A 72,089-nucleotide genomic window follows, 5' to 3' on the forward strand; every position below is an offset into this window, starting at 1 on the left:
GGGAGTTCAGTCGCTCTGTTTGCCGATATTTTTGTCTCCACTACCTTGTGGGTGGCTAGTCCTATTTATAGGCAAAGGCCCTGGGCCTCTTCCCAAATATTGAGCGGGAAGGGCGCCAACAATTGGCCATTTTGAAGGGGAACATCCAGTACACTTATACTGACTAAAGTTGGTCCTCGCCTGCCAAAGGCTCTGGTAGTGACGTTGGCTTAGGCTCCACAATGACTTCCTTCCTGCCATTGCAACGGTCTTGGTCTTGTTGCACCAAAACGGATGCCTTTGCCTGATGCTCTCGCCTGCGCTTGCTCCCTTTGCACCAAAGAGGAAAGGAGGACACCGCGCAGGCTGGCGCCCGCCTGGCGCCCTTGGTCGTCATGGCTTGCGTCATGGGCACCTCGTGAGGTACCCCACCTTGATCTCTCCGCCTCCTCACGAGCCAGCCTGACGAGGCCGTGCTTGAGGAAGCTTCCCGTCGTCCACCCCGCGAGGCTTGGCCTCTCGCGAGGGTCTTGAGCTTGTGCTGATGAAGATGGGCCGTGCTGGGCCGCCCCTTGAGCCACGCTGTAGGCCGCACGCAGGCAAGTCTGGGGACCCCCATTCCCAGAACACCGACAGGTGTCGATTCATTACAATCACATAGTGATGTGAACTAGATTATTGACTCTAGTGCAAGTGGGAGACTGTTGGAATATGACCTAGAGGCAATAATAAAATGGTTATTATTGTATTTCCTTGTTCATGATAATTGTCTATTATTCATGCTATAATTGTATTGACCGGAAACCGCAATACATGTGTGAATACATAGACCACAACATGTCCCTAGTGAGCCTCTAGTTGACTAGCTCGTTGATCAACAGATGGTCATGGTTTCCTGACCATGGACATTGGATGTCATTGATAACGGGATCACATCATTAGGAGAATGATGTGATGGACAAGACCCAATCCTAAGCATAGCACAAGATCGTGTAGTTCGTTTGCTAAAAGCTTTTCTAATGTCAAGTATCATTTCCTTAGACCATGAGATTGTGCAACTCCCGGATACCGTAGGAATGCTTTGGGTGTGCCAAACGTCACAACGTAACTGGGTGGCTATAAAGGTGCACTACGGGTATCTCCGAAAGTGTCTTTTGGGTTGGCACGAATCGAGACTGGGATTTGTCACTCCGTGAGACGGAGAGGTATCTCTGGGCCCACTCGGTAATGCATCATCATAATGAGCTCAATGTGACTAAGTAGTTAGTCACGGGATCATGCATTACGGAACGAGTAAAGTGACTTGCTGGTAACGAGATTGAACGAGGTATTGGGATACCGACAATCGAATCTCAGGCAAGCAACATACCGATTGACAAAGGGAATTGCATACTGGATTGCTTGAATCCTTGACATCGTGGTTCATCCGATGAGATCATCGTGGAACATGTGGGAGCCAACATGGGTATCCAGATCCCGCTGTTGGTTATTGACCGGAGAACATCTCGGTCATGTTTGCATGGTTCCCGAACCCATAGGGTCTACACACTTAAGGTTTGGTGACGCTAGAGTTGTTATGGGAAATAGTATGTGGTTACCAAGGTTGTTCAGAATCCCGGATGAGATCCCGGACATGATGAGGAGCTCTGGAATGGTCCAGAGGTGAAGATCGGTATATTGGACGAAGGGTATTGGAGTCCGGAATTGTTCCGGGGGTACCAGGTGATGACCAGCGTGTCCGAAAGGGGTTTCGGAGGCCCCGGCAAGCGTTGGGGGCCTTTTGGACCAAGGGGAGAGGGCACATCAGCCAACTAAGGGGCTGAGCGCCCCTCCCACCCCATCTCACGTAACCAGGAGATGTGCGGATGCCACCCCTAGGGCAGCCGCCCCTCCCAGCTTGGGGGCAAGTTTCCTAGGGGGTGGGGGCGCCAAAACCCATCTAGGGTTTCCCCTATGGCCGCCGCCCCTCCCCTAGGGCGCCTCCCCTCCTCCCTTCCCCCTATATATAGTGAGGGAGAGAGAGGGCAGCTGCACCCTTCCCCTGGCACAGACCTCTCTCCCTCCTCCAACACCTCCTCCTCCTCCGTAGTGCTTGGCGAAGCCCTGCCGGAGAACCACGAGCTCCATCACCACCATGCCATCGTGATGTCGGACTTTTTCCCTCAACTTCTCCTCTCCCCTTGCTGGATCAAGAAGGAGGAGACGTCCCCGGGCTGTACGTGTGTTAAACACGGAGGCACCGTTCTTCGGTGCTTAGATCGGATTCGGCCGCGATCTGAATCGCTTCGTGTATGACTCCACTGACCGCGTTCTTGCAGCGCTTCCGCTTAGCGATCTTCAAGGGTATGAAGATGCACTCCCTCTCTCACACAATTCTAGTCTCTCCATAGATTGATCTTGGTGATGCATAGAAAATTTTGAATTTCTGCTACGTTCCCTAACACATCTCACGAACAGTATCTTGATAGATCAAGTTCAGACTGCTTCCTTCATCCATAAGGACTCTTGTGAGGTGGTATCCGTCAATGATAGGATCAAGAACTAGGGCGTCCTAACCCCCGTGAAGGATACTGGTTGGGTGGTCCCTGCGATCAAAAGTGATCGGACATGCTGACCATGGGTTAAACTAGGGAGCGACAGGCTCAACGGCATAGTCGTCCCGTAATGCATGTTTGCGCTCCCTTTTGGGGATATGAGTGACATATATCATGTTCACTGTCTTCACCTTGGGGTGAAATTGCTTCTGACCCCGGTGTTCGGCTAACGGGGCTCATCATCATCTTCGCTTGGGGGCCCTTTTCCCTTATGTTTGGTATTTAACTTACCAGCCTCTTTGAAAACCCAACAGTTCCTATTGGTATAATTTGCAGGCTTATCAGGTGTGCCATGAATCTGACAGGGCCTCTCGAGGATTTATCTAAGCTAGACGGCTCGTATTTGTTTCCTTTGAAAGGTTTCTTCTGCTGACCGGATTGAGGACCGCTAAATCCAGCATTGACTGATGTATCATCTGCGTCGTCGTTGTTATTATTTTGATGTTTGTTTTTATTGCTGCGAGCTTTACCATTGTCGTCCCGTACCTTAGAGGTGACATGCTCACCTGAGTTGTTGCTTCTACGAGCCAACCAACTATCTTTGCCCGCACAGAAGCGGGTCATGAGTGTCGTTAAGGCTGCCATGGTCTTCGGCTTTTCCTGCCCAAGATGTCGGGCGAGCCATTCGTCGCGGACGTTGTGCTTAAAGGCCACTAAGGCTTCGGCGTCCTGATAGTCTACAATCTGGTTCTTTTTAGTTAAGAACCCATTCCAAAGCTTGCGAGCTGATTTGCCAGGCTGCTGAATTATGTGACTCAAGTCGTCAGCATCCGGTGGCCGGACATAAGTGCCCTGAAAGTTAGCCCTAAAAGCATCCTCCAAGTCTTCCCATGTTCCAATGGAGTTTTCTGGGTGGCTGTTTAGCCAGTGTCATGCTGGTCCTTTCAGCTTTAGAGGGAGGTATTTAATGGCGTGGAGATCATCTCCTCGAGCCATATGAATGTGGAGAAGGAAATCTTTAATCCAGACGGCCGGATCCGTCGTTCCATCGTACTACTTGATGTTTACGGGTTTAAACCCTTCTGGGAATTGATGTTCCATAACCTCATCGGTGAAGCATAGGGGGTGTGCGGCCCCTCTGTATCACGCAATGTCGCAGCAAGGATCAGCTGACATCTGAGTTCGGTACTGATGCTGAACATAGTAACGGTCGTCACGCCGGGCTTCATAGCCATTATCTTGCGCCGGGGCACGGCCCCTTGATCCATAGATTGATCTAGTCTGACCAGCTTTATTGGCTAGGTCGCATTGCAAGTCGTACGTGTATCCAGCGGCTGCCGTCTCCTTGCCTCTTCGGCGAAGGGGTGCGGGTTGGTGTTCGGCTTGATATACCATTTTGTCCTATCCACATGGTGGTCAGTCTGGTTGGTCTGCCTGATTGTATTTCGACGGTATTAGTTCAAGGACTTCATCATCGAATTGAGGCAGCAGCTTGCGCCTAGGGTAACTTTTGACAGGTTGCTCTTGGCCGTATTCCTCAGCGACCAGGACCTTAGTCCACCTTTCATTCAGAGTGTCTTTCTCTTCTTTGAGTTGTTGCTGCTTCCTCTTCAGGCTCCGGGCTGTAGCAATGAGCTGTCACTTAAAGCGTTCTTGGTCGAGGGATTCCTCTGGGACAATAAAGTCCTCATCACTAAGGCTGACCTCCTCTTCGGATTCTGGCATATAGTTGATGTCTTCCTCATTTTCATTGCCAGCGCATTCGGGACTATGTTCACCCTATTCCCGCTCGTCCTGTTCGGATGTAGGCTCGATAGGGTATTCAGGATCTTCTGCACCATCCGGAGTCTAGTTATGTCCGGTGCCGGTATTACTATCCTTTTCCCGATGCGATCGTGAGCGGCGCCACTGACGTCGGTGCTTTGATGGCTTATCGATGGGTTTATCCTCGCCTGGGATCGGGTTATCCTCATCGTTCTTTGGAGTGTCCACCATGTACACATCGTAAATAGAGGTGGCCATCCAACGCCCCGTTACGGGTAGGACTTGGCTTGGTTCGGTGTCGGCATCGTCGTCCATGCCGTTAATGTCTTCGGACGCATAGTCCAACATGTCGGTTAAGTCCTCGAAAGTGGCTATCAAGTGGGTGGTGGGTGGGGCATAAAATTCCCCTCTCTCAGCCCCCAGACCGAGCTGTGTACAATTCGGAGGTATAGCCTCTGTGATGGCGAGAGACTGCATCAAACCCAAGGCTTCATCTAAGAGCGAGGGTGGGAATGGAAACTGCAGGTCTATCACGCTGCGTTCGGCACAGAGCACCTGATCGGACCCGCTAAGTGCATACCTCAGCAGTTCGGAACGGTTGCCCAGATGCAACTCTAACCCTGTATCTAGGTCTTCGGTACGAAGTTCCATAAGGGGAAGAAGTCCGGCGGAGTTTATGCTCCCGTCATCAGACGATGAGACCTGCCCTCGATCTAAAGCCGAGGTGGGTACGAGTGCTGACTCTTGGATGGGATCTAGCAGGGGATCCGAAGAGTCTTATTGGCGGGGACATGAAGCGGCAGCAGAGGCCACAAACCCATCAAAGACTAGGTCTCCTCGGATATCCGCAACATAATTCAGGTTTCCAAACCTGATCTGGTGGCCGGGGGCAGATCGAGTTGGCACGAAGCATGAAACCACCGAACACAAAAACCTGTCCAGGAAGAAAGACCTCCTTGGACGAAGCGTCACCTTTGATGAAGAGGTGAGCCATCAATCCTTCTGTTGACGATACAGCGGAGCTCTGAATGAAAGCATCAATGTCAGTGTCAAAACCGGTAGATCTCGGGTAGGGGGGGCCCAAGCTGTGCGTCTGAGGATCAATGGTAACAATGGAGAAGGGACACAGTATTTACCCAGGTTCGGGCCCTCTTGATGGAGGTAAAACCCTACTCCTGCTTGATTATATTTGAGGGTATAGGGGTTACAAGAGTTTATCTACCTCGAGATCGATTCGGCTAACCCTAGAAAGCTAGCCTAGCAATGTTGTGATCCTGCCTCTGATCTAACCCTCCGGTTTATATATACACCGAAGGGGCTTAGGTTGTACAAAGTTGGTTTTACAAAAAAGGAATAAAATACCCGGACACCTATACTTGCCATCCACACATGTGAGAGTCCCCACCGGACACGAGAGATGATCTCATGTCTTGTATCTTCATGGCCCATCAGTCCGGACGACATCAATAGACCGGATGCCCGAGGACCCCCTAGCCTAGGACTCCCACAGTTAGACTAACTCATGACTAACCCTAAACTAACTCTAGCCAAAGAGGTGTTTGGATGACAGGGTTAGATTGACAATAAATGCACTTGATGGAGAGAGAAAGGTGATTTTTCAGTGGGCCCCACGAGAACTAGCTCCAATTAGCACCACTTGGCTGGCGGGATAGAGAGATAAAAGTGATTTTTCAATGGGCCCAATGAGAACTATCTCCAATTAGCACCTCTTGGGTGGAATAGTTTTTTTGGTGGGTTTGGTGCAACTTGCTCCAATTTAACCCTCATATTTGGATACTTTAGGGCTATTTGAGCCCCTACTAGCTCAAACTAACTCTAACCCATGGATCCAAACAGGGCCAAAGTTAGTCTCGAAAAACGCATTAAGCCCTATATACATGGACAGATGGAGTGCATGATACTAGCAAACACTCACCATTAGTAGTAGTTCATTGGTTGGTTTCAATTTTTGATTCAGTTGTTGTGCTGCTACCATCCAATATTCGCGTGTGGTTGTTTCTAGAATAAAAAAAGGAGGTAATACTTACTGTGGGAAAGGTTAAGTGATGGTTGCTTCGCCCGAGCAACTTATATTTATTAGTTTGGGAATATTGGAGTACCAGCGGATTCAACGAAGAGAGAAATGATGGTTACTTCGTCCGAGCAACTTACTGTGGTGAAGGTGGGGCTCTATGATTTGACTACTCACTAGTCATTATTACTGCGGCGCAACGACCGGGGTGAATCTTCCCTATAGTTGTGCACTCAATATTGGTGCATGGCAGGTGGAGCCGATGAAGGATGTCCTACATGTCGAGGAAATGAAGTTGAATTGTTTCTGGCATTGCTATCAATCCTTCAGGATTTTTTTATATGTACGCATAATTTTCCAACATAATGAAATTGTACTGTGATGCTATGAAGGTTTCAACTTTGGTTCCTGCAGAAAAAAAAGGTTTCTACTTAGGATTCATGTGTCCTTCAAGATTCTCTCGTTACAACATTCCATCAAATACAAATGAAACTACCATGGCTGCTAATGCATCTCAATGGTTCGCAGATCAGCGCCAATATTCACATCACAACTAAAGACAAAGTTGTGAGAAGGTGTACAAATAAAGAAAAATATATAATTGATCGATGTTGTTCATGGGCATGGCTCCATTTCCTGGGCACAGTGTTCATTGGTTGGCAGCTAGTTTCACCTAGCTCTCTAGCCAAAAAAGAGGTGTATGAAGGACATCACAATCTGATCATTTTGTGCAGCTCCACTAAAATCGAGCTGATCATCCTTGTTTGTAAAGATATTCAGTCAGTGTGATTACAATAAGAGTGGAACTAGATGATGAAACATAACACACATAAATAGAAGCCGATCACCTCTGCGATCTCTCTTTAGGACTAACTACTTGTTGGAGAAGATTAGGCATGGAGTTGGATGAGGAGGATAGCAAAACCAATCTCCCTTTCTATAGTCCCACAAAAATGTAAAAATGTTGCCTGTGTGACATTTTGGCGGAACTACACAAAACACTCTTAAGAAAAAAGTGATTTGTGCAGTTCACCAAAAGGTTGCAATAGCAACGAGGTGAAATGGATAGCCCTGTGTGAAAAAGGTGGTAGAAAGGAAACAATTACTGCCCAATAACATGAGTTGAAGACACATACGCCGACAAAAAAGAAGCATATTCCATGTAATAAGGGAAAGATAGCAGCATAGTGGCTTCTTATCAAAAACGGTTTGAGGACGAGATTGCAAGATGGAAAGTATGCCAGCCGAGATACGTTTTAAGCAAACAACTAAAGAAGATCCACATGCAGGATTTTCCACATGAAACAATGAAGGAAGTTGTACCTGAGGGTCATCGGGATGTAACTAGGAGGGCACCGGTGGTCGGGATCTGTCGATACTACGGTATCGAGAAAGTGGTGAAGGCCCTACCGCACCGGAGCTTGGTCAGAGAGAATGACGGGTACCGCACATCGGGACGTGCTGCCTCAACACCGTCGAACGAAGAAACGATGCACATCCTCCCTTTCCGCCAGCGGACGAGATGCGGCCGGATCAGTGACCAACGGTGAGAGAGAGACGCGACCGCCGCCTTGTGTGAGATAGTGTGACGAGAGACAAATCCCGGCAGGAAGGCTCCATTGTATAGTGGAGCAGATTTTTCTTTTTTCCCGACAACAATCGTTTTATATTCTGTACGTGCCATTGAGGAGTATACCTTTATTTAATACTAACGTGTGAAGTCAAACTTTGTTCCGTCTACGCGTGGTACACGACCCTCCTTCGAGTAAACAACTGCTACACATGTCAAATTATCATGTGGGCTGCCTTTTCGTACAGAAATGAACTCCACCGTGTACCCACGCGGGTTAGGCCGGGAACAAGACGTGAGTATGTGCGTCGTGCGTGCACCTGTTCTTTACATGCAGGTACGTACGTGGGTGGGTGTGAGAGAGATGGTTTGTGCGAAACAGAGGCAATGTGTCAATGATATCTTAAACAAAAAAATGTAACATATGCATTGTGTGTGAAACATAGTCATGGATATATCATTTATAGAGGGAGCGATCCACGAGAAGAGAGTGGAGGGATCATCGACATGAGATATCGATAGAATCAAAAACACGGATGAAGTGTGTGGGTGCGCGATCGATAAAGAGTGCCATCAAATTTATGTTTTCCCACGTCAAAGATACAGGGTGGCTGGCCTACTGGAATGTGAGAGGGCAGAGGTGCAGTTTGCCTCTGTGGCATGGATACCTACCTACAATGTTCGACTATCGGTGTGTGAGTGGGGGGGGAGGGGCAGAGACCTAACTATAGAGAGGTAGATCGACTGGTATATGTGTGGAGAAGGAGAGAGGCCTAGCTATGTATTGAGGGAGATCGATCGGCATCCATGCATATGTGCAGTAGAGGAATAAGGTTGGGAGAAAGACAAATCTAGAGTGTCGGAGGGTTGGTGGTGGAGTTGCTTCTCACAAATGGTGGGAGAGGCCTGCTAGACAAACGGAGGGTACGAGTGCAATATCAATAAGAGAGGGATTGTCTGCCTGTCTATGCACGTGTGTGTGAGAGACGATTCGGGAGGTATGCAAGGATGATGAGGGGGGCGATATGGTTGTGGTAAGTAGACGTAACTACATAGGAAGATCAATCGTCGTGTGCCCGAGAAAGGGAGATACATAACTAGTGAGGTAAGTCGATCGGTGCATCGAGAAAAAGAACTATAGTCGACCTAGCTATATGTAGTGAGATCGGTACATATACATGCATGCATGTGTTAGAAGCAAATAAGGTCCGGAGAGACGGACATCAGGAGAGGCGTGCGGTTAGGAGGTGGTGCGAGAGGCCTACTATGTTGAGGGGGGAGGAGTGTGCGAGTATGAGATCGATGAAAAGAGGGGCGGGAGTGTGCACCTGCGTGGAACCGTATTGGACATAGGGGGGCAAGGAAAGTGAGAAGAGAAGAGGTGAAGTGTGTGTTTGTGGTAGGCACACTTGGCTAGAGAGGTATATAGACCGGTGTGTGCCGGAAAGACGGAGCCGGGGGCCTACACACACCGTGGATGAACGACCTAAAGAGAAATAACGAATGTGTGTGATGGAGGGGACGCTGAGGGAGGGTGAGACGGGGGTGGGCGTGTGCATGCACGATAGAAAGTTAGCGCTAGCTACAAAGAGAAGAGGATCGTGAAGGTCTAAAAGATGAACAGAGATCATAATTCATTATAAAAAAGTGGATTCAGATATTTCAAGAAGATATCATAGTGTTTTAAACCGACGCATGCATGAATGGATATATATAATGGTGATACGCATGGTGTAGTTCTGAACATGCTATACTACATATAATATATAGAACATTGATTATAATTTGCGATAATGTGTGGCTTTTGTAGCTCAGGGCTGAATACTTGTAATAATGTAGGGACGGGGCACTATACTTTGTGTGATAAACATGGTGTACGCATGGAACATGGTTTATATTATGAATATCTAGTTAGTACATCAAATGTACTATTATTTGGAATCAACATCAAGTGTATTCAAAAATTTGAATTTGAGTTCATATAGTACACATAGTTCATATCTATCTCTATAGTAATCATGTGGTGTGTTGTTAAGATAATACACGAATGATGGTTTAAGTTGGAAACAATCATGATTGTAGATTCTTATTCAAATAGAGAAATGAATTTAAATTTAGTTCGAATTGCAGCGGTAGTATAGACGGCGAAAAAATTTAATGGGACATAACATGGATTCATAGATTTGAATAGCATTTGTACAGTAAAACGGGACAAGACTCTCTCTTTGAATAGTTTTATTTTTCTCGTTTTTTCGTTAAGGGACGTGTGAATCGATTTGGTACGTACAATATTACATGGTAGGCTTGTCCCTAAAATTCAACCCACGCCTTGTTATATCCCGAAAATTCAGATATCGTGCACCCAAAACTCCCTCCTTCACAACCCGCACCTTGCTATCCCGAAATTACAACGGGCGCGAAAACACCCTCCTGCTGTCAAATCCCGACACGCAAAATCCCCCTTCTAACACTGAGCTGAAAGGGCCGCGGTAGTTCAAATCGGTGGGGGTACTTTTGTAACACACCCTACATTTTGGACAAGTGCGTCCATAAGTCATGGTTCCCCCTCCCATCGCCTCCTTTTCGCCATTCGAAATCCCAGGCCACCATAACCTCTCTGCTCCAGCCGCGAAACCCCACCCTCCTCCGTCCGCCACCTCACCGCTGCCCAGCCAGAGCCTCTTCCCCGACGACATCGTCCACCACAACAGCTCGACGTCCCTCAACCACCTCCCCGGATGAGGATCCGTCGTCGATCTTGTTGTCTCGCCTGTTCAGCCGCCCCATCCTCCACCTCTAAGGAGCTGCTCCGATGATCGCCTCGTCTATCGCGGTTGTTCCATCCCCACAACATCGCCTTAACCTGCTCCACCGGAACCACAGCATCCTCACTGACTCCTCGGACAAAGCCGAGGCCTACTCGGCACCACCAAAGAGGTTGTACACTCATCGCATCGCACCTTCTCCTTAACTCGACCTCCCGGCACCGACGGTGCTCCATCCCACACCCCCATGGTGCGGCTACCTCGAAGCCGGCGCCGCCGGCGACATCTCCATGGTGGCTCTCCCCAATGTGAGGCCCCTTCGGCGGCGGTGTCCATACCGCTCGGATCTGCTGTTACTACTCCGGCTTCACTCGCTTGCGCTACTGCTCTGCTCTCCCCCTTGCTAGTGCTGCTGCTCTTCTCTCCCCCTCACTCGTTCTGCTGCTCTGGTCTTTCTCTCGCTTGCACTGTTGATGCTGGTACACGGGGTGCTGCATCTACACGAGTTGTTGCTCTGGCACTAGTTCGCGATGCTCCTCCAGGCGCTGCTGCTCCGGCTACTATCTGCTACTGTGTTCCCCATCAAACGACTGCTGATTTAGATCACTATTTCTCTACTACTGCTTGAGCGGCCTAAACTACATGTGAAGTGCCTCTCTGCTACCAGTGCATTCAGTTTTGACAGTAACATTCAGATTCCACACTAAATTTCAGTTTCGATAGTTCAGTTCATAGTCAATATTTTCTACCTCATCTGTTGTAGTCAGGTGTTTTTCGGTGATGTAAATTTTACATCTATCACTTTTTGGTAATGTATTTTACATCAGTTATTGGAGATGCTATTAGAATCCCACTTGGGATTAACGATGTTTGTCTTGTACTGCTTCAGCCTTGACGTATTACGGCTCGCCGGAGCTGCTCCAACGACGGAACCATCCATCACAATAGAGCAGTGCCCTGGACGCCATCTACAGATTCCTCAAATCTTCCTCCACACCTCTGACAGCCACCTCTGCCTCAACTTCTTCAGTGACCAACCCAATGTTGTCGAGGTCGACACAGCTACAGCAAAGAGGTTGTACATGTGTTGCATCATTTATTACTCTACATTCATGTCGATTCATTAGGGCTATTTTGGTTCAAAGGAAAAACTTAAGGAAAAACATAGCAATAGGAAATTTTCCTATGGCACTATATTATTCAATTATTCATGCATTTTGTTGAAAGGAATGGAGTAAAACATCCACCTAGACCTACTTTTCAAAATCCTATGCATGAAAACAAGACCAAGTGCATTAGTGGCAGAATAACATTCTAACTATACACGCTTCCATATGGTTTCACTTTAATTTGGCCATGTTTCTTTGCATTCCTCTGCTCTTCCAATTCCTGTAAACCAAACATCCAAGTTGATAGAAATCATGTGTTTACAAATGCTCTATTTCCCACGTGCATTCATATCCTATTCTGGTGTTTTTCCTATCCCTGCGTTTTTAGAATCCTACAAGCCAAAGGAGCCCTTACAGAATTACTTCAGTTACACGTAGGTGTCAAAGAAAACTTTGTGTGATTTGACCTGCTCCTGCCGCGACGTCGTCCACCTCACCTGAGTTGTTCCATCGACAGAAGCATCCGCCAAACAAGACATCACGACACATGGCCGTCTTTCGCCGCCTTAGATCTCCTTCCCTGCCGCAGGCACCCACCACAACTGCATCACCATCATCGACTCGGCAGATGAACCCGAGGAGTACACGAGTGCACAAGAGAGGTCGCGCTCTTTTGTTTCTTCTTATATGCATTGCTTAATATTACCTGCTACTTTATCGTCCTGTTCACCTCTTAGACTCCAAGTCGGGTCCAAATTAATGTTCAAAATTTAGTTTTAAAATTACTTGTGAGGCACATATCGAGGCAACAATGAATAATATCTCTGTCTAGTATCTGGTTCACCTAGGGTATGCCTATGTTGTTCATCTTGGGTGGGAAACAAATAGTAAAGCAATCATCATCTGTCTTTTTATTAAATTAAAGCTATCATCAGCCTGCTATCATTATTTTTGGATCTATCCACTGGTTGTTACCAACACTCTAGATTTCTGCATGCTCTCCTTACATAATCTCACTATATTTTTTTTCATATGCTACAGTGGCATGCTGAACATGTAGAGGAAAAGAGAAGAGTTTTGCACGGTAATACAATGTCATGCAGACAACGCTCCATGGTGGGTTCAATGGTATACCCTCCCCCCGCTCTAGATTGTAATCGATAGGAAGATATCTGTTCTGAGGTGGGTTTAGACGCAGTTGACCACTCCTATTTACCCCCAAGGTGTTTGCTCTAACTTGGCATGATGATGTTGGTCATATCATGCATATGTTGCCTTGAAGTGTGTACTTTCGACATCATATATGTCATCTGCTTAGTTTAGACATGTTCTATAATGCCGCCTGTTTACTTTCTATATCATATATGGGAATTATGTGGTCTCATCTCTTTTATCCAGCCATAATATATGTGAAATATGCAATGCCATCATATTCAACCAGGCATCATATATTTGAATATTATCTTGCCCATCCTTTTCTTCATTACATTTCCATTTGTCGATAATGTTTGTACATTAAACTACCCTTCCTGTGAATCCGCCATTTGAGTGGGTAATGGAAAAATCTGGAGTGAAAAAAAAGTCTTCAGAACAGACAGTGCTACGTGTCGAAGCAGATCTCTTGCTGGGTCCCAATAGCTCCTCAGAGATGGATTCAGAGACAGATGACTAGTCCTATTCCCCCACCGAGGTGTATGCTCTAACTTGGCACGATTATACTTCTCATATCATGCATATGGTGTCTTGCATTGCATAGTTTAGAAATCATATACACAATATTCAACACCATGTTCTTAGTTCAGACATCATATATGCGAATGCCCTCTTCTTAGAATATTAAATCACATATGTGAATTAAATCATGCGATCCTGATTACTTAGATAACATGTATGTGAATTATGTCATGCGAACCTGTTTACTAAAGACATCATATAATTATCTCATGCCATCCTATTTAGTTAGTCATCACATCTTTGAATTATGTCATGCTATGCTATCCAGTTCAGATAGACATCATATATGTGAAATTATGTCATGCTATCCTTTTTATTTAAACAATATACATGTCAACTATTTCATGCCTTCTTTTTTCCACACTATCAATTGGTTTTGTCTCTCATACAATGTTTGTACATTCAACTACGTTTCCTGTTTATCAGCCATTTGAATGGGAGCGGGTGATGTCAGTATCTTGTGGAGTAAAAACACGGTCTTGAACTAAAATAGTGCTGCCTCTTGGTGGAGATAGCACCCCGGTTGTACATGCACGAGAACCAGGCCTACCACACATAACCCAGACTCTTGCAGATTGTACCCCTACTGCGATGGACAGAGAACCAGCTTCACCCAATCTAACCCCAACCCCATCAGATAGTAACCCAGTTCCTATTGACACAACACCATCTCCACCATAGAGCTCCCAAAAAAGAGCAGTTAGTAAGGCAGCTCCAGTGCCCAAAGCGCCAGTACTACCACGGCGAACCCCAACTCCACCAGTTAGTACACCTATTCCTGTGGAGGAAGCACAACCAGCCATTCGTAGTTTAGCATCTATCACATTTGATGTTGTTAAATCCTATGTGTTTATCTTCCCATCATGGAAATATTATACTGAAGATGAAGGAAATGCCAGTTGCAGGTGTTTGTCCAGGAGTTATTTGTAAGTAATGTTATTCATGGCAATTACTTTGCTTTGTCCCATACATTCTACCTCCATGATGGTTATAATACAACAATTTTTTCCCTTTTTTCTCTATAGAGAAGGAACAATTTGGAAACTCAGGATGAGGTAACCTATGCTAATACCTCAGTTATCTTCAACAATGCTTGGTGGCAGTATCGTAATTAACTGAAGAAAACGCACTTCACTAGCAAAGAAACTCATCAAATTCCCTTAGGTTCTCCTGAGACAAATTTACTGGATGATGACTAGAAACGCCTTGTTCTGTACTGGTCCCAAACCAAGAATGTGGTAAGGTCTATGAGCTTTTTTTTATTTTGAAGTATTATATGCCTGCGTCTTACTGTACTCTATTCATGTAGAACAAGTGCTTAAACCTAAAGAACAACTGTTCTCATTGAAGATTCCATTGCTATCGTGCATACTGCTTTGCTCTTGTTTCACTATATTTACTCATATAAACTTATTTTTAAATTGAAGGATCCAATCGAAACTCCAATGGCACAACAGGAATGTTTACGCATGTTTCTTTAACAGGTTTGCTCTTATAAATAGCTTTGTTGATTTCAATTTCAATTGTGTATACAGTTCACTTCTCATATCATGCACATTACTAGCATCACAACAGAGCCAATAGTGTTGTTGTACATGTAGACCCGTGGTACCCATCTGAAATCTTGTTGTGTCGTGTAGTTTCCCACGCTTTGTATTCTTTCAGTGCTTCTTTGTCTTGAACTGATAAGATTTGAACCGTGTCTCTATTTTAATTTGGCAAGACAAGGCAGTGACCATAGAACATAGATATATGTTTGTTTGATGCTTTTATTATGTACTACTTGGCAATATAAGACTTGGTAGTTTAATCATGTCCACCTTACTAATGAACTGGTTCACCGAAATGAGTTTCATAGACTAGTACATGCTAAACATGTTATGTGTCTGCTTGTTTCTTATTTTAGAATGCTGACAGAATATTGGGGAAGAGTGCCTTATTAAGCAATGGTAAAGGAAGTAGTGCAGATAAGGTTTAGGATAGTGAGACATCCTTGTTGATCTCCAACAAAGCTGATAAAACAGCTAAGGAAAACTATCTTGAAGACAGTGAGACAACCCCAAAGTCCGCAAAATGGGTCGTAAATGGGCTAGAGTGGAAATCGTCTGTTTTATGGCCTGACCATAACGGGTCGTTAATAGAAACTATGAAAACAGCCCAACGGGTTAATGGGCCACAAAAGGGCCGATTGTAACCACGGGCTGAATTTGGCCCACAAGTGAAACATGCCAGTAACACATGTAAGTAACTGAATTCTGGAAATGAGCCCAAGAATAAATGGGCCCTTAGAAGGCCGAAAGTTAACACGGGCTAGAAAGGGCCAACGGAATAATGGGTCGTTAATGGGTATAAAGCGATACACTGTTCATTATGGGCAGTTTCATCTCGGGCCTTTAATGGGCCCAAAGTTACAAAGGGCCTCCTATGGGCCTAAAGACGTCATGGGCCATAAATGGGCCGGAAGTTACAACGGGCTGGAATCATATTGGATGGCCCAGATGACACTACTGGGCCTAATTCAGGTAGGCCGTAACGGGTCATGAGCTAGCAGGCTGTAAATGGGCTATATGCGAACAGGTCGTTAACAGGCTTTCTGTGGGCCGGCCGGCTACCTTTTGACCAAATCAAACGGGCCGGCCTTTTCACCCGAACAGGCCTCTGTTGTTCCGTGCCACGTGTCGACGTATCATAGGCGCCTACAGCCAAATGAGTGGATGACATCTGTCCCAACGGTGAGCCGACACGTGGTTTCTCTGGCCATTGAGAATTTTACACGTGGAAAACCCCAATTGGTCCGGGTTGTTAACGGGTTATCGGATCCAAACCGGAACCCGATAGCTTAACAATGACCCGTTACAGTGGATGCCACGTGTCGGTTACCCTTGACTAAAGCACTTCTATGACTCGCGATTTATTGTTATAGAAGTGGACACTTCCGTGATGATAATTTTAGTAATGTCATGGAACACTTCTGCGACAGCACATGTATGACTATCTTGATTCTGACATAAAATCGTCGTGCATGTACATGCATGACAGAAAATGTGACCTATTGTGAAAAACATGTATCATCATGGAACTGTATTTTTTTTGTAGTGATCAGAGGCATTTGCAGATGCAGTTCTCTCAACGCCACCTACGCACACTGGAGCCACAAGCCAGAAGACCCCTTCAGGAGCTCTGGAGGATCGTGCCTAGAGAGATACATAGCTCTACAACTTTTCAAGCTTTTTGGTACTTGTTTCCAAATGGGGAGAAATTGTATAGATCATTAGGCTTCGAGAGAGAGTGTCTCGCTTTTTGCTCTTTGGTTTTTATTGGGTTCTTGCTACTATGCCGTTTGATTTGTTCTACTTGGTTGTTTTATGCCTGTGAGACACTATGTTTGGTTGTGACTTGTGAGGTTGATCATACTGTGCTTAATGCTTATCTCTTCAATTATTTATATATGCTCACTCACTTATGTCCTTGGTGATGCGTGCATGCTATTTCACTCATATCATTTTGTGCGCTCCACCAAGATGTATGTGACATGGAAGAGTGACCCATGATCCTAATCAATTGTGCATTTGCATTCAAACGCAAATTTTGAATCATGGAAGAATTTAGGGGGAGCTCTTTATTATTGCATACTTCTCAAAGCAACAATGTATTTCATTCATTTAATCATTTGTCGAAGCTTTGATCTATATGTTGTCATCAATTACCAAAAAGGGGGAGACTAAAAGTGCAACTAATCCCCGGGTGGTTTTGGTAATTCATAACAGCATATAGCTCATTGAACTAATATCCATTCAAGATAAATATTTCAGGATGTTCAATAATTGGCATGACATGGACTAGAGATGTAAACCCCTCAAAATGATAAAGAAAAGATTGGCAAAAGCTCAGGTCTTTTCATTTATATTTTAGTGATCCAAGATCACATTGGGTCCATAGGAAAGCCAATACTATTAAAAGGGGATGAGGTGTTGCTTAATGGTATACTTGCTCAAGTGCTTAGTGATATTGCTCCAAAACCGTCGGCCACTTTCTCCTTCCAAATATGTCCAAACCTAAAATCCAAACTCAGCCACATCGATTATTTCTACCCAGAGCCACCGAGTTCATTTGACATAGCCACTGCCAGAAACCCTGACGATTCGGTCACACCGATACCGATCTCGGTCTCACCGAGATGGCCTTGCAAACTCCTTGTGACTTGTTGCAATTATTTCGGTCTCACCGAGATGTTGCAATCGGTCTCATCGAGTTAGCTTGACAGATTCTCTCTTGCTTATTGCTTCACTTTGGTCTCACCGAGTTGATACAATCGGCGCCACCGAGATGAAGTTTGCCCTAAGGCCTAGCACATCGGTCCCACCGAGTTGTTCCAGTCGGTCCCACCGAGATTCCTAACGTTCCTATTTTTGTACTGATCGGTGCCATCGAATTTACCAATCGGCGCCATCGAGATGGGTCAAAAGTGTGTAACGGTTGGATTTTGTGTGGAGGCTATACATACCCCTCCACCCCCTCTTCATTCAGAAGAGACCCATTAGAATGTGCCTACACTTCCACCATCCATTTTTTGAGAGAGAACCACCTACTCATGTGTTGAGATCAAAAGATTCCATTCCAACCATTTGAACCTTGACTTCTAGCCTTCCCCAAGTTGCTTTCCACTCAAATCCTTCTTCCACCATAGTCAAATCCACGAGAGAGAGTTGAGTGTTGGGGAGACTATCATTTGAAGCACAAGAGCAAGGAGTTCATCATCAACACACCATCTATTACCTTTTGGAGAGTGGTCTCTCCTAGATTGGTTAGGTGTCACTTGGGAGCCTCCGACATGTTGTGGAGTTGAACCAAGAAGTTTGTAAGGGCAAGGAGATCGCCTACTTCGTGAAGATCTACCCGAGTGAGGCAAGTCCTTCGTGGGCAATGACCATGTTGGGATAGACAAGGTTGCTTCTTCATGGACCCTTCATGGGTGGAGCCCTTCGTGGACTCGCGCAAGTGTTACCCTTCGTGGGTTAAAGTCTCCATCAACATGGACGTATGATAGCACCACCTACCGGAACCACGCCAAAAATCTTCATGTCTCCCTTGTGTTTGCCTTCTCCAAGCCCTTCCCTTTACCTTCATATCCAATATTTTACTTTCCGCTACTATACTCTTAGAATTGCATGTGTAGGTTGATTGCTTGTCTTGTCTTAATTGCTAAAATCCGCCAACAACTAAAATTGGGAATATGATACATTCTTCATTGGTAAAGTACTCTAATCACCGCTCCCTCTAGACATTTTCGATCCTACAAGGCCCTAGTGACAGACACTAAGCATAGAAAAGTCATAGCAACATTAATCTTAGAACATAGTCGATATTAGGGATCAAGCCCTAACAAATTGACTTAATTACATGACAAATCTCATCCAACTCCATCACCGTCCAGCAAGCCTACGAAGGAATTACTCACTCCCGGAGCGTCATGGAATTGTTGATGAAGAAGGATTGTTGATGACGACGGCAACGGACCCCCCTCTGCGGAGCCCCGAATGGACTCCAAATGAGCCCTCCCAATGCAGAACAGGAGGTGGTGGCGGCTCCGTATCGTAAAACATGATGAAACTTTATCTCTATTTTTTCTCCGTGAAATGATATTTATGGGGTTGGAATTAGGGAAACCGGAGTCTCGAGGGGCCCACACGCTTACAGGGTGCACCATGGGGGGTGGGCACCCTCCTAAGCTTGTGGCTCCTGGTTGACCCCCTTTAGTAGTTCTCTTCACCAATATTTTTCATATATTCTGTAAATAAGCTCCGTAAATTTTCAGCTCAATCCGAAGACTTTTATTTCTGCACAAAAATAACACGATTGAAATTCTGCTGAAAACAACGTTAGTTCGGGTTAGTTCCATTCAAATCATGCAAATTAGAGTCCAAAATAAGAACAAAAGTGTTTGGAAAAGTAGATACATTAGGGACGTATCAATCTATAGGCGGGCGCCTCAAATAGCCCTCAACCATCCAAGCGGACGGCCCGGTCACAAACCAATTAAAAAAAGATGACCCGGACGGGCGCCTCAAACGCCTGGGCTGGCCGGTACCCCTCATATGCAACCCAAATATGAGGCGGCTTGGGCATGGGCAGGCACGTCCGCCGTGTTTGACTGACATTGGGTTCCCATAGGAAAACACCTGAAACCCGGATGATCTAACGAGCGTCTACTTAGATGGGGTTTGAACTTCATGGCGCCGCTCCAGCACGTCACCCAAGGGCTAAAGTCTGGCTATTTAAGCCGGACAACGTCCCCCTACCTCAAGCACATCCACTCTCTCTCTCTCTCTCTCTCTCTCTCTCTCTCTCTCTCTCTCTCTCTCTCTCTCCGCGCCACTAGCGTGAGCCCATCCACCTCCCTTCCTCTCCGCCTCACTCTTCCCTCGTTGTCCGGCTTCGCTATGGCCCGACAGAAGAAGACCACTTAGCTATGCTAACGCCTGAGCGCCGCTTCTAGATGCTGGACGAGATCCGGGCGAGGCGCGCCGCCCTCATCGCAACCGCCCTGCCTCCGGACTCGCCGGAGCCGGAGGAGGAGGAAGAGAAGGGGGGTGCAACGGCCAGTTCCCATGGAGCTGGTGCATCCGAAGGAGACGGACGCGGGGATCTAGAGAATGGTCGGAGTTGCGGCTGCCTCCCATGAACCCGAAGCATGGCACAAGGATCGTGGATATCTTCGACGAGGACTAGGGTAGTGTAGGTAATTTGATCTATGTAGTACGTACATTTTCTATTTTGCATGTCTTATATAGACTAGCAAACATGCTCGTGCGTTGCAACGGGACAATGAATATTTTTTACCTGAGCCGCTATCATTTCGATCTAATTTTGATTCTGACTCGTCATATTGATGACGTGCACCTATGACCACACTCAGGAATAATTTTTGTGGTGTCGTTCGACACCGATGAGGCCACATTTATAAATTAAGTCTATTTAAGAAAACCTATATGTATAGTCATCACATGCAACATATGAAACACAAATTAAAATTGTACTTATCGGTTCCACTATTAACATTCGTGACTATCACACGAATAGTTAGGATGTTTTGAAAATAGACATTCATGTACGTCTGATGTTCATGAATTTTATAAGTGTATGTACATCCTATAAAAATTGTTTGTGTATTCACCATAGAAAAATTGTGTTGTCCGTTGATAAGTACGCGCGTCGATTCCGCCAAGAAAAGGTACGTACGTAGGGTCTTAGATCATGAAACATGTACAAAGAGAGAACCTGGTGCAACTACAACATGCCCAAGGATTATAACCTTTCCCAAATTTAAACGTTTAATTTTACATGTTGCAATACAGATCGCTGGTACGAAATAATGACGAAATGTGCGCCATTGATTAACATTGCACCCTAAATAGCATTTGAAAAATATTTAACATGTAAAAATAATGTCATATTCAAATTCTAGATATTTTTTAATCAAATTTCATATATAACATGTGTAAAATTGGAATTGTGTTTAAAAGATACTCCCTCCATTCTCTTATACAAGGCCACTATCAAAAATGCATTTTGCATCAATATAAGGCCACCAACAGTAGTAATCAAGGCAAAAATTAATGATGTTTTCTCATACTAGCAACATTTTAATACTTACATGCATGTAGTCATAATGACACTCGGTCACTTCCTTCCCTTTCATTCGTTGCATGCTTGTGGTGTACTAATGATCCCGGTTAACAAAAAGAAAAGTTGACTTGCAAAGGAGTCATTAAATTTTATCTTGGTACCTGTAATATGAGTTTGTGGCCTTGTATAAGGGAATGGAGGGAGTATGGTTATTTGAAAAAATATTTGTTCTCAATAGACTGCGGGGTGATTAACACATATATCGGGGGTTTATGTAAAACTACAAAATAACGGTTTGTTGTGACTTAAATATGGACCATGGGTTAATTAGTAAAGAAGGCATGGGGTTTTGTGTAAAATGCAAAAAAAAAACTATCGTTCTCACTCAATGATGGACTATGGGTTAATTAATGAAACTGGCAGGTGGTTTTCTAAAAAAAGATGTGACATAAGTGTTTCTTCTTTATTATTATATATAAAAAACATAGGAAAGACATTTGAATATGTATTTACTTTTCTAGAATCGTATTGGACAAGATCCAACTTGGTTCTTACCTTTCTAGAATCCAGATTGTTCTAGTCTTCTTTTATTAGAGTATCATATAAACATGTTATGGCTGTGTGCATCAAGAGATGCAGAGGCCGAGAGTATTCCTTCTTTTCGGAAAAAAACCCGGATAAGCATGTGGATATATGCTTTTAGAACATATGAGCCGGTAGAGTTGGGGGGGGGGGGGGGTCAATTAGGGCCACGTGACAGAATCTTATGAGTTGAAAACTATATTCAACAGATGATCATGCTCGGATTTGCCATCTCTTGATTATTCGATGGGCATATCTAACAACTAATATTTGAAGCTATTGGCACATTATATAATGAATTATATAGTGGTATAGAAGATAGAGATTTAAGATTTCAAATATAAGAAACCCAGACGCATAGAAACAAATTTAGATGTGATCGGTCCGCGTACACGCACAGTTCGGTTCGAGGCCCGGATTTGCTGTTGCTCTTACGAGTATTGGGCGGCAGCATGTCTCTGACGCATGACGTTCTTCCTGCGCCGGCCCCCGGCCACTAGCTGCCACGGAGCGCCCTTCCTAGGTGTGTGCCCCGGCGAGCCGACGCGTGCCCCGTGCACCCCGTCCGAAGCTGTACACGCGGCGGTCGATCCGCGCCCTCGCGAGCCTGCACAAGGCGCCCGTACGTGATGACTCGAGTAGTAAAAAGGTCAGGCTCCGGCCAATGGCCCATCGACACGGCGTTGCTGCTCTTCTCTCGGACCTGCAGCCGGAGGGCCAGGTATAAGACGCGGCGCAGCGCCGAAGTCCGCCTGCCTCCACCGCTCCACGGTTGGAGGTAGCGGCCGGGAGGCAGCCAAATGGCGACGCTCGCATCCACTCCCTTCGTTCGTCCAGGCGTCGCCGGCTGAGTGGTAACCAAAATATCTTCCCGCCCCTGTTGTTGATGTGTTTCCTGCCTGCTTGTATTGCTTTGTGTCACCTTCTTCCTCCCATGTCTGTTTGCTCTGCTGCTGCCTCGATATGTTCCCTGTCCAACTTGCTTTGCTTTGTCCGGAGAGATCGTGTTCTTGCTTATGCTTAGAAATCGTGTTTCGTCCCATGGTTCGTCGTTCGTACGTGACTACATGGCCTCGCTGGTCTACATGTCGGCCAGGTTTTTGCCAACAAAGTTGAAGCCGGCTCTCTGCGTCGCGTGCACACGGATTACGCAACACAGATTTGGGTACATGGGCGTCCGATAGGTGGAAGGCCCCGGGAGAGGAGTAGTGTGGTGTCGGTCGTCGTCGGGCGAGCGGTGCCCGCTGGATGGCGGACTGGCCGGCGCCGCACGCGCGTTCCAGTGGGTTGGAAGCAGATCGAGCTCGAACCGCCGACGCCGAGCCGGACACCAATGGCTCCCCTAGCCTCCGTTCGTCCGCACGCAGGTGCAAGTCGCGGCGCATGATGCTTTGCTTGTCCACCAGGTGTGTCGTTTTCTACCGCTACCGAGATTCCTGCAAAATGTACGTTTGCATGCCAAAAAGTTGTTGCCAACTGTTTCTCCCATCCTCTAGACTTTTCCAGCCCGCTTTGACCCCCAGGCCGAGCAATGCTACACTTACGTAGATCATCCTACGTAATTAACGTAAAGGCCCAGCTGGGATTCTCTGATTGGCTAAAAATCAAGGCAAGGGCCCCACCGCCTGAAAATCAGGGGGGGTGGAGAGTTTAGTGAGGAAGGTTACGTAAGAATTTCGTAGCAGTTTCGTAAGTGTAGCATTTTCCCCCCCAGGCCCCAGCACACCTCCAAGGGGCGCCCGCCCGCCCGCCCGCCGCCATGGCTCTGCAACGGACTAGCCGAAAAGGCGAGTCATTGACTGACCCGAGGAGAGGACATGCCCAAATATGGGGCGTAGCACAGTGATATTTTTTTCTTTTAGGCATCGACCGCGGGTGATATGACGCAGGCAGCGTGACGTTTCCGTCCGCGAGGGACGCCACGCGCCCGGGCGCGCGTGGCTATTTGAACGGCGCGACGCCCCAAACTGCTTAGCTTTGCGCGGCCAGCGAAACCACCGGAGTCCGGAGAGAGTAGAAGTGGACGACGCCTTCCCCCTTCCTGGTGTTTGTCCGAGCTGTGTACGCCGCCGCTAGCGCCGTGTGGCGGTGGCCCGCCCGCTCCAGCGAGCGCCGGCCAACGGCGGATCGATGGGTCGATTTACATTTAGCTGATTCAGACAGATTACATTCATCTCAGGCATGCATCCGCGGCTGGTGACCTCGCGTGCCGCCATTGCCGGAGGCTGGCTGGCTGGATGGGCGTCCGCGGCGCCGGTGTTTGCAGCCTTACATCTCAGGTGCGGTTTCTTCCTGCTGTCGTCCCGTACTCGTCCCTCGCTGTTCTAAATTTTCCTGAGGCTTGTGTTTGACATCTCTCGTCGGTGCTGTTTCCATCGCAGGGAAGACGCTTGCTAAAATGTGTGCGTGCCAAGATTCCAGACTGATTGGTGAGATTATAGTTATAAGGGTGGGTCGATTAGCAAACTCTGCCTACTGAATGCCTGACTGGTTCAGGTCTTTGCTTGCTGTTTTCAACTATGTGCCATGTTCTTACTCCACTACATGATGGCAACACAGCCAACTTATACCATCAGAATATATTTCTATTTTTCTCTCAAGATTTTTATTTAGGGCCACAGAATGAAAAATTATAGTACTACTCTGAGAAAGATATAAATAATCAGCAAATATGGGATAACTTAACAAGGACTGTGTGGAGAAGACTGACAAGAGAATGATAGGTTTAATACGAACATCAGATAACTTAACAAGGACATTATTGGTGTTAACCCACCACCCTTTTATTGAATTTGCCCAACAAGCAGCATCCTTCACAACTCTTTCATATCCAATAACTGGGGAAGAGTGTGGCATCAGCAGCAGAGCTCTCCTTGTACCAAATGCAGGCACATCACATGGCTGCTCAAGTCCTTCCTTCCTTCTGTCCCCTAGGACGACTGGAGTTCTCGCCGCTTGCACTCGTTCCTGCACCACTATTTCGTTGCGCCAACATCTGCACTCCAGTGGCAACAAAGCAAAGCTTGTAAGTAAATCTTTCTACATGGATTCAGAGGATACAACAATACCCTGTTCTAATTTACACGCTAAATAGCCCTGCAATAGTCTTTGTGTTGACTGAACTCTCATGCCAGGCTCTATTTCAAAATTTTAATTTCCTGTTTGCAGGTAACTGACAGGATATATTCTGATGTCTCTATTTTGTCTGTCATTTCAGGCAGCCTGCAATACAAACAGGCTTACTAATGCCATGGAATAAGCTACACAATACTCAGAAAAATTACAACAGAACCAACGTGTCGCTGTCTTACAGTAAACATCAATGGTAGCCTGATTCTTGTATAGCCAGAACACCTGTTGACTTCACATCACAGGACAGTTCATCCAAGTACAGTTCTACACAATACAGGTAGCACATCTACCTTTATTGATGAATTTAGAAAATGTACTAGCAGCTTACTTCCTCTGAGTTATGCTGAAACAGTGAAACTGTCAAACACAGCCACATGTATTGTGAATTAGCCAATGAGTTTTTTCCCCCAATGTATTTTACCTATCATTTACCAAGATATAGGAACTGACACGTTCAGGACCATTCTTTTAAGAGTCTAGATGCAACCACATCATTGAACTGTCTGTTGTGCTTGAGAATAGTCAATCCAAATGAAAAACATATGCCGTACACCATTAGGTAGGAGATATTTTTTGTTAAGGAACCATGGATTGCTTATGTCTAGTTGGAGCGTCAAGAGCGAGACTGCAGCAACTAAGATCATGCTAAAACTGTGAACTGCCTAATTAGTGAAAATGGCCGAAAACAGAGCATTTTCTGATGGTGCAAGGGCGCAACAGGAACCAGAAACTTGATTCCTTGCTACGAAAGTTGGTTACAAATATCAACAGTCATTTAGGTGTACCTTCTTCGATTTTGTATTCTTCAAAGCATCTGTCAGTAGTTTCTCCAGTTTCTCTAGCTCATTAGCATCTGAGTCATCAGCATTGTTTTGAAGAGACCTTCAGGATTGCACATAATCAGCATTGCACTAAACGCGGTAAATAACATACTAGGAGATATGGTGTAAAGCCTCAAGGGCTACCAGGTAGTAATCTCTTCAAGCCTTGACTGTATATTTGAAGGATCTCCATCCTGGTTCAGAACCAACATATCATGTCAGAGATATGTGGGGATATAGATAATCTTGCTTAAAAAGAGTATATAAACAATTATAGAATTTGGCTATCCTGGATACAAAATGGGTGATTACAACCTAGACTTAGATTATGAAAACGATCATATTTGACTCATTTTGCTGGTCATGTGCGTAGGCAACATAATTCTTGATTACAAACACTTCATCTTGCATAGTGCATTTCCGTGGTAAATTCAGAAATACAGACTTATTAAATTCACAGTATGATGCTTGGCAGCTAAATGTCCCACACATAAACTAGCTCTAAGCTATGCAATAGGAAAAGCTATAGCAATTAATTTACATTGTTGTTACTTGCACCGGGTTCATTCACGTCCTTTCCGGCTCCTGCAAATGCCTGATAGCGGTCATATGTACCTTCTATGCTGAAAATAAATGGATAACATTAGCGTTTGGAAACTGTACTTTCAAGCTTTAGGCTCTGGCTGGCAATTTTAAACACAGTTCTAAGTACTATGAGAAAACAGGAAAATAGAACTCATGTCTCTCTGTCTTACCTGTATATAGGTTATGTCTCTCCCTGCAGAAACAATATCTACCTAGTGTAATTTCAGAAGCTTTTGTACCACCTTTTTTATTCAGAACTTGCAATAACAATAATTTTGGAGAGCATATGCAAATAGAGATTTTATGAAGATAGGAATTATAGAAGTATGACTTCACCAAGCTTATACGACCTACAAATTAGGGATTACTGAGTTCAATTTCAGGTAGTATGACTTAACCTGTATATAGATTACTTTGTTTCCATCATAGTTTGCACTAATTTTTGGAGAAAGGGTGGAGTAATTAGAAAGATAAGGGCTAGGGGCCTGAACAAGGCCGACCTATTAACTGCCTAAGAGGTGGTTGATTTGGAAAGGTTCCCATTGAAAGTCCAAGCAGCCTTTAACTCCTTACTGAATGGAAGAGCCCAATATTTTTGTGTAGATCATGATCATGGCCCAATTCACTTTTCCTAAAAGAAGCATAATGAACAATGTATGACATCCAGGAAGGCCCCTACATAGCTCAAGAACAGTATATGATATGGTGGAAGTTCCTGACTGTAAGCAACAATACCGAGTAGAAGCATATGTTCTTGCAAAAGCAGGCATCCTTCAAAGATCCATGAATGACGTAATCCATAAGTCACTAACTTTGGCACAAAATTTCCAGCTGCTAATGTTCTCTCAGTTTAACAAGTAGAAACAAGAGAAGTTCCCTAGCAATTTTTCTTACCGGGCAAAGAGCTCGAGGAAGCAAACATGTAAAGAAACATGCACATAAGGGTTAGGAGTTTTGCCATTATCGAAGGCACCATACAAGATCTTGTTCGAGGATTTTAGTTTGCTTTTGTGGCACAATTTAAACCCTTTGGGCCATCAATTTGCGCAAGAACATCCTAGAAGGATCAAAGAAGTGGAACTTAAGCCTTAATAAAAAGTGTGGGCCAAAGATAACAAATGATAATATTGTCCATGAAGGTGACGATGATGTAGCTAAGAAGCTTTCCTTCAGCCCTTGTTCTAAAATGGTATCGTAAAGTTGGGATAACTATAAGAGCATGTTATCCTAGGGTCGTCTTGCTCGACGGAGCATGCCAGTGTCCTTCAACCTTCGACATATGAAGGCCCTCACTGTAAAGAACCTTGACAAGTAGCACACCAACATCCTTCAAGCTTTGGCATATGAAGGCTATCACTATAAAGAACCTCGACATAGAACAATAGTATGGCAGAGCCTAGTACCTCCTCATCTGGAGCATAGTGGAAACCTTAAGGCGGAATAAGAAGGCCTCACTTGATCATGAAGTGAATAAAGGCATACAATATCACTCATGTATATATCCCCCTCCCATCACACATTTAGAAGGCAATATCAAAGAACTACTAACATGAGACCAGAGTGTGAGGGGGTATATCTCTTGATCCACAACCTACTGGGATCATCATGAGGGGTTGCATCCTATTTGCTGGCAAAAAGGAATACATATGACATGGGGGTGCTTTGCACCACACTTCTTCCTGCAAAGCCGTATGCCCTATTAGTGTTCTTTCAAATGTTCAAACATCTTGTGTCGCCGATAAACGAGAAATCTTACTTAAGTTTCAAGCCTCGACTTAAGGAAACACACAAAGGGTAAGCAAGACTTTTGAGGAAGGTTGATGCCAGAGCTACTCCTTGGATGTGCACACTCCACCACACAAGCAACTACTACTATTGGGCAACATATGCATTAGATGAGGTCGGGTCACAAGATCACGCTATATTATTTAATCGTGCAAATTTCTGATGAAGATGAGCGCAAGAGCAATAGGCCTACATGAAGGCGCTTTAACAATGGGAGGAAAGACTCCTATATCTATTGCCACGTAATGGAAGCATCACCGGCGTGATGGTCCATAGTGTTAGAGTTATATTATGTTCTATGTATAGCATGTATATTTTCCCGGTGTATGAGGTTTTTGCTCATATTTATCGCGTATACATGAATATATATGCTGGTCATTTGCCCCCATGAAACACAAGTTGCATATTCCTGACATGGTATCAGAGCCTAGTTTTTTTGACACGTGTAATTCATGCTATTGATCCACCATCATGCATCGTCATTCTCTCTCTAGTCGACCCTACTCTGTCTCTCCTGCCGCCGTCGACTCTCTCCCTGTTGCTTCCTCCAATATGAATTGACATATTAAGATCTGATCAATTCATTGTTGATCAATGTTGTTGTTCTCGTTGGTCCACACACACCTGACTGCTCCGCTGCACCCGCCAATCGCTTTGATCTCGTTCGATTTGGTCAATGTCGGGTCAATTCAAACTGCCCGTTGCCTCTCCTAGTCAGCCATTGCCCGTCGGTTGTGTCGCCAGCTCGATTTGGCCACATTGCCGCCTGATTGGTCCGCCTAACATCAACTTGATTCGGCCGTGTGCCCACAGGCCCGCCCCAGACGTCCGCCTGGCACAGCTATCGGCTTTCTGCGCCCCGTTGGTCCGTTGCCAAACTGAGTGGCCCCTCCACGAGCAGGTCTACCGCCGAATCGATTTGGTTGTCTATTGAGTTGGGCATCGGTCCAAAAGACGAGTAAAATAAATTCTAAAAAAAGAGAAGCAATGTCTTCATGGTCAAGTTATGTCACCATTCCTCGGTGCTTGATAATTTTTTATGGTGCTAATTCCACCCAGTTGGTTGCCTTTATGCGCATTCATATGCGTGGATTCATCTATGTGTGTTCTTTCTGGTAAGGCCCCCTGTTTGCCACATATGGTTCCTTCTGTGGCTCCTACTTTGCTGACGCCACCGTCTCTTGCTACGAATGCTCCTCGGGCTGCTAAGGGTGCAGTTAAGCTTGCTGACGAGGATGCGGTTTGTGCTTATGATCAAGAGGTTTTGGCCTATGGGGAGGTCTTGCCACTTACCATGAGGTTCACTTTGCTTACACTTAGTAGTTTGATGAAGATATGTGTTGCGGCTGTTCTCACTTAGTGTTTTGCCGTGGTTTGCGTTTGAGTTTATGGGCCTCGCTACTATATTTGAGACGTGGACCCATCTTGGGCCTCGCTATCAACCCTCTGGTGATGCCTCATACCAGTCTGTGATTCGCCATGAGCATGCTCTTTAGCAGGGTGACTCCACGGTTGATGAGTTCTACACACAGAGTTCTTCTACCTGGCACCAGTTTGAGATTTTGGGTGAAGTGGCTAGTGCATGCAACTCTACATGGTATCAGAACGCAGCTTAGGTTTTATTTCCTGAAACTTAGTGTTGTGGATCCACCTTGTGTTTTAGGGGACTCTTAGAGTTATATTATGTTTCAAGTATAGCTTGTATATTTTTTTGTTGTATGAGGGGTTTCCTGCATATTTACCACATGGCATGTATATATATACTAGCCATTGGCCCCAAAAAATACAGGTTGCATATTTCCTAACATAGAGCATCCTATCAAAGGAGTATTTGAGAATAACCCCAAGGGAGATGTAAAAGGACAAGCTTTGTGGGTGGTGACTTCATACTTTAAAGTGGTCAACCAATCTTCAAGGTGGAACATGTAATTCCTGTGCATGCAAGGATGGATTTTTCAATCCTGGAATAGGGTAAGCGGACTTGTGGGAACAATTGCATCTTTTTCATATTGAACCCTCATTGAGGAACTTGATCAAGGGCATGTTTCATTCGAGGCACCTTTTGAGATTGGTGGGAGCTAAGGAACCTTAGGAACTATTCCACTACCCCGTTCCAAATCTAAAGACCGTCCTGGACAAAGCCCCTCAAGGGATCATTATCCAACCAAGTAATGCTTGAAGAATTCATGGAGAATATTTGAAGAAATTAGAAGCAAAATTGGTTTTGTGAGATCAATGTTCATCTAGAATAGCAGTTATCCCCTCATTATCTCACATTTGTCCGTCCAACGTTGAACAAACTCTCAAAGTGAATTGAAAGATTGGTCTTCTTCAAGCATTAACATTTGGCTCCAGCATAAACCTTTATCCTTAGACCATCATCATGGACACACATAGGAAACGTGGAACAAATCTTTGACCAAACGCGATAGGCTAGATCATTGATGAGAGAAATAATGGAGCATGCTAGAAAAACTGAACTTATACCTTACATAGCTCTCTCATGCAATGGGCTTACTTGATTCTAGAAGCTCAAGTGCTCACATCACAAACCATGACTCAATGGGAAAGGATGGTGAGGAAGACTTTGAATGCCTTTGACAAAGCATTAGGACCTTTTGACTTCTTGCTCAATGGCACCAAGAGGCGCCTTTTTGGTCCCTTTTTCGAGGCATAATCGTGGTGCTTGCATGAATGTGGTGGTGTGCTGAGGCATCCCTACGTTATTAAGGTGTTCCATAATCAAGCTTCGAAGTGGTCCAATTATTTGACATCTGGCAATACCGGTCTTATAGTTAGTGGACTTTCTATACCATATATCCATCCGCGAAAGAGTGTTATGTCAGATAACTTTAATGGGTGTCTAAGATGAATCCCCTTGAATGGAATGGTGCGGTTCCTTTTCTTATCCGTGCCAAAGGGGTAAGCGATAAAAACATGTGTTTTCGCCCCTTGGCACGGGGTTTGGAGCAATACGGCTTATAGAATCTGACAATACACATATTAGGAAGTTACTTTAGTAACACCTCTTAAGGAGCAGAATATATGTTTAATTGCGACCTCCAAGGAAAATCATTGGAAATGGGATGTGGTTGATTTCTTGTCCGTCAAAGCTTACGTTGATGTATTTAGGCATGGCATGCCATACTTGGGTTGGATCCTTATGTCGTTAGGTAGATGATGAGTTCAACGTTCAACTTGGTGACACCCCACCCCTGAAGTGGAGGTATATATATTCCCTTGCAAACTTTTGTGTTACTTCTTGAGCTATGGGATTATGGTGTCATACAGTCTTAGGACTTTGCCCAAGTGGTGAACAACATCAATGCAATCCCCATACTTGATATTGAATACCCAAGAAGTGGACATGTTGTGTTTAGTTCTAGAACTAGGTTCACCATATTTGGGAGGGTCGTATTAGTGGTAGACAAATCCTAGCCGTCTTTTACTTGTGTCCAACGTGTTATTCTATAGTAGAACACATACTAGAGAATAAATGGCATCAAAATTTGTAAAAAGAAAACTTCTATACACCCCAAACATTAGTGTTAGTGCTATATAAGCTGGAGTGGAGCTAGGTCGAAGTTGGGAAATGCTCCTCCACCAATACGTTAAGTAAAATCACTCTCTAAAAAGTTTGTAGTTAATTGCACCATGGAAAAACTATAGTCCTTGAGTATGAGGAACCGACACATAAAGCAACCTCAATGGACATGTCAGTTTATACATAAACACAATAACAAAGGACCATGTAAGATGGCATTAAACACAGACTCATTAACCAAGGAAGTGTCCATATGTAGCAAAGAAACATAACAAGTTTGATGTACACCGCCATGCATCTCGTCTATTTGTAAGTTGAGATGCTATTAGGTAAACTTTTTCTTTCGGAAAGGATCAAAGTAGCATTATGTCAATCCATACCCATTAGGACTTGAGTTGGCTTAGCCCTCATAAAGTGGGACCCGCGAGGGGATACCATTCTAGGGTAAACCCAAGTACCCTAGAGAAGATATATCACTCTCTGTGGCCCTCATGTTCTATGAACTTTGGCTACCCCTTGTCCCTTTGGTCCTCGCGCGTGGTTTTGGCGAGAAATTTGACTAGTTCCCTTAACTAGATATGCCTTGGGTGGTGTAGAACATTTGCATAAGTAGAATAACAAACATTTGCATAAGTAAATAGCAAAAGGGTAAAGAAAAACATCAATATAGAAATATACAACACATGAAATCCTCTACAACACGTCATTCACTCTAATGATAAAGTTTTTTCTTGAGAAAACGGCCAGGAACGCTACCCTCCCATCAAACTGAAGAGAGTTTTATGTGTATATAAGCTTGATTACAGCAAACATGAAGCATAAGAACACTGATTAAGCAAGCATGAAGCATAAGAACACTAATTATTGTAGGAGAAAAAGAAACTAACCACTAAGGCCCTTCCTCAACCATAGCACCAACCACCTAGGAAATGACAAGGAATTATCCATTGATGACCACAAACCACATTGTGTGGAATATTCATGAGCAAGGAGGGCTATACTTTGACAGAGAGCATGATATTTGAAAAAAATGCACCGACTATGTTCCTCTAATACATTCTAGAAAGCATAACTGGTCAATTAGTTATAATGTCTCCACAACTCTTTGACATTGGCCGATAAGAGAAGGTCCCATGAAGCCATATAGAGGACACTCATGCTATGGTTGGCAACATGGATGCCATTCCAACTCTTCACTAACAACAACTCCTCATGGCTGAAGTAGCATCTTAATCAAAGGTGATGAATATCTCCGGCTCAAACCACAAAGCACATAAATTTGCTCGTAGGGCCAACCATGCCTTTCAAGGTTGTCAAAGGTAAGAACATGATTATTAGTAGCTATTGGTGGTGCCATGTACCAGGGGTACCTCAGGCCACTAGTAGTCAGCCAACCAGGCTGCGATAGGGCATAGGTTGCTACCCTGCCCACAACCTCCCAAGAAGGAATGAATCAACCTGGCGTCCAAGTCAAGCCTACTAGGAGACCATGCAAGGACTCCTAGCCGCCATAGTTGACTAGGAAATCATGTAACCCTATGCCTCCTCAACCTTTATAAGGCGACACTGGGCTAGTTGATAGAGGCAACACAATCCACTATCAAACCCTCAATATACACACATGATCCTTGAGATCGCAACCTTTGTACTATGTACACCCCATCCATGAATATGATAGAGCAGGAAGTAGGGTTTACCTTCACCATGAGGACCTGGACATGGGTAACTCTCGCCTCCTGTTCCCCATCTGTGCCATCCAGCTAGTCGCGACACCCTATCGAGGAATATACCGTAATATGAACTAACACTAACCATGGAAAGAATTGATACTTTGGCTCAGTCTTGGCCTTCCAAATCTTACTACCTCAAATGGAGAAGTGAAACAAAAAAACTACACTAAATAGGTTGATTTTGTCGAATATACCCCATATGAGGAACAAACCAGTCGCGTAGGGTAAACCTAGTACAACGAAAGGACTACATCTTGTTGTGCCTCCCAAATATGAACAAATTCTTTTCAATTGAGCCACTTCAGTAATCCTGGCAAAGAATGAATCGGGTTATTATTCTTGAATTCTTTCTCAACGATTCTTCAGTCCCTGTTGGCAATCATGAATAATCTAGGGGAACAATCATTCAAAAGGCCACTAGGTAACCAGTCCTCATGTGAAACAAGTGTGTGACGACCATTGTTAGTCAATACCTTTATTCATGTGAATAAAAGACACCAATCTGTCTCATCACACCAGAACTGAGAGCCAACCCTAGGCCTACCTGCTATCATCTAGTAACCGGAACCCATGCCAACGAAAAAAGAGGGCTCCTAAATCTACACTATGCTACAATGATCTGTCAAGTGCGAATGCAACCATTACGATAAAATTGGCTATTAGTCCCTCAACTCTTTGCTCTGGTGTGCTTTACAATCTTGATTCCCCTTTTGTATTTCACATCCAAAGTCTATGTCTGGCACCTCAGCTCATTCCTTTGACTCAATTTGCAATCCCAACTCCAGTATCATCTTAGCATCATTTGCCAAGCAAATCGGCCATTCCCAAAATTCTTAATGCCTTTGGTTTCGGCCTACTCCCTCCTTCCATTTATACAAGGCCTAACCTCAAATTTCATTTTTCCATCTATACAAGGCCAAATTAGCTAATCGATGCATGTGGCCTTTAATCCTCTCTCGTAAGAAGTGACTGAGCCTTTAAGTATAGAGGCACTTAATGGCATGCATGCTTGCAAGCCATTTTCTTTTGGTCTCCACGCCAATGCATGTCAGATTTGACCCATGAGAGAATAAAAATGTAGTACATGTAGCATAATTATAGGAGTGAAATTAATATGAGGAAAGATGAAGAGATTTTCACAATTAGTAGATGCTTTGATGACGGGTGAATCCCTAAATTTTCTCTAGTTTTCATCTTGTGCCTTGGTATGCGATATTCAAAAATTAGGCCCTCTAAAAGTGGATGGAGGGAGTATAATGCACTCAAGGAACATTATAGGGGATAAACCCTAGATTTTGGTAGTATCCCCATCTAATAGTGGACTCTCCCTCATGTTTTTCTTTTTCTCTTCCATCTCCCTATACTTTTTGACTCTTCCCTCTCTCAAGTAAAACTCTACCCATGGCTCCGTCACCACCCCTGCTCCATTGTGTCATTCCTCACGAGGGAGGTGACAAGGAGAACAATCAAATGCAAATAGTGGCGATGTTAGAACTTTAAGATAAAGGAAGCAAAATGAGTCAAAGAATGTTATGGGAGGCCAAACCATGTAATACTGACTATCAAGGATTAATCAGCATTCACACATTCATTTTTATCACATGTTAGGTGGGAGCTTCAGCTCCTGCCACCAACCTACTACATGTGAAGGTAGCACACAAGGATGGAATGTAAGTGTCAAAATTGTTGTTATCTGAACTAAACTAATTTAGTGACACCTTGTACTCAATGCCTTTGTGTGTCACTTGGATTGAAGAAGAGAGGAGGAATGCATAACAACATGGTCAATAGCCACACTAGGTGAGTGGAGAGGAGGAGGACACCATGATGAGGCTAATGGTTGGGGCTCATGGACCTTCATAGTGTTTTGACATAGATTTCTGGACATCACAAGCATCAACAATTAAAGGTTTTTGTGGTACGGAAGACAAGATAGTACTAAGAGGAAATGGATAAGAACCAAAAACGAGATGTGACAACTGGTCCTACTTCTAGATAAAATCATTTCACAGAGGGGTGAGGTCGAAGATTGAAGTGACACCATGAGATACGAGTCAAAGAAAAAAAATCAAGACATGAGATGAAGTGACACTACGAGATATAAATCAAACTAAATAAACTAAATCAGTGATCAAAAGTGCACCTTATCAAACATCAAATTATCAATTGAAGTTAATATGAGAGTTTACATGTCGATTATAAGAATATATTCACTAGCATTTGCAAGGTAAACCTTAACATCACAAGAACACATCCTAGAAGTATATTTTCTCCATATAAAATACAAGTTTAGTTTTGAAGTTGTAGACTTGATGGAAATCCCCAACAAAAAAACTGAAACAAGAGGAATAATATATGATTCTGAACCTTGAAAATTTAGTGCATTTAAAATAGGACAAGACCGGATTTAAATTTGGTGAACATAGTGGAAATTATTAGTGCATTCAAATATATTTTTTGGAACACAATTCTCAAAAAAAGCACTAAAAATGACTTGTTAATATTAAAAGATTGCATAGATGACTCTTCATAAGAGGAATAATATATGATTTTTTAACTTCCATTACTAAAGGTACCTTCAAAATTATAAAACCAACTAAATCTTATGACATCCATAATTAAAATAGGGAAGGAGTTTCATAGTGAAGTACGAAAACTATATTCATGTGATATACACGTTTACAAAAACCGAACAATCATATGAATGATAATAGTATCAAAATGTAATAATTGTTTATCACTACAGGCACCATCAAAACCATATAAAGGAAAATTCTTGCAAATCGTGTTGTTGCAGCAATGCCCCACCTGAGAGCATTTTTTAATTGAAGTAGAAATTCCTATGCACATCTTTTAAAACCAAGTTAGACAAACAATTGCAAATGAATCATCAAACTATAGAAATCACAAGTACCATAGAAAGATCATAAATGTGCATATAAAATCACCACTAATGAGCAATAGGCCATTATCGAAAACACGGTTTGCATGACATTGCTTTTCAAAATTTTCCTTAGGATATTGTGAAAACAAGCACACCAAAGTAGTATAATGTGCAACAATAAAATGACTAAGAAACTAAAAATATTCCGAAGCATAGAAGATAACTCAACATAAAATGACTAAGAAACCAATGACATTCACAAGCATAGAAGATGGACTTTTATATTTGACTTAGTGTAATAGGAACAAGGATCTAGCAAGAGATTGGCTTCTACCTAGTTATAGAAAAGAGGTATAGTCATGCATCAACGGAAAGGCACAATCTGTATGGTAAATGATAAAGATGGGCAGCCCATCAAAGAATAACTAATTGGTTTGATTGTTACATAAATATAATATTCTACCATATTATATCATGGTCAAATTAGTTTAACTAAGTGAAATACCTTTCTTGTAGATTTTCTCATTTCAAGTCCATAATGCATTTAGTTCACCCAAAAACTGTATTAAATCAAGTCTGCTTACTTTCAAATAATTTACATAACTATATTAAATTATGTGTGCATCTACATGCCATTTTTTCATAGGTTAGTGTCCAAAATGAATCCCCTATGTATTTTAAGCATAGCCAGTTCCAAGCCCGGGTAAAGGGGGAGGTTGTGTTACGCTTGGCGAGCCTATGTAAAAGTCAGCCATGCTTAAGGTTATGAAACCGAATAGAAATTTCTTGGGGTGTAGCCCTCTTAGTGACTCTCTATTTCAGAACCAATTCCACTCTATGTACGCGAAGGGAAAGGAATCTAGCTGAGGAAAATATGATTCAGGTGAGTAGTTGGAATGTAGGATCCTTGATAGGGAGACTGCTGGAGTTAATTGATCATGTAATTAGGACGCTCATCATAGGTAGCCAGGGAGGTGTTTGGGGTGACGGATGGTAAGAAATAAGAACCAATGGACACATGGTGGTGGAAGGAGGATGTCCAAAAGGAAATCAATGAGTGTTGCAAGAGTTGGCACCATGATAGAATCACTAGGGTCATGCATAAATAAAAAGAGGTCAACAAGAAAGCAATGTGAGTTGTAAGTGAAGTATAGAGGCAGTCCTATGATGAGGTATACCAGTGGCTAGCACAAAGGATGGAATAGAATGATGATTACAAGATGGCAAAAATTCGTGAGAGGTAGACAAGGGACATCACCAAGCTAAAAGCATCAAGGAGGAGGCAAACCCATAGTGAAAGATGAGGAGAACAAGAACAAATGGAGAGAATGCATTAACTAGTTGTTCGATGGTGGGAATGAGAACATTATGCTTGAGCTAGATGACTCCTTTGTTGAAACCAATAGGTGGTTTGGGAGGAGGTTCATGAGCTTGAGTTTAAGAAGGCACTGAAAATGATGAAATGAGGAAAGGATTTGAGGCCAGATGGTATTCCTATTAAGGTGTGGAGGTGTCTCGGGGACGTGGTAGTAGTATGGCTATTAAGCTACTTAGCCCATTCTTTTGGTGAAACAATATGCCCCAAGAGTGGAGGAAGAGTACACTAGTACCTATCTTTAGAATAAAAGAGATATTCAAGTTGTATTTGTTGCAAATGAAGCTTATCAGCCATACCATGAAAGAGAGAGTGATTGAACATCGCTCTAGAAGTGAGAGAAATGCCACAAAAAACAAATTTGGTTTTATGCTCGGGAGATCGACTATAGAAGTGATTTTCCTTCTATGTGAGCTTATGCAAAGATATAGGAGCATAAGAAGGATCCACATATGGTTTCCATCCACTTGGAGAAGGCATATGACAAGATAGCTCTCAAGGTGTTTTCGGCAAAGTACCCAACAACAAGCATAACCACACGTAATTTGTACGATAGTGGGACATCACCTTATCCTGATGGACATGGGGCACGAATTTTACCCAAGTTCAGGCCCTCGTGCAATGAGTAATAACCCTATTGCTACTTGTGGAATTATATGACAAAACGATTACAATAGTTGAGTACAAAGGGCGTTCAAGTCAGGGTCAACTTGCCGAGCTGGGGTTGGACGGTCTGGGTGGGATGTTTTCATATATATTTGACTAGCTGAATCTGGTGAATTTTGGGCTTCTGGAGATCTTACCGTGGATTGAAGATGTCCTTGCTCCCTTTAGGTGGATGCCTATTTATTGGGGTCTTGATCGATGGCTTAGCCCATTACCACCTTGGTCTCCTTTGTCTTTTCTTAATAGCCCTAAACGTCTTGAATCTCCCTTTCAAGGAAACATGGGTTGCCACATATATGGAAGTCGATGGCTTTGCCCATCACCACCTTGGTCTCCTTTGACCCGTCTTTAGAGTCCTAAACCCCTTGAATCCCCCTTTGTAAGGAAACATGGGGTATGACATATGTGGAAGTTGGTGACCCAGGTGTGGACCCTCTCGTCATACCAAAATGGGTTATTACGCCTCGAATAATTGAGGCGCTACAGAGAAGTGGGGAACACTTCCCTCAGACAAGTCCCCATCAACATACGAAATGAAGTTGTGGGCATGTTTCCCTGATAGTTTGATGTGGTGCTGAAGTCGTTGGAATGCATTAGACCGTGGTGTACCATGTTTTGTTGGGTCATCACCTGCCCTAATCCTCTGTGCTCTAGTTTTAACATGCGGCATGCCTTGCATGGGATGCCAGCGTGAATTGCGAATGCTGACGGATAGGTATCGTGCCCACTCGGATTCGGGCGACCCATTGACCGAGGAATTTTTTTGGATGCCTCCCCATGCCACAATATGTGCGACCACATTGGGCCGACTTCTTGACACCTAGATTTGGGTGATTGCTTGGTGTTTTAACTGCTTTTATTACTTTGTTAGCCAAAGGTATCATCTCCTCCCCTTTCCCTTTCTTCTTTCATTTCCTTGGGGCTCACTGCTCCCAACCTCCTTATGCCTCTTATTGGTTTTTGGATCCATGGGCAAAGGAAGCTCATGCAGCCACACCCTTCTTTCTCCCTCGGTCTCGTTGTGGCCCAAATCATGAGTTTATCAAGGTAACATTGGCTTCGTCATTTAGGTTTACTACCCATGCAACTGGCCTATCGAATCCCACCAATAATATTGCCCTCCCAGTGCCGAGAGAGATGGTGGTGATACCAGACCATTTTCGTGATGCGCTTGGCTTTCTCCTCTTGGACTTTATGGAGAAATTGATTTGTTTCTACTAGATTCATCTAGTGCATGGGATGCCTCCTTCCATAACTATTTTGAACAGTTTGTTCATATGTGTGAGGCGTTTCTTGACTGCCCGATGGACCTTGATGTCTTCTCCCATTTCTTTGAGCTTTGCCCGAGGAAGGGGGAGAGACAAATTTGATCCCTGCTTCTGCCTGTTCTCCCAGCACCCTAGGGTTTTCATCTTGCTCCCCTGTGTCCTCTTCATTAGATCTGTAATCCATGATGGGGTCTTTCTTATCGACGGATGTAGCGGTTCTATCATTTTGCAATGTAGTCGGCGTGAGCAGGAGGGGCTGGAGGGCACCTGTATCTATGAACAAGTCAATTTTCTTGATGGTGGTGGCCTTTTACCATCTTGCCATGGATGGTTGTCTTTACCCCACACTGTCGAAGACTTTATCTTATCGTAACGCAAGGGCAGGGGCATTCACTTTGGCAGGCTGCCCGTTGTGATCCTGACATTCATCGGGGTGGTGAGTGTTCCTCGGCTATTTTCCTGCCCAAGACTTGGTGGTGTGTTTTCATCTGGTTCATATAATTTCCACTGAACTTGCTCAACGCATGTACCTTGATGGAGGACACTGAGGTGGAATCACACCCCAATTTTCAAGAGGGGGGTTGGAGATTTGGGATCCAACTCTACCTATCCTTTATGTTAGATTCATGTTCCCAGTTGAGGACCATGATAGTATGGCTCATTTTACTTTCTCAGTATCATGGTTACACTTCCTATCTTTGCTTGGAGTTGAGGGGTTTTCATTATGTCTTTCTTTGGGGTCAGAGTCGTCTTCATTGATTCTCGACTTTCATGGAGGAGGTGGCCTCCCTCGCAGTGTTTCAAACATGGTGATGCAACTTCCATGCTCGAAGCTACCCGTGTTACATGCATTGGTTCCTTGGCTTTCTCCGAGGTGGATGGCACTTCTATGAGCAGACACTTGGCGTTGTCGAGGTCATCAAGTTTCGGGGAAGTGCAAGCGCTTTGAGACCTCGTGAATCCTTTCGCCTCTATTTGAACTCTATTGAGTATTTTCGATTTTGCATAAGATCGCTCTTGCCTTTAGGAAATGGGGTGCCATGCTTGTCCTAGGGGGAAGTGAAATCGACGTGGTCTCACCTAGGAGGTACTACGAAAATGAAAACGGTGTGTTGATGAGCTGAGTTGAGTCATCGAGCATCTGGAGCTGCTCCTTTTGCGGTTTATCCTTGGTTTGCTTATGTTGATGTAGCGGCTCGCCCAGGCCCAGAGGACAGAAAGGAGGTGAACCTACTGCAAGTACTTCATTGGAGAACATGTGTTCATGGCACCAAGGTTCACACCATGCTATACCATTCTCATCCTTGCTGGATGTTAGGATGCCAGTGCAGGAGGATGGTTCTTTCGCCAGGGTGGCCGATATCGACGTGTGATTGGATACAGCAAAGTGACATCTTTGTGTATGGCAGTATTCTCCTTTGGTTGAGCATGTATTGTTGCAAGTTATGCCCTTGTGTCTTTCATTATTTTGCATGAGTTACTTGAGCTCCACCACGCAACAATAGGTGAGGTGAAGGGGGTTAAATACCTCCTTCATCGTGGCCTGATGAAGTTTGGGTCGCATGTGCTCCCATCCATGCTGAAACCATTGAGGTGGAAGGGAGAGGCTTTGGGAGGTGAGACAAAAGGCGGAGAAAGCAAAAACTCGAGCTCGCCTTGAGCGCAAACTCTCTTCTTCCTATTGGCAGAGGCTCAATCATGTGGTCCCGGCTTCAAAGTGTAATCGCCCGAATGGACTTTGTTTGTGTTGGAGGTTAGGAAGTTGCTTTGTGCGGAGCTTCCTAGCATCTTGAAGAGGCCGTCCAAGCTGGTGCTTGAGCTCTTCTTTGGAGCTAAAGCCAACTTTGCTTTTCGGGTTCAAGGAATAGCTGCAACCATACTTATTGCCACCATGAAGCGAGTCAGTGGTGTCATTGCCGACGTTCCTACCCGGGTTATATAGGAGGTCGAGGGACGAAGATCTAAAGTTTTTGATGTGGAGTATGCCATTGTCAAGACCCGTCGAGAAAGGGTTGTGCCTTCATCGAGGCTACCGGTCCTGTCCTCATGTCATTGGTGAATGCTTTGGCTGCCGAGAAGCTGACGATTGAGAAGGAGCACGCAATGTAGAGGGTCTTGTCCTCTCCCTTCTTTTGTGTAAAAGAGTTATGATAATAATGTTAAGAGTTCCTGAGACCAGTAGTGGCGTCAAGAGATGACATATTTGTTTGGAGGGGGCAACGACAGATCAAGATGGAGGCACGAGAATGCCTTGGATTCCAGAGAAGGCCCCTAGCTCACATTATATACCTGGCCGAGCTATGGTTACACGGCTAAGGTCATATCATTGGTGGGCTCATGCCCATTGGTCCTGCCAGACCATGTCGTGTGTGGGTAGCCTCACACTTCCTAGCCTTCCAAGTGACGAGCACCTTGCTAGAAATTGGGCTCAAGAGGGTGACTCAACACCTAGGTAGGGGACGCATCTGGACCCTGACCTTGCAAGCGTGCGCGGGTATTATATCCTCCCCAACACCCTTCGAGTGTCACAGAATTTATCTGCTGGGAGGCCATGTGTGAAATCTCTACAAAGAACACAAAGAGAAAAACAAGGTTACATCGCTCTAAAACGGTTTATCACGCAAGGGGATCCGGTGGTCTCCCCAACAATGTCTAGCGGGCCCGAGAGGGTCACCCCTAACTAATGTTTTATCGAGGGGAGCGTGTGAGCACTTGTGAGGAGGCAGAGTTTTGGTAGATGATGCTCAGGACAAGAATGTATCTGAAAAGTTTGGTTCCTGATTCATGGCCTGTCGGGGGCATGCATGGGTGTCCTTGGTTTGAGTATGTTCGATCACAATGTGATGTATGAGACAGGGCAAAAATGCATGCAGCTCCGGATGAGTCTTTAGGTGCGCCGCATTGGTCAAACGCTAGGGGTGAAGCGTGGAGCCATGCTCGATCACAAGGTGATGTATGAGATAGGGCGAAAATGCTTATAGCTCCGGATGAGTCCTTAGCTATGCCACTTTGGTCAGGCATTAGGGATGAAGCGCTGAGCCATGCTGGCGGTTATTGGTCAAACAACTATAGGGTAGGAGGGATATCCACCATCTCCCTCCCGCTTGTTTATTGGCCGACGGGAGGGGTAGCTTATGTTGGTTAAACTCATGCCAGTTCCCTATGCGCGGTAATCATGATGTGTTGTAGAAAGCGATCAGTCGAAAGGAGGGAGGTGTGACTAGCATGGGATGCCACACCATCGCTCTAGAATGTCGCATAAGGTCTGACATGTGACATTCTATGGGGCGCGACTCCTCAGTCCCTCCTCTTGTTATAAGAGCAGGCAGGCGAGGGACACTAGGAGAGCTGCATCCTCCTCAAGCTACCACTGCCCTACTTTTGCTTGTCTAGAATTATATGGCAAATGATTACAATGATTGATTACAGATGGTGTTCAACAGGTTGGGGTCAAACCATTGAGTTGCGGGTGGATGATCTAGGCGGTACGTCTAGATCGAATATTCTTGGCTAGCTAATCTGACGAATCTTGGGCTTTTGTAGATTTTGGCGTCAACCAAAGATGTCCTTACTCTCGTTGGGTGGATGCCTGTTTATTGCGGTCTTGGTTGGTTGCTTAGTCCGTTACCGCTTTGGTCTTCTTCTTTGTCCCGTTTTTGGAGTCCTAATGCTTTGAATCTCCCTTTGCAAGGAAACATAGGGTGACACGTATATGGAAGTTGATGGCTCGGGGGTGTGCCTCTCTCTCTACTAATATGGGGTGTTTACAACCTGAATACGGGAGGCACAACACGTAGAAGTCCGGAATTCACTTCCCCTTGACAATACCAAGGATAGTCATCAGTGGCAGAGACAGGGGGACCAGCAGGGGTCCTGCCCCCCTAACATCTCTGATTTTAGGCTAATATGCATGTGAGAAGTTGATTAATTGCTGCAAAAATGATGTGATGTGATGAGCTGGCCCTCCCAACAAGGATTAACAACAACTGGCCCCCCTCATCTAATTTCCCTGGCTCCGCCACTGATAGTCATGCGGTGGGTGCTAGAGAAACATTAAGTCCCAACAATATACATTACCCTCATCAATGATATGTACGATAATGGTGTGACAAGTGCTCGGGTAGGTGATAACAAGATGCTAGATTCCCAATTACAATAGGACTACACCAGGGATCAACCTTGAGCCCATACATTGCCTTAGTGATCGACAATGTCACAAAGGATATACGAGGAGATATCCCTTGGCGTGTCGTCTTTGTTGATGATGTGGTCATGGTTGAAGTAACTAGGTTGGTCGTCATCCCAAAATTAGAGTTATGGAGACAATCTTTTAGAGTTCAAGTGGTTCAGGCTTCATAGGACCAAGACCAAGTGTATGAGGTGTGACTTTAGGTGTTACATTCAAGGAGGGAGAGCTTATTTTAGAGGGACATGTAGTGCCTGAGAGGGGCACATTTTGATACTTGGGGGTCAATGTTGCAAAACTATGGTGTTACCGATGAGGATGTTAGCCACAAAAACAAACCGGGTGGATCAAGTGGCAACAAACATTTGGCATTCTCTGTCATAAGAAGGTCCGAAAAAAGTTAAAAGGTAATTTCTTTAGGACATCGAACAAACCTATGATGCTATATGGAGCAGAGTGTTGGACTACTAAGAGACAACACATCCAATAAATATGTCACTAAGATGCACATGCTAAGGTGGATATGTGGCCATACAATAAAGGATTTAATTTTGAATGAGTGAATACATGATGAGGTAGGGGTGGTGTTGATTGAAGAGAAGCTTGTTGAACTCCAACTAAGGCGGTTTGGAATATCCAATGAAGGCATGCAGAAGCACCGGCGAATAGTGGAATTCTAAAGAGTAGCAAAAATACAATAAGGGGTAAGGTAACCAAAGATGACATGGCAGGAGGATGTAAAAAGAAACTTGAAGCTTGTTGAACTCCGACTAAGGTGGTTTGGAATATCTGCATGGAAGTCGGCATTCCATGTATCAAATCCTTAATTTATTGGCCTTCATTTTGTTTACTTGTACTTTCACTATTCCCTTTTGGGTTCTCACATGTTTCTATTGGGTTTCATCTCCAATCTATCCCAACTTGCTTGGGACAAAATGCTTTCTTATTATTGTTATAGTGTCCAGTGTGATATAACCATGGTTTTGTATTTCTAAAATATTAATATCACATTAATATGGGTAGGCATACAATAACTGTTTCCTCTAATCAACAAAGACACAAACATTTATCTAGGTCTAGGCTCCGAGAAGAGTTTACATGTAGATGAAAATTTATTGGCTTTAAATATTGTCATGGATGGGCATGGACCTTGGACTAAGGCCGGTCACACAACACTAGGGTGGACGGCAACAGTCGTATTTGTTAGTGAGATATATAAGGGATATCAAATAGTATAGATAGCTATCACGTAGTTATGGATTCTATTCAATTAAACAATGAGTACAATATGAGTGTTTTCTACACCCTATGTTCCTATATGTAAGACTTTTTGGCAGCCTAATTTAAACTACCAAAATGTCTTATATTTAGAAACAGAGGTAGTACTTAGGCCTGATTTTTTGAGTGGTTTAGTTTTACCGAAGTGGTTCTGCGAAGTGATTTAGTTTTACCGAAGTGGTTCAAATCTACGGAGTAAAGTAAGTGTTTTCTACTTAGGTACAAATCTAGTTATTTGCGGCTAGCGAAGTAAAAGGAATTTGCTCACATAAAAGGAATTTTCTAACACATTATAATGCACTATTTCTTAATTGTTCTTCTACTTAAGGACATGAATGGTGTGTGCGTTTTGCTAATGATGAATGGACTAAGTAATATGAAGCTAAGGGAAAGGCAGGAGGTGTATGGCATAAATAGAAAGGTAGTGGTTCTCAGGAGGCAGAAAGAGGGCGTACCTAATCACACTTTCAGTCGTAGGCAAGCTTGTGAGCTCCTTCCCATCCAACCGCCGCTCCGGCTGCGGGAAGGGATGGGAGCTCCGCCTCCGCACATCAAGCAAATACATAGTTTTACGCAATGTTTGTAAGTCGGTAAGGTGAGGCAACGTGCTAGAGGCGCCTCACCAGCTAAGCACTAAGCCATAAGGCCAGACGACGCCTGAGAGAGTTCTAATCAGCAGAATAGGGTGGAATTTGGTAGGCAACTAGGCATACACACCTTGCAATTGCTGCAGGTTGTAGAGATGCTGTGAGCAACCAACAAAGCAGCAAGCAGTAAACAACTGAACATGGAATAAAGAGAGCAATGGAGGGTGGGGGAAGGGGGTTGGGGAGGGGTAAAGGATGGGGAGGCATACATTGGCAACTAGTACTTTGTATCCTTGGCTCCTTGCTGTTGCTTGCTGTTGGTTGCTGTTGTAGTAGAGAGGAGGAGCTACCGAAGAGGATTTGCTTGAGAGGAGGCAACAAATCTCCTGGAGAGGAGCAACTGGAGAGTAGGGGGAGGAGTGTGTGGATTGGAGATTATCTCTCCCTCTATCTATCCCCCATCTTACATGTTGGTACCAACATCCTCCTATGTTTCCAGCCAAGACTCAGTTTCCCGCATGAAAAAAATGCTCCCTTGCCTGGCAAGCTCAAGGCATCCAATATGTATGAGAGCTCCAACCTGGACGCCTAAGAGGTCGTATCAAACTATCTAAAGGTTAAGGTGGACGTCTTACATAGCTATCTAAGGCAAGCTCGATGCCTTGAGCTTGGAGGGCGCCCTGACGCCTAACCATTGCGTACACAGCGCCTTACAGGCACCTTTAAAACACTATTTTAGGTTAGTCTAGTTAGAGATTGTGCCGTTGGTGTCGTGTTGAGAAAAGCTTCCCCAACCCCGACACCATCTCAGTTGCATCCTATGCAGAAGTGCTAAGGGCTCGTGGGTCTTTGTCCTCATCAAATGTCTCATTCAGGTGTCTAGGGTTTCTAGGCGACAACTTTGTTATAATAACTAATTCTACCTATGGGTCGTACCTAGCCCATCAAAGCAGCCGCTTAGCAAGACAACAAAATTAAAATAACCTAACATGGTCAACTAAGTCAATATGGTGAAAAAGATAAAAGACCAATTCAAAGGAGTGGCTAGGAGTAAATAGGCACACATCAAGAAGGGAGCCCGAGAAGAGAAGCCTGCCATGATGGAGGAGTGAGAGGGAATGACCCACCATGGTGTGACATCCTGGGTTAATAGAAATGCTACTCATATCGACAAGGAATTCCTTGTTTCCTGGGAGCCCATTCACAAGGAACCTCAAAGTTAAGCAAGCTTGGCTTGGAGAAATTTGAGGATGGTGAATGACTAGGAAGTTAATCTCGGGTGCGCATGAGTGAGGAAAAAGTGTGCATGAAAGAGTAGTGTTGGTGTGTGGCGCCAGTCTAGATCCCACCAGGCATAACAATCGAGAACCGGTGGTTGTGGTCGGGGTATTACACATGGTCTATGAACCCATCCCCTCCCGTTATCCACTATTGAGCAAACATTACCTCCACTAACCCTCCTTATATTGTCTCAAGGGTAGCCTTGGCCATTTGTCAAGAACCCATAGCCCATATAAGCACCCCATAGGATGTACCCACTTCACTCTCACTTGAATAGGATCAAGCGAAAGGCATCAGAGTTCCATGACTCGTCAGGGAGCCTAGTGTCAAATCCAAGGAATCTCATATAACTTGGAGCAACATATAAGTTTGGAGAGGGTGCCAAGGAGTCTCGAATGATTCCAACCTACGACCAAACCTCCCTTGACACCTTTGTAACATAGTACTAGATCACGCTAGGTTGAGGGGATTGGACCTATTCAATTTGTTGATGCAAATCTTTGTTGCGATCATGTTACTAAAGATACCCCCTAATCTTTTGATGTTTCCAGAACAACAACATGAATAGGTCTGTATGACGGTATGTTGACACAACCAACAATGGGTGTTGACTTCAAAAATACTGACGTTGGAACATTTGTGTATTCCATTGACATTTTGTTTGCAATTGTTGCCAGTACTCATAACATCTACATGAAGGACATCCATGGTTCACTCGTATTTCCATGTTTATATGAAATGGCTTCTATGCGGTTCTTATTTTTGTTAAATTAGAACCATAACTAAACTAAAAGACACTTTAATGATATTACGACGTGTGGAATGAATAAGGATAACCCAGTTCATATAACATAATTGTGATATATTGTAACATATAATCAAGGCGATGGGCTCTGATTGTATCCCCTATTGAGGTGTGGAAAGGCCTCGGGGACATAGCGATAGTATGGCTAACCAGGCTTTTCAACCTCATTTTTCGGGCAAACAAGATGCCAGAAGACTGTAGACGGAGTATATTAGTACCAATCTTCAAGAACAAGGGGGTGTTCAGAGTTGTACTAATTGTCGTGGAATTAAGCTGATGAGCCATACAATGAAGCTATGGGAGAGAGTCATTGAGCACCGCTTAAGAAGAATGACAAGCGTGACCAAAAATCAGTTTAGTTTCATGCCTGGGAGGTCGACCATGGAAACCATTTTCTTAAACGACAACTTATGGAGAGATACAGGGAGCAAAAGAAGGACTTGCATATGGTGTTCATTGACTTGGAGAAGGCCTATGATAATATACCGAGGAATGTCATGTGGTGGGCCTTGGAGAAACACAAAGTCCCAACAAAGTACATTACCCTCATCAAGGACATGTATGATAATATTGTGACAAGTGTTCGAACAAGTGATGTCGACACTGATGACTTCCCAATTAAGATAGGACTACATCAGGGGTCAGCTCTGAGCCCTTATCTTTTTGCCTTGCTGATGGATGAGGTCACAAGGGATATACAAGGAGATATCCCATGGTGTATGCTCTTTGCGGATGATGTGGTGCTAGTTGACGATAGTCGGAAGGGGGTAAATAGGAAGTAGTTATGGAGACAAACCTTGGAATCGAAAGGGTTTAGGCTTAGTAGAACTAAAACCGAGTACATGATGTGCGGTTATCAGTACTACTAGGTGTGAGGAGGAGGATGTTAACCTTGAGGGGCAGGTGGTACCTCAGAAGGACACCTTTCGATATTTGGGGTCAATGCTACAGGAGGATGGGGGTATTGAGGAAGATGTGAACCATCGAATCAAAGCCATATGGATGAAGTGGCGCCAAGCTTCTGGCATTCTCTGTGGCAAGAGAGTGCCAAAAAAGCTAAAAGGCAAGTTCTATAGGACGGCTGTTCGACCTGCAATGTTATATGACACTGAGTGTTGGCTGCGACATGTTCAACAATTAGGTGTGGCGGAGATGCGTATGTTGAGATGGATGTGTGGCCACACGAAGAAGGATAGAATCCAGAATGATGATATACGAGATAGAGTTGGGGTAGCACCAATTGAAGAGAAGCTTGTCCAACATCGTTTGAGATGGTTTGGGCATATTCAGCGCAGGCCTCCAGAAGCTCCAGTGCATAGCAGGCGGCTAAAGCGTGCGGAGAATGTCAAGAGAGACCGGGGTAGACCAAATTTGACATGGAAGGAGTCCGTTAAGAGAGACCTGAAGGATTGGAGTATCACCAGAGAACTAGCTATGGACAGGGGTGCATGGAAGCTTGCTATCCATGTGCCAGAGCCATGAGTTGGTCGCTAGATCTTATGGGTTTCACCTCTAGCCTACCCCAACTTGTTTGGGACTAAAGGCTTTGTTGTTGTTGTATTGATGGGCTAATTGGAGATATTGTATCTAGACAAATAGTCTAGCACATTTTTCCAAACAAGTGGTTGTGTTTGAGTACATGTATGCTTACTTGTACATGAAGCCTTATCTATTCCTCCTTTACAACCATTAATTGTTTTAGTCCTTTAAATAATAATGATTTCTTTTAGAGATAAGAGGTAAGGCATCACTCACGATTTCCTCAAAAGTGTACCCCGCTTGCTTAGTTTTGTTGTCCCACTTTTGCCTCTTGAAGCCGTTGGATCCAGCTTCGTTGGTGGCTGCTATGAGGTCAGAGTCTGGCTTGGTATCCCTCGTCTTCCGGCCTTTTTTGCGGTTGTAGTTCCTGTTTCTTCTGGCTTTAGGTGACTTGTGGCCATCTGGAGCTGCCATCTAATGACGGCCTACGCGAACCATCTCGTCATCAGTTGCTTAGTCATTTGCAACCTTCGTGAGCTACCCCCTGGTGGTGGGCCTTTCATCTGCTTGCTTTCTGCCAATTTTGTGACGTGGGAATGGGTCTTGTGCACCATTGATAAACATTTGGATAGCTTGCTCGTCAGAAATGTTGGATAACGAGTTGCGTTTCTTGAGCTGGTGGGTGATGAAATCATGGACAAACTCTTTGTCGCCTTGGATGCAGTTATGGAGGTTGTACGCACTGTCGGACGTTGATATGTCCCTTCAAAGTTGTTGATGAAGGCATGCTCAAAGTCTGACCACTCGCAACTTGTGCTTGGGGGATGCTCATTGAGCCATGTCCTCGCTGACCCCGTCAGGTAGAGAGGCATGCATCCGAGGGGTTGGCAATATCACCTCTTGACATGTCCACCATCGTTAGGTAACCACTAAGGCAACGATCCATCTTTAGACCCCAGAGTATTTGTCGACGCGCACGATGAATGACTTTGGGACGGGATGCATAATTACTTCATAGGCAAGCATGGTCGGCAATGCTTGCAGTGAAGGGAGTTGATATTACTGCTACTAGCTCATAGTTCTAGCCATATCTCTCCTTTCCCAGGCCCAGGTGTGATCATGAAGGCCGGGTTGATGTCCGAGACATTCGTGCACAGGGGAGGTCAGGGTGGAGGTAGTGGATTTTGGTCGGTAATGGCCGAGATTGGCTTAGCATGTTATCAGGCTGAGAGCCATGGAGACTAAGCTTCCAGGGGTGACTTGCAGCAGAAGTACATCGTCCGTGTTGCTGAAGCGAAGCCTCAAACCGCTTATGTTCTCTAGGAGCTCAACAGTGTTGTGTAGCAGGGTTTGGAGAGGAGCGATGATGTCCCCACCCAAAAGACCCGACATGACCCGCAGTCTGCAAGGGCGGACGCTACAAGTAAGATGCAAGCTAGAGTATGCATGACCTCGAGCTTTCCATCGTTGTCGATCTTGTGTCTGCATGCTGCAAGGGTGGCCGTCATGGCGAGGGACTGGTGTCGTGCTTATCGGCGATGTTTGTTCATCATGGTTTCCATCATTTGGGCCTATCGCGTCGTGGCCTCGGTCTTTTTGTAGCTACAAGTGAGTGGCTATAGTAGCTTGCCTGATGGCTTCCATGGTCCTCGTTGTTGGGGTCTTCCCCAACCACAGGCATGGAGGAGCTAGAGTAAGGTTTTCGTAAACACCAGCGTGGATGGTGTCATGAAGCCCAAGGCCCGGTACCGCTGTCAAGTATAGGGGGACGATGCCCAATGATATGAAGCTGGGGGGCCGGATCCCAAACGATTGGTGGACGGAGGGACTGTGCCCTGAGGAGTGGAGCCCGATGGGATCAAACCCTTAGGGCTCATTTGGTTGTTGGCGATGATAAACCATGGGCAAGAAACCCCCAAGGGAGGATTTCCCTACTCAATTGAAATCCCGGACTACCATAGGTAAATTCCCCATTGTTGTTTGGACAACAAAAGAGGGGGAGGGGGGGGGGGGCAGGGGGAAAAGGAGGAGGAGGGGGCTTACCTTGGTCGAAGGAGGAGGAACACGAATGGCAATCGTTGTCGTTGCCAGACGGGGCAAAGATTTGAATGGAGTTGATCTTGTGAGAAGGAGAAACATGAACGCCAAGCCGGAGTCGTCAACGTCGCCATCGCTAGAGAGTAGAGGAGCATGCAAGTGCAGAGATTAGGGGCCGATGCAGAGGAAAGCGGGGCCTGCTATTTCGGTTGTCAGAGAGAGAGAATCTCGAGAGGCACCACTGATGCGTTGTCGCCTTTCGGTCGCAAGAGCAACCGAGCGAGGGTTTTCCTACCCAGTCTATAGAGGTGTGGAACTCTCTCTTGAGGAAAGGACGTGAAAAGGGTCGGGGTCCCTCCCCCCACATGGGTGCCCAAATGGCATGATGAATTTTTTCGGGGCTGCTCCGGCCCATGGTTTCTCAGGCCAGGGAATAAGTGGGGACCCCCCGGATCCCGGGCTACCAAATTAGCCCTTAGTGGTGGAGCCCGGTGGGATAGTTCCCTTAGGGATAGATCCCAGGTTACCTATAGCCGGAGGGATGGTGCTCGTGGGAGCAGGCCTGCTGAGGTTTCTGATGAGAGGCTTAGCGCTGGGCTGGGTGGCACCGGGGGAAGGGTATTGCTGGTGTTGCCTGTGCCTTTGGAGCTGTCATGAGGACCTGATCCAAGGGAATGGCTTAGGGAGGTTTCTCATCTTCAGTTTCTGGTGTTGAGGGGCAGCTTGTCGAGTTGTCCTCGTCGTCCCAAGACTACCTATCTCAGATGCAATCTTCAAACTCGTGTTCGTCTAATAGTGGACAACTGGAGGACAACATTGCAATCATATGGGGTGACTAGGTCGGCTATTGGGTTGTCGCAACATGAGTGCGGCGCCTCAACCCGTGGCCATGGTGTCGATTTCTTTCATGGGGGTTGCCAGAGCGATGTTCTATGGTCGCGCGGGGGTGGTGCTCGTCTACATGGCCCGCATGAGCCCGTATGTTCTCTGGCTATGGAAGGCGCGAAGGTGGCCGTTGATCTGGTATCCACCTAGAATTGTCATCGCTAGAGGGGTCAACGAGGGCTGATGGTTCCCTGCCAGCATTTCAGTAGCTATGCGCGGATCTAGGCAGCTATTGGTTCGTAGTGGTGCAAATGCCGGTGAAAACTGTGTCGACCTCGGTCATGGTTGACGTTGGCGTCATCTTGGGCGTCGTCTCCTTGTCGAAGACATCATCGGTTGCAATCGTTGCCACCTCGTCTTGACTGCTCCAGGCGGAACCTAGATCTGGATCTCCCGAATCAGACGATGGAGTTGCCTTCGAGGACGTTCTCCTTCTTGGGGGCATTGTTTTGGAGTAGGTGATGCCTAGATGTGACAAAAGGAGGAGTGGTGTTGCATCTACCGCAACGACGACGGGTCTCGACGACTGACGCATGTTGATGGACGCGTGCAGGATGGTGGCGTTGTTTGGCGACGTGGTGGAATCGACAACAAAATGGCCTGGCTAGGTGAATCCGTTGAAGGTGCGATGGCGGAAGATGGTTGCGGCCGATTATAGAGCGTGTGCATGTAGTGCACGCAGAGGGTCTACTAGACCGATTGATGCTCTCGGCTTCCCGGTGGGCGTCTTGATGAGACCGGATTAGATTATATGTGTTGGTGCGAGGTCAAGGCACATTATCAAGCTTGTAGGTGTAGCAACTATGATTTTCTTTTGAAATAGGCTTTCGCCCCGCTTTATAAATAAAGCAAACAACACAACAAGGTACACGGCCGAACGATACATGGTAGTGAAGAAGCCCTCAATAAAGAAAATCTAAAGATGCAACATGAAGCATAGACCGATCCTAGTACATTGCCATGGCCCGACAATCAGCGTCATAGCTCCTCGACAACCCCCTCAAGAGGGTTATGGTGCCAAGCGTCGCCACTGCGAGTCCGCTGACATGGATTTTCTTTCGGAACCCCGGTACAAGGAATAGGTCCTCAACAACATCCTCAAGAGGATAACGACAGCCACATGCGTCGTTGTTGCCGGTGCTAAAGCGCGAAGATTTCGCTTGGGAACTCCTCTGCCCCACCAAGAGACACCATGCCACCACAGCGACGAAGATTGGCCTGTCCAAACCAGATTTGGGCGCCACCACCTCCGCTTGAAGAGAGCAGGCCAGAGCCATCCACCGTTACTCCCCTTGCTGCCCACACAACCAAGAGTCGAAGCCACCACCGCCACAACGGAGCCTGCCGGAGAGCAGTCTGAGTAGCACACCTTCTGAGGCTGCCCCGGCATCCAAGGACGATACCAACACCGATGCTCCAACAAGAAGACGCCACTCCCAAGCAACCCCACGGACTCCATCGCGACCTGGCCGGAGGTGACCGGAGCAAGCGCAATGAGCAACTAGCCCCGACTAGGTGGACCCGTGTCAACCCCTGCCCCGGCAGGCCAGCCTACGCCGGCGGCCAACTGCCAGCCAACACTACCAGGAGGGTAGGCGTCGCCTCGTCAGATCTGGCTGTCCAGATCTAGATGGGGAGAATACTTCGACATCCGACACCTTCTATCGCCCTGTGGCAGCCAGTACCTCCAGACGCCAATCGCCATCACCTCCGTCGGCCCCCACAGCATGCTCTGCCACCGCTGCGCCAGCGCTGAGGGCCACCACACAACCCAGCACACCGGACGTTGCAAGCCCGTGGGAGGAGACCGCGACACACCCACCGCATGAACTCCACCTCTACCACGCCGCCACCTCCACTGACAACTGCAGAGACGGCTGACCATGGCCCAGCTGTCCGCAACACGCCCCAACCCGTGTCGCCCGCTGGATCCGGCCGCAATTGCATCAGCTGCCGCCAGCGCATGACCGGGCGTGCCCCGCCCCAGCGCAACCTACCATGCCGCAGACAAGACATGGGGCCGCCGCCACGCAGACCTACCATCGCGCCGCCATGACCCACGCATCGCATCGCTCAGGCACAAAGACGCCGACCCAAGCTAGCCCCTGCCGCGCGAGGGGATGAGGAATCCCCGCCAGCGTCGGCGTCGGCCGAGGTTCGCCCGGTCGCGCCCTCTGGTGGCGGCGGGAGAGGGAGGAGGGGAGGGGAAGTGGAGAGGCGGCCGGTGGCTAGGATTCCTCCCCTGCCGCCCGCGGGGGCACCCGGGGAGGAAGGGAAAAGGCGGGAGTCCGTCTAGCAACTGTGGTTTCATAAGGTGGCATTGAGTTGATCCATATATTTGTTTTGTTGAACTCTGCTGAATACTATAATAAAAATGACCGTGTGCATCGCTTGATGTAGACGCCGAGGGTAATACTTTTTTTTTTGAAAGAAAACCCCAAATAACTTTCATGTTTGTCATAATTCTTGGCTCACAACATCTTTCTCATAGAACCCACAACTGAACTACACGCATCCTTAGTTTCTTTTACGTGTGCAAGTTACTTATCTTAATCTCATATATGCCGATTTACTATACTCAGTGTAGCCAAAGAGTAATTTTTTCTTTCATTTTAGTAGAACGTATAGTAGACTTGGCGTTAACTTGGTTCTTTCACTCAGCACATACAATCAAATATGCACCACTACAATATACTCCATCCGTTGGTGCTTCCTCTATTCACATGCTTCAATTTTGATCATAAATTTAACCAGTGAGACCAACTGCGGCGGGAGCAAAAGTTATACCGGTGAACTTTTTCTCCTGCCGCAGTCGGTCTCATTGGTTAAATTTATGGTCAAAGTTAGACCTTGAAAAGCACGGGCGCGTCAAACTTTTTAGTTTTGTCCAAATTTATAGAGAAAACTGTAGATGTTAACATATTTTATTATAAACTTTGTTGAACATAAAAAAGTTTACTTGTATTTTATTAGAACAGAGGCAGCACTACTCCTAAATCCTAATCAGTGTGCCAGCGCATGCGGCTGCGCGGTAGAGCAAGTGCCGATGCGAAAGCCAACGGGCTCAAGCGTCCTTGCCGTCTCCTATGCTACGCGGAACAATACGGACACAGGGTCAACGCCACTAGAGAAGCTTCCATGGAGCAGTACAAGACCACGCGTAGTTTTCTCCCGGACGAACCAAAAACACTACTGCTATTCCTTTCTAAAAAAGCACTACTGCTATCTACTTAAAAAAGCAGAGCTCGTGCTCATGTGCAAGGTGGTGGTGCCGATACTAGCATAGCAGTGTGAGAAACCAACCAAAGATCCCAATGAGGTTCGTGCAAGGTGGTAGGCTTGCAGCCTTGGTTTACCAACTACGAGAAGCCAAGGGGAGAGCAGGATTCAAACATTTGAATCGGAGCGAGTCTAGCGATCTTAATTACTGGGCGAAATTGCAGAGGAGCGAGCAGGTAAACAAAACAGAGTGCGGGGATCGGCGAGCGGCATGCACCTGGAGGAGGCGTACTCGTAGAGCCTGCCGGCGGGGGAGAAGACGAGCAGCGAGACCTCGGCGTCGCAGAGGACCGCGAGCTCGAAGGCCTTCTTGAAGAGCCCCGAGCGGCGCTTGGAGAAGCGCACCTGCCGGCTCGTCCGGTCCTCGATCCGCCGCAGCTCCACACGCCCGCGCCGCGCCATCCCCACCACCCTCCTCTCCTCCGCCTTCTGTCCTGTTTCTCTCTTCTCTCGTCTTTCTCGGTGGTTGGAAAGGTGTGTCAGGGAGCGTGGCCGGAGCGAGCGAGCGAGAGGGGACTCCACTGCTCAGGGGAGCGTGGGGGAGAGATGGACGGGTCCGCGGGGGTGACATGGATGGGTCCGTGGGGGTGACGAATTACCGTACACCTCCCTCGTGGCCGCCAATGGTGGTAAAGAAAACATGGAGACGGCGAACAGAGAATTCACGAGCCCACTGATTTGCTTATAAAAATCGTTGATCCAGGACCGCACCCCCGGTTCATAAACAAACTTGGTAAATTCCAGATGAGGAATGCGGGGGTGAACCTGGCCGCCACTAGCCTTTTCAAACAAACAGTGCACCACCACCACCACTCCTGCACGACCACTGCACCCGTCCTTATCCACGCTGTGAAAAACAAGGGACGAGTCGGATTGGAACGTGTGTGTGTGGAAGCGGAGGGCTCCAGCTAGGACGTACGGGAGCTGGGCCGCCGAAATATCTGCCCGCGCCCCGGTGAGAACCAATGAGCCGAAAGTGGTTAAATTTCTCGAGGATAAGGATGCCGTGTAAGGCAAGGGCTGCTGTGGCGAGGCTTGCATGCCCTACAGCGCGATGTGATCAGAAAATGGACCCGCGCTCTCCTTGGATGCATCTGTGGTGTGACGGTGACCTCTGAAAGCAGGAGAATTTTGCTAGTGCTGCCGATATTAACGGCTCTGTCATCACCAATCACACTACACCTAGGGTCTCTTTCATTTGAAGATTCCAAACGCATAAATAGAAAAGCTGAAGGATTTTAATTTCCAGCATTTTCGATATAGTACTACCATATTTTTGGTCTGATTGGTTCATTGGTTGTATCATGGGAAAATCAAAGAATATTTTCCTAAAGGTATTTTTATACTATAAGTATGAAGTGTGTGACGCTTCCGCGAGCGACCAGGAGGGGGAAACCTAGCGTCGCGGAGCCATCGGCCTCCGTCCCCTTCCGTCTCCACGTCGCCACCGGGCGAAGCCCGACTGGCGTCAGCCACCACGGGTTCTCCTCTCCCCATGCTCGGTGATGACTCACGTGGGTTGGCGGCACCAGGTGGTGGCTGCGCGCAGGCGTGGTATGCAACGGCAGGGTCGCGAATGGTTGTCTCTACGCGGTGGACTGCGTGGTGTGGTCGCCCGTGGCGACAGCGGTTTCGATCTGGATGGGCTAGATCCGGTTGTCCGGGGCTTACGAGTGGCATGGGTGTCGCTGGTGGGACCTTCATGTCATTTCATGTAAGTTCGTGGCCCCCGGTGGTGGTGCTTGATGGAGCTATGTACCTAGGGTAGGGTCATGGACCTGTCCAAACTACCCAACCCAAGGACATCTCTAGAAGAAACCACCTGTCAGTCGACCTAGAGGTGTTCCACTCGACGAACTCGAAGACACTCAACCATGAAGCCAACAACTCGACCATGAAGCCAATCACTCGACGGCCAGGAGATCTAAAGTCACTTTGCGGGTAACGGTCTGTCATTAGTAGCCTTAATGGTCTTCATACCACTTTATGTGGGCGTTACCAGTAACCCCCTGTCTTAATGTACTTTAAACCCTGCATAACTGAGGGCTGGAGTGGTCTGGCGAACTCTATATAAGCCACCCCCTCCTTAGTGTAAAGGGTTCACACCCCTGTAACTCACACGCGTATAATCCAGTCGACCGCCTCCGGGCACCGAGACGTAGGGCTATTACTTCCTCCGAGAAGGGCCTGAACTCGTAAAACTCTTGCACGTACAACTACTCCATAGCTAAGATCTTGCCTCTCCATTAGTACCCCCCTACACTACTGTCAGACTTAGAACCACGACAGTTGGCGCCCACCTTGGGGCAGGTGTCTTAGTGACTTATTGGAGAAGTTGCAATTTTTTCGATCTCCTTCATCATGGTTTCAGGCGGAGTTTTGGTCGAGGGCCGCGAGATCCGTCTCGGCGCGCTCACGTCCATCGCCGACGACTCTGCTTGGCTTCAGGAGGCTCCGCTCGACATCGACGCGCTCCCAGTCCGCGGAGCGACGCACTTTCGCGCGTGCGTCCGCGGCGTCCTCCTGCGGCAACCGTCGACCCAGTATCGGTCGGTCGTTGTGTCATCCTCCCTCCCTGCTTCCCGCCGGCGCAAGCGCTCCGGTCGGTCGAGGCTTCAGCGGTGGGTGAGGCACGCGGTGGCCCGCCAGTCGGCCACCCCCCAAGTCGCGGCAATCGAGCCCGACGAATCTCTCTACGGCCTGTTCGACCTGTCGACTGGCTCCGCAGAGACTGCATCCGAGTGCGACAGTAGTGATCCAACGGCGGAGGTTCTGATGGTCGATGGACCATGCGATCCTCCCGGTTTTCCCGGCGCCGACGGAGGCGACGGCGGGGACGACCCGTCGCGTTCCCACGAGGAGTATCACCCTGAGCCCCTCACTTCGCTGCAAAGGGAAGAACTTCGCCGCCGGAACATGGATGCACTTCACACGCCCATCATTGGAGAAACCCCTGAGGCTCGTGCCTTAGAGGACGCACGCTTGGCTAACTTGGTTGAGCGCACTCGACTGGAGAACCTTCAGCGGGCACTCGACGAGAGTGCGCGGCAATGGGTTCCGAACTCCAGTCGACGTCAGCTCTTTCCACCACCGACTCAGGTATATCGAACTCCGATTCAGAATTTAGCAGCTGCAGCCTGTATAGCAGAGTCAATTCAACGTTCCCAGTCAGAGGTTGGCAGAGGCTTGATGCAGATCAGAGATTTGCTCCGGGCAGCAGGAGATCAAAATTCAGCTGTATCACAGTCGCGGAATAGGATTCACAGCAGATTCATGGCTGCGAATACAGTCCAGTCGGCTCATAGCCCCAGATCGCCCCCGAGGCGTGAGGGGCGTGGAGACCGGCACGATCAGTACAAGAACCGTGAGCAGTATGATCACCGATTCGATCGTGATGATCGACGTCGAGTGCCCACCCCTCCCCCAAGGGGTGGATCCTACGCACCTCGACAGCAGGATGATAGACGCTAGCACAGTGGTGGGCGAAGAATTCCAGTCGACCCCAGGGAACCAGGCTTTGATGCGAGGTCCATCATTGTTCAAGGTCTGGTCGACCGGAACAGAGCTCACCGAGAGGGTCACGACATAGATATACCCACCAGCAGCCGAGTGCATGTCTCAGGACCAGAGGTTTCAGCAGAGCCATCAGGGCCGCAATGATTCCCCCCAACTTCAGGTTGGCGACTGGAGTCAGTAAGTTCAATGGTGAGTCTAAGCCTGATACTTGGCTTGAAGACTACCGAGTGGCTGTCCAGATCGGCGGCAGAAATGATGAGGTGGCCATGAAACATCTGCCTCTTATGTTGGAGGGATCGGCCAGAGCATGGTTGAATCAGTTGACACCCAGTAGCATTTACACGTGGGAAGATCTTTCCCGAGTGTTTGTTAGAACGTTTGAAGGAACATGCAAGCGACCAGCAGGACTGACAGAGCTGCAAACTTGTGTGCAGAAGTCGAATGAGACTTTGAGAGATTACATCCAGAGATGGATCACATTACATCACACGGTAGAGAATGTATCTGATCACCAGGCAGTCTGTGCCTTCAAGGAAGGCATTAAGTACAGAGAGCTAAGCCTGAAATTCGGTCGAACCGAAGACATGTCTCTGAGTCGAATGATGGAGATAGCCACCAAATATGCCAATGGTGAGGAAGAGGATCGACTCCGGAGTGGCAAGCACAAGTCAGTCGCCCAGGAAACCGGAGGAGGGAACTCCAGTCGAAAGCAAAAGCGGAAAGCCGAGCCAGCTGCTCCTAGAGAAGCCTTGGCCGTGACTCAAGGAAAGTTCAAAGGGAAGCCCAAAGGGCCTTGGAACCCCAAGAAAGTGAAGGATAAAGAAGGAAATGACATGATGGATTTGCCGTGCCACATCCACATGAAGAAAGATGAAGAGGGTAATTTCATCTACCCGAAGCATACCACTCGACAGTGTCGACTCTTGATACAGCAGTTCCAAGGGAAACAATCCAAAGATAAGGAAAAGGAGTTGGACAAAGTTGAGGACAAGGGGGATAGTGACGAGGAATATCCTCAGGTCAATTCCACTCTGGTGATTTTTGCTGACGTTGAGAGCAAAAGTCGACTGAAAGTTATAAACCGAGAGGTGAATATGGTTGCTCCAGCGACACCCAATTATCTGAAGTGGTCTCAGACGGCCATCACATTCGACCAGTCTGATCACCCGATGCACATAGCCACCCCTGGGAGGCAAGCTCTGGTGGTCGACCCAGTCGTCGAAGGCACTCGACTGACTAAAGTGTTGATGGATGGCGGCAGTAGTTTGAATATATTGTACACAGAGACACTGAAAGGGATGGGCATTCCGATGTCCAGACTCAGCAGAAGCAACATGAGTTTCTATCGAGTCATTCCTGGCAAGAAGGCCGCGTCACTCGGCCAGATTGCTCTCGATGTGGTTTTTGGTGATTCCAAAAACTTCCGCAAAGAAAAGTTGACATTTGAGGTTGTGGATTTCCAAAGTGCCTATCACGCTATTTTGGGCAGGCCAGCTTATGCACGTTTTATGGCTCGACCATGCTACGTGTACCTCAAATTAATGATGCCTGGCCCCAAAGGTGTGATCACTGTTACTGGCAATCGGAAGAAGGCGGAAGAGTGCTTTCAGAAAGGCTCAAAGATCGCCGATGCTCAGATGGTAGCAGAAGAGTGGCAGGAACACCGGAGAAATGCAGACCCGAGTGATTTGTTGTGAGCCAAGAAGCCCGCTACGGAATCAGCATTTCAGTCGTCCGGTGAGACAAAGCCAGTTCACATCCACCCAACCGACCCCAACGCTGCTCCGACTAATATCTCCACAACACTTGACCCCAAATAGGAAGAAACGCTCATCCAGTTCCTCCGTGAGAACTGTGACATATTTGCATGGAAACCTTCTGACATGCCAGGTGTACCCAAGGGCTGGCTGAGCACCGTCTACGATTTGATTCAAAGGCAAAACCTGTCAAGGAACATCTGGGATGGTCCGCCGTCCAGAAAAGGAAGGCTATTGGCGAAGAGGTGGCTCGGCTCTTAGCAGCAGAGTTTATCCGAGAGATTTACCATTCCGAGTGGCTCGCTAATGTTGTCATGGTCCCCAAGAAGAACAAGTCACTTCGCATGTGCATTGACTTTAAGCATATCAATCGGGCCTGCCCGAAAGATCATTTTCCTCTCCCCCGCATCGACCAAATAGTCGACTCAACTGCAGGATGTGAGTGGTTGTCTTTCTTAGACGCCTATTCCGGGTACCATCAGATCCGTCTGTATGGACCCAATGAGATCAAAACAACTTTCATCACCCCATTCGGGTGCTTATGTTATGTCACTATGCCATTCGGCCTCAAGAATGCCGGAGCCACGTTCATGAGGATGATTCAGAAGTGTTTACTCACTCAAATCAGTCGGAATGTGGAAGCATACATGGATGATATTGTGGTCAAGTCACGGAAAGGTTCCGACCTGCTGACTGGCCTCGCTGAAACATTTGCCAACCTCAGGAGGTATGATATCAAGCTTAATCCATCAAAGTGCACATTCGGAGTTCCTGGCGGAAAATTGCTCGATTTTCTCGTTTCCGAACGAGGAATCGACGCAAATCCAGAGAAAGTGGGCACTATACTCCGAATGAAAAGACCTGTGCGTGTGCACGATGTTCAGAAGCTTACTGGTTGCTTGGCCGCTTTAAGTCGACTCATCTCTTGTCTCGGTGAAAAGGCATTGCCTCTTTACCGACTGATGAAGAAGTCAGACAAGTTCGAGTGGACTCCTGAAGCTGATGCAGCATTTGCAGAGCTAAAAGCCCTGCTTTCCACCCAGCCGGTGCTTGCTGCCCCGATCAGCAAAGAGCCTTTGCTACTTTACATTGCAGCCATAGGACAAGTCGTTAGTACAATACTTACGGTCGAGCGGGAAGAAGAAGGGAAAGCCTTCAAAGTTCAGCGCCCAGTATATTATATTTCTGAAGTCCTGACCCCATCGAAGCAAAGATACCCTCATTATCAGAAGCTTGTACATGGGATTTATATGACCACGAAGAAAGTTGCTCACTACTTCTCTGACCATACCATCACAGTCGTCAGCGACGCCCCATTGTCAGAGATTCTGCACAACAGAGATGCAACTGGTCGAGTGGAAAAATGGGCGATTGAACTCCTTCCTCTGGATATCAGATTTGAGGCAAAGAAAGCTATCAAGTCCCAAGCAATGGCAGATTTCCTCGCCGAGTGGACTGAACAGCAACTGCCGACTCAAGTTCATTCGGAGCACTGGACCATGTTCTTTGATGGCTGTAAGATGCTGAATGGTTCTGGTGCTGGGGTAGTGTTGGTTTCCCCCCGAGGAGATAAGCTCAGATATGTACTCTAGATTCACTTTGATTCCTCCAACAACGAAGCAAAATACGAAGCAATTTTGTATGGGTTGCATATGGCCATTTCACTCGGCGTCCGTCGCCTCATGGTCTATGGCGACTCAGATTTGGTGGTTAACCAAGTGATGAAGGAGTGGGACATCAGAAGCCCAGCTATGACTGGTTACTGCAATGCAGTAAGAAAGCTGGAGAAGAAATTCGAGGGGTTAGAGCTTCATCATATACCCCGACTGAAGAATCAAGCAGCCGATGATTTGGCAAAGGTAGGTTCCAAGAGAGAAGCCATTCCCAGTGGTGTGTTTTTGGAGCATATCCACGCGCCGTCGGTTCAAGAGGACCCTTTCACCGAAGAAGCCCCGCAGCCAAAGAGTGCCATGAATTCGACTGAAGTCGAGGTCCCATCCGTGGTCGACCTGATCATGGAAGTTTTGGTTATCACTCCTGACTGGACAGTGCCTTACATCACATATATCCTAAGGAAAGAGCTCCCAGAGAATGAAGAAGAGGCTCGATAGATCGTCCGTCGATCCAAGGCCTTTACTGTCATGAAGGGATAGTTGTACAGAGAAAGCGCGACTGGAGCCAGTCAGAAATGCATAACGCCGGAAGAGGGTCGAATAATTCTCAATGACATCCACTCGGGGACCTGTGGCCATCATGCATCCTCTCGGACTATCGTGGCTAAAGCATACCGAGCGGGTTTTTACTGGCCCAGAGCAAATGAAATGGCGAAAGAGATAGTCGACAAGTGTGAAGGATGTCAGTTCTACTCCAATATGTCACACAAGCCCGCCTCAGCCCTGAAGACCATTCCAATCGTCTGGCCTTTCGCTGTTTGGGGGTTAGATATGGTTGGGCCACTGAGAACTGGCAGGAGCGGCTTCACCCATGTACTGGTGGCAGTCGACAAGTTCACCAAGTGGATCGAAGCCAAGCCTATTAAAAATCTTGATGCTGGCACTGCCATCAGCTTCATCAGAGAATTGATATTCAGATATGGAGTTCCGCATAGCATCATCACCGATAATGGGTCAAACTTCGATTCCGACCAATTCAAAGCCTTCTGCGCTTCTCAAGGCACACGAGTCGACTACGCTTCAGTCGCCCACCCCTAGTCGAATGGACAAGCAGAAAGAGCAAACAGCCTAATTCTCAAAGGACTGAAACCCCAGTTGATGCGTTATCTCAAGCACGCAGCAGGCACGTGGGTCGACGAACTTCCATCAGTTCTTTGGGGGTTGAGGACTACTCCAAATCGGTCGACTGGGAGAACTCCATTCTTTCTGGTCTATGGAGCTGAAGCGGCTCTACCAAGTGACCTGCTTCACAATGCACTGCGAGTCGAGCTCTACTCTGAAGTCGAAGCAGAGCAAGCCCGGCAGGATGCAGTCGACCTTCTGGAAGAAGAAATAGAGATGGCCATGATCCAATCGACCATCTATCAGCAAGACTTGCGTCGATTCTACGCCAGAAATGTGAAGAGTCGAGCCTTCCAAGAAAGATACTTGGTCCTCCGAGTGGACCAACAGAAGCCACACAAACTCGCCCCTACTTGGGAAGACCCCTTCATCGTCACCAAAGTTCTCCACAACAGAGCATACCGTCTTTACAATGTCGATCGCCAGATTGACGAGCCACGAGCTTGGAATGCGGATCTGCTCCGCCCCTTTTACACTTAAGTACTCACTCGGATGAGATGTAATAAAAGTACTCCTGTAGTTTATTTATCAAAGAAAAAAGTGTTATAATTTTCCCATTAATTGTTGCTGCTTTTGCTTATGTAAGAAATCCCCAAGTGGGTGGCTTAGCTGCGAATCCGTTTTGCCTAAGTTTGTAATTTTTTTTCCTGCCAAGTGACGAGCAAGCCTCTCACTCGGAGACTTAGCTGCGAATCCGTTTCGCCTAAGTGTTTGAAATCCTACCGAGTGAAGAGCAAACCTCCCACTCGGGGGCTTAGCTGCGAATCTGTTTCACCTAAGTGTTTGAAATCCTACCGAGTGGAGAGCAAACCTCCCACTCGGGGGCTTAGCTGCAGTCCAGTACTCGCCTAAGTGTTTGAAATCCTACTGAGTGGAGAGCAAACCTCCCACTCGGGGGGCTTAGCTGCAGTCCAGTACTCGCCTAAGTATGAAATTCATTCCGATCCACAAGGACGACGAGGTGTAGGTCTTCTGCTACCTTCTCCTTCGAGTTACGGCACAAACAAAATGAGAAGTAATAAAAATCCTACCGAGTGGAGAGGAAACCTCCCACTCGGGGGCTTAGCTGCGGTCCAGTACTCGCCTAAGTATTTGAAATCCTACCGAGTGGTGAGTCTGCCTCTCACTCAGAGGCTTAGCTGCAGTCCAATACTCGCCTAAGTGTTTAAAAATCCTACCGAGTGGAGAGCAAACCTCCCACTCGGGGGCTTAGCTGCAGTCCAGTACTCGCCTAAGCATTTGAAATCCTACCGAGTGGTGAATCTACCTCTCACTTGGAGGCTTAGCTACAGTCCAGTGCTCGCCTAAGTGTTTAAAATCCTACCGAGTGGTGAGTCTGCCTCTCACTCGGGGGCTTAGCTGCAGTCCAGTACTCGCCTAAGTGTTTGAAATCCTACCGAGTGGTGAGTCTGCCTCTCACTCGGAGGCTTAGCTGCAGTCCAGCACTCGCCTAAGTACGAAAATCGTTCTGACCCGCAAGGACTGCGAGGTGCAGGTCGACTGCTACCTTCTCCTCCGAGCTTCGACACAAATACAACATGCCCTCTGCAAGGACGACGAGGTGCAGGTTGACTGCTACCTTCTCCTTCAAGCTTCGGCACAAATACAATGTGCGCTTTGTCCTGGGCCGCAAGGACGCAAGTCGACTGAAATATGTGCTCCAACCTGCAAGAGTACGTCCCAAGCACAAAAATATATTCTGAGTGAAGAACAATGTTCGTTCGAAGACAAATGCAAACATATTCAACGACAAACCCAAGTTCAGATAGCATCCTACGGACCCAGAAGTGCTCAGGCATCGATCATGTTAAGGTTTATCGGTTACAAAAACCACTCGGCATCCCGAGGCAAATTTAAGGCATCAAGCATAGAAGTTTTTTACTCCTCCGGCGGAGGACTGGAAGGCACGACAAACTCGTCCAGGTCGATTCCATCAGCAATCCGAGTGGCAGCAGCAATGAAGGTCTCCATGAAGGATCCGAAGTCATGCTTCTTGGTATTGGCCACCTTGAGGGACGCCAACTTGTCCTCTCGTGCATCCTTGCAATGAACACGGACCAGAGACAGAGCGACATCAGCGCCACATCGGGCAGAAGATTTTTTCCATTCCTGCACTGGACCTGGAACTTCATTCAGTCGAGCCATTAGGGACTCGAGGTCATTCTGAAGCGTTTCTCCCGGCCAGAGTGTCGTGTCGATTCGTGACGCGGCAACCTTCAATCGAGCAAGGTAGTGGACAACACCAGCAACGCGAGACTCCAGTCAGAGCACATTCATAGCAGCTTCATCCTTCATAGGAGAGTTAATGGGGTCCAGGCTCATCTCGACTCGACTGGTTTCTTCCTCAAAGTTCTGGCAGAATTCTGTAAACATAATTCGGAGTTAAGCCAGCAGTTTTATGATGAGTCGACAATAACGAGTTAGTCGGATAAAGGGATTACCTTCAAGAGTGAGGAATAACTTTTCGGCGAGCCCTCCCAGATAGGCCTCCAGATCGTTCTTCTTTCCTGCCAGTTCGCTAGCCTTGTTGCTCATAGAAATCTTGTCATTCTTCAGTCGGCTGGCCTCCTTGTTGGCCGCGTCAAGAGCAGCTTTCAGATTGGCGTTCTCCTCCTCGAGTTTACTGACTGAGGTCAACTTTTCTTCCGCGAGTTTCGTCTTGTCTGAAGCCGCTTTCTGCGCCTCGGCGAGTTCAAGATCCTTCTTCTTCAGAGCCTCCTTCAGTTTTTCTACAAAGTGACAATGAGATCAGAATCAAGATTGGACAAAAAATAAGGACAGCTGTCAAGATTCTCACCAAACATACATTTCGCTTCCTCCTTCGCCTTCGTGAAGTTCTCCTAGACAAGCTTCAAGTCAAGTTAGAGCTGGATATGTTTGTTCTCCAACTCAGTATAACGAGCCACAAGCTCGCAAGATTTCTGCAAAGAGTCAGTCGACAGATATCAAAGAGATGTTACTTCTGAGTAACTAAGAGAAAAACCATAACATTTCTAAGACTATAGTCGAATTAAAATATTTATCAGTAGTCTCGGGGACTACACCCAGTGGGTGCACTCAGCGTGCCCCCACTAGTTTTATCGACTTGATCCGATCACTCGACCAAAAGGAACAAAGAGATTGTGGTTCCAAAACCATAGCTAGCTGCCAGCAGTCAGTCATGATCTCATCACGATCTACCAAAAAAACAGGATCTCCAGACTACAATCGACTGCCAGCAGTCCACCGTAGTCTCGGGGACTACACCCAGTGGGTGCACTCAGCGTGCCCCCACCGGTTCCAAGATTCCGTTCGGCATGGTCTAACCAGACCGACCACCGAAGTTGAAACGAGGAAATTCAAAATACACAGTCTACGGTCGACTGCCCGCAGTTGACCATAGTCTCGGGGACTACAACCAGTGGGTGTACTCAGTGTGCCCCCACTAGTTAAAAAAGTTCAAAAATCAATCGACACACCCAGTGGGCATACAGATTCAAAGATCTTCGGAAAGGAAATCTTCAGATTGCATATCCTAACAGAACAAGCGGTGATCAACTAACCTGGACATTGCTTTGAAGAGCTGAGCTGGCATCATAAGCTGCTTGGCTGGCGTCTCGGATCGCCTTCGCCTATTCCATCATGACCCCTGCTTGGCGTATAGCTTCCTTAGCAGCACCTACTTGGTCCTCTGGGACGTGGTGTGTGGCCAAAAGGGAAGGCGGATCAGCACTCGACGACAAAGGGCGAGCAGTTGTCAGTGGCACATCAAAAGACACGGTAGCACGAGTGACGCTGCCCCCCCCGGAACCAGCGTCTCAGGTGCTGATCCAACCTGAGTAGCCTTGCCAGCAGGCGCCTTCTTGTTCCTCCTCTGCCTCAGTGGCTCCTCATCGTCATCATCAGGGAGATCAATGACATGAGGTGGAGCTACAAGAAGGATTCAAAGTTAAAGATGAAGACCCAATCGACCGAAAGAAAAACGACAGAGACCATACCAAGGTTGGAGGTGGCAGCATCTTCCATTTCTTGATCCCCGTTCCTGACCGAGGTCTCGGAGGTAGCAGCACTGCAGATTCCAGAAATCAGTCAGTTAGCCAACGAGTCGACCAAGAGTTTATTCATGCCAAACGAGAAAACACAGGATCTGCTATTACCCGGAAATAGTGGGAATCACCATCTTCATCTTCGGCAGGGCCTTCGTCGGCTTTGATGACGTCGCTCGAGGTTGTTTTGACGCTTTCTCAGTCGGCGCCGGAGAGGTCGTCCGAGGGCGCTTCGTCGACTGCCCAACAAGCACAGTTGCTTTACCACGCTCGACTGTGGGGTCATGGGCGAGCTTGGATTGCCTTTCAGTGCGGGGAGGGTCGACTTCCTCCTCCTCTTCCTCCTCCTCCTCCGCACCAGTACCGTCGTCTTCTTCATCCTCCTCACCATTAGATTGCCACTCCTCCTGACTTTCACCTCCACTTCCCTCCTCCTCTTCGATCTGTTCTTGAACCCCGTTGGGCATCGAGTACATCTCGGTAGTTACCTGGAAGACAACAAACAAGACAAAAGTCAGTCGACCAACTCTAGCAAAACAGAGTGAAAGAAGTAGGATCACAGTCGGAGAAACAAAATCGGACCTTGTCTGGCTCATATGATTGGTTGAGTGGAGGGATCCTCCTGGCTCCTCGGGGGTTGTCCTTGTTCCCTGTGATGGCAGTCATCCACCTCTCCAGTGTGGCATCCTCGACCTCCACCGGGTGAACCCAAGTGGTGTCTTCAGTGCCAGAATACATCCACATCGGATGGTCTCTATACTGAAGCGCTTGAATGCGTCGGCGGAGGAAAACCTCCAGAAGATCCATGCCAGTCACCTCGTCACGGATAAGTTGGACTACACGCTCGACCAGCACCTTAACCTGAGCCTTCTCCTCCGAGACCACCTTCAGAGAGGACGGCTTGCTCACTCGATCCATGGAGAAAGGAGGGAGTCCAGTCGACTGCCCTGGCGTCGGCTGGTCTTGGCAGTAGAACCAGGTCGACTGCCACCCTCGGACTGACTCAGGAAGGACCATGGCTGGAAAGGCACTTTTACCCCTCATTTGGACTCCAAGACCCCCGCACATCTGGATTACCTAGGTTCTCTCGTCACTCGGATTGGCCTTTTTCACCGTTTGGGAGCGACAGGTGAAGATGTGTTTGAAAAGGCCCCAATGCGGCCGACAACCCAAGAAATTCTCGCACAAAGATACGAAGACAGCGAGATACACGATGGAGTTGGGTGTGAAGTGGTGGAGTTGTGCCCCAAAGAAGTTCAGAAACCCCCGAAAGAAAGGGTGGGGCGGCAAAGAAAACCCGCGGTCAACGTGAGTGGCTAAGAGAACACACTCACCCTCTTCAGGCTGTGGATGCCACTCCTTCCCCGGGAGCCTCGCCGATCCATGAGGGATCAGTCCCTCATCGGCCAGGTCATCAAGATCCTTCTGGCGGATGGTCGAGCGGATCCAGTCGCCCTGGATCCAGCCCTCCGGCAGACCGGTCCGCGATGAGGATCCGCCCCGACTGGTCGGTCTTCCCTTCGCCTTCACCGTCGCCTTCTTCGCCCGCTCCAAAGCCGTCGTCTTCTCCTTCACCATTGTCGCCGGCGAAGCATGCACAAAGCAGCAGCGCTAGGGCAGAGGCGAGCGCGGCGGAGAAATCTGGAGAAGAGAGGGGGAGGAATGAAGGCACACTGTTCAAAAAACCCCGTCCGGCGCTTTATATAAGGCTGCTTCCGAGTGGCTGACTTGTAGGCCCGGGCGATCCTGTCAAATCCCGCAACAGTCGCGTGCGTGATACGTGGCGAAAAAGGTGGCGCGGAGATCAAGGCGTCCCTGCCTTATCCCGTCCGACTGCTGCGGTCTCGCCCCGTCCCGCGCGCTTCCCAAAATTCGAATCCCACGAAATCCGCGGGTTGTAGAAGAACTCGTCAGGCGGAAGATCTCCTCTGCTCTGCCACTCGGAGCTCTCCAAGCGAAAACTTCACTCGACAGATATAAAGAATGGATCAAGGCGACTGAAAAAGAAGTTGACACCGTCACCTAAAGTTCATTGATCCAAGACAAGGCATACTCATAGCACGAAAAATGGGTGGGAAGAATTCTCAACTCCTTCCCCACTCAAACCTCGATCCATTCGGGGGCTAATGATGGATCTATGTACCTAGGGTAGGGTCATGGACCTGTCCAAACTACCCTACCCAAGGACATCTCTAGAAGAAACCACCTGTCAGTCGACCTAGAGGTGTTCCCCTCGACGAACTCGAAGACACTCGACCATGAAGCCAACCACTCGACCATGAAGCCAATCCCTCGACGGCCAGGAGATCTAAAGTCACTCTGCGGGTAACGGTCTGTCATTAAGTAGCCTTAATGGTCTTCATACCACTTTATGTGGGCGTTACCAGTAACCCCCTGTCTTAGTGTACTTTAAACCCTGCATAACTGAGGGCTGGAGGGGTCTGGCGAACTCTATATAAGCCACCCCCTCCTCAGTGTAAAGGGTTCGCATGCCTGTAACTCACACGCGTATAATCGAGTCGACCGCCTCCGGGCACCGAGACGCGTAGGGCTGTTACTTCCTCCGAGAAGGGCCTAAACTCGTAAAACTCTTGCGTGTACAACTACTCCATAGCTAAGATCTTGCCTCTCCATTAGTACCCCCCTACACTACTGTCAGACTTAGAACCACGATAGTGCTCGTGGCCAGGATGACCGGGATGCACCGCGCCTTGACCTGGGAGCTCGCCAACAGGCTGCTCAATGCAGTTCAGATCTGGGACCAGTGGGGCTCTCTGGGCCGATTCGAGGGCACAACCGGGGGTGCTGCTATCGACGTCTTCCTCGTGATGGGATCAGGGCCAGTTGTGCTAGTGGCTACCTCGCCCGGCCTTGAGCCGGAGGCATAATGCTTGAGGAGCTAGTGTCTGCACAGTTCTGGGGTTAGGGGGTGATACGCCCCCGATGTATACATAATTTTTTATTGTCTCATGTTATTATCATACCGTTTTACATAATGTTGGCAACAATTTATATTATTTTTATTTGGACTAATCTATTAATCCAGTGTCAAATGTCAATTTATTTTTTCTACTATTTTGGGGCTTTACAGGAATTTTTTAGGACAGAAAGTTCAAAGTTGTTTACCTACCTTATGCGCCCAATGATTCACAAATTTATTTGATTATCTTGGATGCAAAGTTGGAGAACTGTAGGATCGAAAGTAGGTCTAGAGGGGGGTGAGTCTAACATTTTCCCAATTTTAGTTGTGGGCAGATTTTAGCAATTAACACAATTCAAGCAATCAACCTACACATGCAATTCTAAGCGTGCATTAGCAGAAAGTAAAACATTGCATATGAAGGTAAAGGGAAGGGTTTGGGGAGTGCAACGCAATGGAGACACGGAGATTTTTGGCATGGTTCCGATAGGTGGTGCTATCGTACATCCATGTTGATAGAGACTTCAACCCACGAAGGGTAATAGTTGCGCGAGTTCATGGAGGGCTCCACCCACGAAGGGTCCATGAAGAAGCAACGTTGTCTATCCCACCATGACCATCGTCCACGAAGGACTTGCCTCACTCGGGTAGATCTTCACGAAGTAGGCGATCTCCTTGGGCTTAAAAACTTCTTTGTTCAACTCCACAATCTTGACGGAGGCTCCCAAGCGACAACTAAGCAATCTAGGAGACACCACTCTCCAAAAGGTAATAGATGGTGTGTTCATGATGAACTCCTTGCTCTTGTGCTTCAAATGATAGTCTCCCCAACACTCAAATCTCTCACATAGATTTTGCTATGGTGGAAAGATGGTGTGAGTGGAAAGCAACCTGGGGAAGGCTAGAGGTCAAGATTCTTGTGGTTGGATTGGAATGTCTTGGTCTCAACACATGAGTAGGTGGTTCTCTCTCAAAAAATGAGTAGTGGAAGTGTAGGTATGTTCTGATGGCTCTCTCACAAATGGAGAAGGGGGTGGAGGGGTATATATAGCCTCCACACAAAATCTAACCGTTACACACATTTGACCCAACTCGGTCAGACCGAATAGAAGAACTCGGTGAGACCGATTTAGTTCCAAATGTGAATGTTAGGAATCTTGCCGGGACCGATGAGATCAACTCGGTGGGATCGACGTGCTAGGGCTAGGGAAACCTCATCTCGGTGAGACCGATCACATGAACTCGGTGAGACGATTTCAGCAATTGATCAAAGAGAGATTTGACCAAGCAAACTCGGTGGGATCGATCGCTCATTTCAGTGAGATCGAAATGTTACCAAAAGGAAACAGAGAGTTTGCAATGCGAACTTGGTAGGACCGATCGCTCATTTTGGTGAGGCCGAAATGTTACGGAGGGAAACAGGGAGTTTGCGAAGCCATCTCGGTGAGACCAAGAGCCGTATCGGTGTGACCAAATTGATTAGGGTTTCTGGCTATGGCTATGTCAAATGAACTTGGTGGCGCCGGATAGATCAAATCGGTGGGGCCGAGTTTGATTTTAGGTTTTGGACATATGTGGAAATGAGAAAGTGGTTGAGGGTTTTGGAGCTATATCACTAAGCACTTTGAGCAAGTAGACCATTAAGAAACACCTCATCCCCTTTTAATAGTATTGGCTTTCCTATGGACTCAATGTGATCTTGGATCACTAAAATGAAAATGAAGAGTCTTGAGCCTTTGCCAATCTGTGTCCTTAGCATTTCATGGGGTCCACA

The 72,089-nt window shown here is 46.7% G+C and overlaps 1 protein-coding gene and 1 long non-coding RNA gene across 3 annotated transcripts; one reads left to right on the forward strand and one right to left on the reverse strand.

The window, feature by feature from the left end:
• Positions 1–22,466: 22,466 nt before the first annotated feature.
• On the forward strand, positions 22,467–25,558 carry LOC123072049 (uncharacterized). Of its 2 annotated transcripts, XR_006434815.1 has the most exons (4): positions 22,467–22,549; positions 23,875–23,974; positions 24,077–24,720; positions 24,913–25,558. It is a non-coding gene; the product is annotated as an uncharacterized lncRNA (long non-coding RNA). The 2 variants fall into 2 exon arrangements; XR_006434814.1 differs by lacking the exon at positions 22,467–22,549 and having other exon boundaries at positions 23,658–23,974.
• On the reverse strand, positions 24,402–55,880 carry LOC780673 (MADS-box transcription factor 51). The gene is made up of 5 exons (XM_044495609.1): positions 55,520–55,880; positions 26,190–26,271; positions 25,793–25,842; positions 25,613–25,709; positions 24,402–24,690 (listed from the first exon to the last, which is right to left on the reverse strand). The coding sequence occupies exons 1-5, from the start codon at positions 55,702–55,704 to the stop codon at positions 24,601–24,603; spliced, it is 504 nt and encodes a 167-aa protein (XP_044351544.1). The 5' UTR covers positions 55,705–55,880; the 3' UTR covers positions 24,402–24,600.
• Positions 55,881–72,089: the final 16,209 nt, after the last annotated feature.

The sequence above is a fragment of the Triticum aestivum genome, chromosome 3B (genome assembly GCF_018294505.1).
Source record: "Triticum aestivum cultivar Chinese Spring chromosome 3B, IWGSC CS RefSeq v2.1, whole genome shotgun sequence".
NCBI classification, from domain to species: domain Eukaryota; kingdom Viridiplantae; phylum Streptophyta; class Magnoliopsida; order Poales; family Poaceae; genus Triticum; species Triticum aestivum.

Bases quoted from the DNA above. Each gene is read 5' to 3' on its own strand.
- LOC780673 (XM_044495609.1), bottom strand. From the start codon at position 55,704: ATGGCGCGGCGCGGGCGTGTGGAGCTGCGGCGGATCGAGGACCGGACG. The intron at 26,272-55,519 runs GTGCATGCCGCT...ATTTATTTTCAG, and splicing joins TACGAGTACGCCTCCTCCAG to CATAGAAGGTACATATGACC. The intron at 25,843-26,189 runs GTAAATTAATTG...GTTCTGAACCAG, and splicing joins CCGGTGCAAGTAACAACAAT to GATGGAGATCCTTCAAATAT.